This window comes from Hevea brasiliensis, chromosome 3, assembly GCF_030052815.1.
Source record: "Hevea brasiliensis isolate MT/VB/25A 57/8 chromosome 3, ASM3005281v1, whole genome shotgun sequence".
Taxonomy (NCBI): domain Eukaryota; kingdom Viridiplantae; phylum Streptophyta; class Magnoliopsida; order Malpighiales; family Euphorbiaceae; genus Hevea; species Hevea brasiliensis.
This window is the reverse complement of record NC_079495.1, coordinates 7,803,099-7,874,005: the sequence shown is the minus strand read 5'-3', so window position 1 is coordinate 7,874,005 and position 70,907 is coordinate 7,803,099. Positions and strand designations below refer to the sequence as shown.

General features: G+C 32.4%; 6 protein-coding genes and 2 pseudogenes across 11 annotated transcripts; 5 read left to right on the top strand and 3 right to left on the bottom strand.

Annotated features, from left to right (window-relative positions):
* The first annotated feature begins 1,155 nt into the window (after positions 1-1,155).
* LOC110644187 (CDK5RAP3-like protein) lies at positions 1,156-7,512 on the top strand. Its single transcript, XM_058143773.1, has 10 exons — positions 1,156-1,323; positions 1,414-1,548; positions 2,351-2,445; positions 2,525-2,619; positions 2,722-2,857; positions 2,949-3,098; positions 4,401-4,967; positions 5,129-5,337; positions 6,092-6,224; positions 7,146-7,512. The coding sequence occupies exons 1-10, from the start codon at positions 1,263-1,265 to the stop codon at positions 7,275-7,277; spliced, it is 1,713 nt and encodes a 570-aa protein (XP_057999756.1). The 5' UTR covers positions 1,156-1,262; the 3' UTR covers positions 7,278-7,512.
* A 22,736-nt stretch (positions 7,513-30,248) lies between these two features.
* LOC110666220 (FBD-associated F-box protein At2g26860-like) lies at positions 30,249-32,395 on the top strand (annotated as a pseudogene).
* Positions 32,396-35,254: 2,859 nt separating this feature from the next.
* LOC110666233 (F-box/LRR-repeat protein At4g14103-like) lies at positions 35,255-37,762 on the top strand. 4 transcript variants are annotated; one of them, XM_058143772.1, is made up of 4 exons: positions 35,255-35,638; positions 36,013-37,018; positions 37,113-37,271; positions 37,374-37,762. In XM_058143772.1, the coding sequence occupies exons 2-4, from the start codon at positions 36,026-36,028 to the stop codon at positions 37,644-37,646; spliced, it is 1,425 nt and encodes a 474-aa protein (XP_057999755.1). In that variant the 5' UTR covers positions 35,255-35,638; positions 36,013-36,025; the 3' UTR covers positions 37,647-37,762. The 4 variants fall into 4 exon arrangements, with proteins under 4 accessions (XP_057999755.1, XP_021682338.2, XP_021682337.2 ...); XM_021826646.2 differs by having other exon boundaries at positions 35,257-35,638; positions 35,968-37,018; positions 37,098-37,271; XM_021826645.2 differs by having other exon boundaries at positions 35,258-35,638; positions 37,098-37,271.
* Positions 37,763-40,592: 2,830 nt separating this feature from the next.
* On the top strand, positions 40,593-42,879 carry LOC110644192 (putative F-box/FBD/LRR-repeat protein At4g03220). Its single transcript, XM_021796865.2, has 4 exons — positions 40,593-40,688; positions 41,071-42,067; positions 42,147-42,320; positions 42,400-42,879. The coding sequence occupies exons 2-4, from the start codon at positions 41,084-41,086 to the stop codon at positions 42,682-42,684; spliced, it is 1,443 nt and encodes a 480-aa protein (XP_021652557.2). The 5' UTR covers positions 40,593-40,688; positions 41,071-41,083; the 3' UTR covers positions 42,685-42,879.
* Positions 42,880-44,011: 1,132 nt separating this feature from the next.
* Positions 44,012-53,082, bottom strand: LOC110644194 (protein STRUBBELIG-RECEPTOR FAMILY 2). The gene is given in 17 exon segments (XM_021796867.2): positions 44,012-44,061; positions 44,064-44,172; positions 44,285-44,441; positions 44,548-44,687; positions 45,039-45,186; positions 45,533-45,798; positions 45,905-46,179; positions 47,425-47,702; positions 47,795-47,860; positions 47,953-48,018; positions 48,117-48,188; positions 48,784-48,855; positions 48,938-49,009; positions 49,123-49,188; positions 49,268-49,339; positions 49,423-49,555; positions 52,974-53,082. Coding segments are annotated over 17 exon segments (2,136 nt in total). The 5' UTR covers positions 53,068-53,082.
* Positions 53,083-53,142: 60 nt separating this feature from the next.
* On the top strand, positions 53,143-57,757 carry LOC110644196 (uncharacterized; annotated as a pseudogene).
* Positions 57,367-58,154, bottom strand: LOC110644197 (LOB domain-containing protein 24-like). Of its 2 annotated transcripts, XM_058143770.1 has the most exons (3): positions 58,023-58,154; positions 57,741-57,863; positions 57,367-57,564 (listed from the first exon to the last, which is right to left on the bottom strand). In XM_058143770.1, exons 1-3 carry the CDS (start codon positions 58,152-58,154, stop codon positions 57,367-57,369), a joined length of 453 nt encoding a protein of 150 aa, XP_057999753.1. The 2 variants fall into 2 exon arrangements, with proteins under 2 accessions (XP_057999753.1, XP_021652563.1); XM_021796871.2 differs by having other exon boundaries at positions 57,741-58,102.
* Positions 58,155-58,229: 75 nt separating this feature from the next.
* LOC110644195 (squamosa promoter-binding-like protein 9) lies at positions 58,230-65,283 on the bottom strand. Of its 2 annotated transcripts, XM_021796870.2 has the most exons (4): positions 65,039-65,283; positions 64,720-64,957; positions 59,172-59,311; positions 58,230-59,069 (listed from the first exon to the last, which is right to left on the bottom strand). In XM_021796870.2, the coding sequence occupies exons 1-4, from the start codon at positions 65,070-65,072 to the stop codon at positions 58,438-58,440; spliced, it is 1,044 nt and encodes a 347-aa protein (XP_021652562.1). In that variant the 5' UTR covers positions 65,073-65,283; the 3' UTR covers positions 58,230-58,437. The 2 variants fall into 2 exon arrangements, with proteins under 2 accessions (XP_021652562.1, XP_021652561.1); XM_021796869.2 differs by having other exon boundaries at positions 64,720-65,283.
* Between the last annotated feature and the right edge of the window lie 5,624 nt (positions 65,284-70,907).

Genomic DNA, 70,907 nt, shown 5'->3' with positions numbered 1-70,907 from the left:
AAAATATTTTTTTTTTAATTTAAAATCTATTAATACAAATTTAAAAATTTTTTTTAGTACTAAATTAAAATTAATAGATAAAAATAAAATATTGGATAAAATTTAAATATGAATTTTAAAAATTACCTATTTTAAAGGGAAAGCAAATTGTAAGGGTATTAAATTTTAAACTTTGACGTTGTAACGGTATTTTTATTAAATTTTAATTTATAATATAAATTTTTTAAACTTTAATTTAACAAACATAAAATCCTTAATTACATATTTAAAAAAATGTCTCAAATATCTTTCCACAAATGCTTTTCTCTTTTCTTGAAATCTCAACCATTTCTTCTCCAAATCCCTAACTATTTCTTCTTCTTCTTTCTCACTCCATCCATTCTAATCTAAACATTTCTTTCCCAAATTTTCAACCATTTCTTCTATTTCTTCTTCTTCTCCTTTCTCAACCATCCAAAATCAACAATTTCTTTTCCAAATTCACAATTATTTCTTCTTCTTTTTCCTCCTTTAAACTTCTTTTTTCTTCTTTCTTCTTTTCCTCCTCTCTTTTTTTTTTTAAGTTTTTAGAAAAGACAGTTAGAAAAATAAAATTAAGTAGAATTATATGGAAAATAAAATCATATGAAAAGTAATATATTTTTTTTATAAATATTTTTTACAGTATTAATTATGTTACTATTTATTTTTTAATTAAAATATAAATTAAACAAGTAATCATTAATTTTATAGAAAAATTTAATTGCCAATGATGCTTGAAATTGTTTTATTTAAATAATAATGAATTGAATATTTTTAGATGCTTAATTTGATTTTAACAAGATGAATTCAGATAATATGTCATCAAATTTAAAATTTGAGTTTAGTAATTATATAGTGTTTAGATTTTATGTATTGAGTATATATTATTAAAATTTATTTATATAAATAATTAATTAAATATAAAAATATAAATATTTTAATAATATTTATAAATTTAGAGATATTATATGGTTTTAACATAAATGAATGCTCTATATAAAAATATATAATTAAAATTAAAACTTAAAAAAAGACAGAGATATGCTAAAAATAATTATTTCATGGTTGTAAATAAAATAATTATGCTTTAAAATTATTATTTCATCATTGAAGCGAGTCCAAAAAAATAAACCAAAAAAAGGGAAAAAAAAAAAAAAAGAAGAAGCGTTAAACTGTCGATTCACTAGCAATTAACAGAGAAAGAAAAGAAGCTACTGAAGCTGTGTGTGTAAAATCAAGAAATGCAGACTCCAGAGGACATTCGAAATCTTCCTATCGATATCACCTTTTCTCGTCTCGGAGGTATCCTCCTTTCACCATCATTCGATGCTAGCCTTTTGATTTCTTCTTTCCTGTTTTGATTTCTTTTCCTTTAATTTCTTGGATTGGAAGAATGGCTGGTTGATCGGAAGAGAATTCCTGCCGATTGGAGAAAACGGATTTCCGCTGTCAGAGCTCGAATTTCCAAGGAGTTCTATTCTCTGCCTAAGGATATCGATACCTATTTCCAAACCCTGGACCCTGAAGGTAATTTTTTTTCCCCTTGTGATTTTATCATCATTTGTATTTTTGTTTCTAGCGTTAATTTGATTCGGATAATTTCATTTTGTTATCTTGTTTTTGGAGAATTGGGAATTTAAAATTTGATTGGTGGGAACTGGGAACTGAGGAAGATATTTTATCATCATTTGTATTTTTGTTTCTAGCGTTAATTTGATTCGGGTAATTTCATTTTGTTATCTTGTTTTTGGAGAATTGGGAATTTAAAATTTGATTGTTGGGAACTGGGAACTGAGAGAGATATTCTATTATTTGTTTACTAAAACTTAAGTGAAGCTTAAAGCTTAAATTAATCATTCTATTCTGTGCTCTTCTGTGTGGAATTCCAGTATTTCAGCTCTGTTCATAACTCTTCACTGCATTCTTAAAATTGAATCAACATAACTTAAGCATGACCAATGAAACTGATAACTGATTATCTTTTTTGTGTGTGGAACTCTAATGTCAGTAATGGTTCTTATTTATGAGCTTAGTGTAGGAGATATAGTCCGGAATTCATGCGATTATGCTTATGGATCATTGTCAAAGACTGATTGTTGAAACAAATTTAGGTGTTTGCTCCAGATATTGCCAAATTATAGAGACATGGAGTTCTGAAATTAATGTGATGGTCCTTAAGCAGTATTCTTCTTCTTCTTCTTCTTTTTTAAACAAAAAGGAAAATTAAAATCTAAGTTCCTCTAAAGCACAAACAATTATCCTCTTTTATTACTTAGTTTTCTGTTCTTGCAAGTCTTCTGGTGGATTATCATTGGTGTTTCATTTTCAGGGATAGGGTACTTAGAGGCCAAGAAAATTTATGATATTCTTGTGAAAACAACTCCAGAAAGCCGGAATATATTTGGCCGGCTATCAGGTGCTGCTGTAAGATATTCATCTCTTTCTCTCCTTTTCAAATAAGATTTCTGTGATGATTGTTGAATGTATCTTATTCTTTTGGTAGGGTGCTTGGGAGGCAATTGAGCATTCTTTTGAGAAAGACTATATCTACCTAGGTGAGGCTGCCCAAATAATAATTCAAAATGTAAATTATGAAATGTAAGTCTACATTTTTCCATTTTCCACTTGATCTTTTAGAAGAATTTATAATACTTGTTTAAATTGGATTGCTATTATTGATTTTCTCTTTAAACAATGAAGACCATATCAGAAAAAGCAGGTACAGAAGATCCAGCAACAACTTGCAGAACTAGATCGCAAGGAGGCTGACATAAAAAGAAGTGCATCTCTTTCAGCAGCTAAGTATGTTGAGGCTTGTCAAGAGCTTGGATTGCAGGCAAGATCTTAGCCCATTCTACTGATAGTTTTAAACTGGATAAATGTGTCTTTGCTCTTATTGTCAATAATTAACTGATTTCACTTTGCAGGGAAACAATGTCAGGTCTGAACTCTTGGAGACTGCAAAATTGCTTCCAAGCACTTTTAGCAGGATTCTAGAAGTTATAAATAGTGATTCTATGCTGCGGGCAATAGAGTATTATTCCACTTTTGTCAAAGATGTTCACACTGAAAATGAAGTAAGCCAATGTCATTCTTTTCCCCCCTCTGTTCTCTCAAGCAAGGATTTCAGACCTAGTCTGGGAAAACTGGAAACCAGCCTAGTTTCCTGCCAGTCTGCTGCACAAGCCCGCACCTCCCCCCCCACCACCCCTACCCCACCCCCCCCCTCCTCTATTTCCTCCTCCCTTAGAAGCCACCAAACCTGCTCTAGCTGTTTGGGTAATTGGTGAATCAGTGGACCCATTGCTGGTTCAAGCAAGCAGGGCAATCAAGTAGAGGGTGACATGGCAGCTTGAGAAGTGGCCTTGCTGCCCTCATTTAAAAAAAATGAAACTTTAAAAGTCTCAAGTCTTGGACTGGAATGCTGTGAGACAATTTTAGTGTCACTTTTCTTGGAACCAAGCAATCAAATTTGATAATTATATCTCTATTTTGTGAGATCGTTAATACTTACTTCATTATTTCCTCAAGCCATTGTAAGTTTTTGTTACCAACATAATTATATTAATTATAAGGGCATAAAATGTATAAGGGAAAAACAAAAGCATATACCCATTAGTCTATTGATTGCTCCTGATCATCCCTGGTTGTCACCATCCACCTAGCAGTTGCATTTGGTCACCAGTGACTACCACAATTTACTCTTTTCCCAACCATCTTTAAATAGAAATTGTGAAGTTCTTTTATGTTCTAACATTTTCATAGTCTTAAATACTTGAATGAAAATGAATAGTTTCCAGTGCACTCTAAAGGCTAGAAAATAGTTTCCAACTGATTTTTAATATTGAAACTAAACAATAGAAATTAGAATGCCATTTTCTTAGAAAATATTTGCCTCCATAGAAAAATTATTTTTGTGAAACAAATGAAGCATTAGTTTACTTTTATTTTAGTTGTCGTTTTAAATTGGTTTTTATGGGTCCTACTTGATGCGTGTCCTTTTTTCATTGGTCAATCTATTAAATGGGCTTAGTTGGGTTCCATCACCTTGATTTGTGTGCCAGCTATGGGCCTCACTTGTCATATTGATTATTAACTCAGCATAAATAGGATAATTAGATGACTAGCTATTGAAGATTGTGTTGTCTAATTTTTCATTTATTATGATATTTATTCTTTTCTAGTGACCCAAGTGTGCCAATTGTTTAATATTTCATTGTTTAAATCCTCCATTGCATGTAATTATCTTTTAGGGATCATGAAGAAAATACTTAGGTAGTTGGAAGGGAAAAAAAAAGACTTGTGCCCATTTTATGCAAATGAAGGTTGATTATATCAATTTATTTCATACTTAATTCAACTTGGAAATGCAATTGCAGAAATCTTCATGGACGGTGTTGTCGAACTTGAAAAATATTCATGAAAATCCCCCTTCTCTAAATGTTTCTGCTGGCCTGGATATCCTTGATGCTGAAAATGTTGAATTAAGTTATGATGAATCAAGCCATGTGAGACAGGATGGGGATTTTACTGCAGATAATATTGACTGGGATATTTCTGTTGATAGCACTCAGATTGATTGGGATATTGGTGCTGTGGAAGAAACAGATGATGGTGGTAATGGTTTGGGTCCTTATGAAATTGTGAATGCTAGTGAGATCATACAGAATTCATCACAAAATGAAGCTATAGAATCTGATCAAGCCCCATTAAATAAAGGGGAAGACAGCTTGCATCCAGAGATTTCTGTGTCAGATATATCTTGGGATATTAGCGTTGAAACACCTCAGGTGGATGTGATTGATGATGTCAATTTGCCCAATGTCAGTGTGGAAAATCAGACACATATTCCAGATTCTTTAACTCAAAAGCCAGGAGTGAAGGAAGACAGGAGCCAACTCTTGGAGACTGAGTACAGGAATAAACTCCTTGATGATTTGTATGAGGTATAGTCATCGTTTACGCCATTAACTTCTTGTGGTATCATCATCATCATCATCATTGTATAGTAGTAGTAGTAGTAGTAGTAGTAGTAGTAGTAGTAGTAATAATAATTTTTCTTTGGCTTTGGGGAATTAACTAGTTTGGTATTAATGTCTCATAATAGATCAAAGCATTTTTGAGCCAACGATTGGCTGAGTTGAGAAGTGGAGAAACTTTGTCCTTGCAACATCAAGTCCAGTCAGTTGCTCCCTTTGTGCTGCAGCAGTACACTCCTGATGCCATCGAGACAATGTTGTCTGATGTTTCCTTGGCAATTTCCTTGCTGACAAATCGTAAAACATTAGACTTGATCATGATTCTCAACTCCAAAAGGTGCTGCCAGACAACTTAAATTTGTTTTATTTCTTTCCTTTTACGTTTTTCTTTTATTACGTTACAATGGAACTTTCAAGCAAATCTGTGTTGTTTTGCAATATATATATATATATATATATATATATATATATATATATATATATATATATCATGAATAGAAATATGAGGTGAGCACTGTGGAATTTTCTTTTCCCAGTGCAGGAAAAGTTCTGCATCAGCATCTGATAAACAAATTATGTTCCTTTTCTAGATGCATCTTTTCAATGCTACTGTTAGTTGTGGTGTAAAACTTGAAATTGCCAAATGAAGGCCTTGATGTTTGAGAATCATTCAAAACACTTCTGTAAGCTGACTTGTCAACTTGATCAGTCAATTAGCTGTTTGACCTGTAACAAAGGAGTAACCAGTAGCTTGTTATTGCATTTCGTAGTTTAAAAATGTGAAAATGGACCAGTCTGCTTGGTAAACATCAATTTTGTGACTAGTAGTCGCTCAAAAGAGTAAAAATCTGATGCTTGCAGATATAACATGGGCTTTCTTGTTTATTATTATTATTATTATTATTATTATTATTATTATTATTATTATTATTATTATTATTATTATTATTATTATTATTGTTCATTGTCTGGAACTTGTTTACTACATTATTTCTCTATTGTGCAACTGTATCTTTTAATTTATTGGCTTTATATTATAAGCGCAATGAGTTGTGATGCCACTTAACTCCAATTGTCTGCCTGATTGGCAGATTTCTGGACAGACTAGTGAGTACATTGGAGGAAAAGAAGCATCACGAGCTGAAGTTAAAAGAGGGATTGAAGGACTTGGCTGCTAAACGGATGGAACTTCACAATTCTTTATCTTCATCATGGCCAAAGCAGGTTATTTTTATATATATTATTGGTTGTACTTCCAGAAAAAAGTATTTATACTCTTGTATTGAGTGTTATGCTTTTGTTCTTCAGGTTGCTCTCTTCACCCTTCATAAATTCTCTTGCTTTGATTTGCTTTTAGCCCTTTCAGTTCTTCCAGATAGAAGCAAAAGAAAGAACAATATGTTTGATAGTTTTTAATTTTGGACCAGTATCCATGAGTCTCTCTTTTCTATCTGTAGCCCAATTATGTCGAAGTGGGAAACATAATCAAAATTAAGGAACACATAGAAATGAACATTAATGTAAAGCGATAATGTCTGACCAAAATCTTAAGAGTTCTTTTTTTTTTTTTTGGGTATGGACCCTTATCAAATAAGTACCTTTTGAAGAAAAGATCATTGAATCCCTGAAGTTATGTAACATCAAAGTCAATTTGTCCCATGAAAAGAAAAGAAAAAAGGTCTTTTGTGTTGGGACTTTTGTAGTTGATTTGCTTGTACATTAGTGCTTATCCATACCAAACTTTCGTTGTTCTGGAGTATGTGAACAAAATCATAATATATATATATATATATATATATATATATATATGATGTATGTATTTTTATTCCTGAATGATGAATTATTTCCAATTGTTGCCATGCATTATATTTGTAAGATATCAAGGACTCTGTGTCAATATTTACTTAGCTTTAGGATCCTTTAACTAAAAGGAGTATTGTCTGATCTTTGGGGATTTTGTAGTGGATGATATATGCTTCATATATACTATAGGCTTGCTTATGATGTTAATTTGTGATTTCTTAATTTCTCAGCAAAGAGGTAGTGTATTTTTGTTAACTGAAAATAAATTATAAACAGATTGACAAATATCAGAAGATTGAATTTCAACAAATAAATATTGAGTTTATGTTGTTTAAATTGCAGGAAGCAGCTCTTGCAAAAACCAGGGAGCTGAAGAGGCTTTGTGAGAGCACACTTTCATCCATGTTTGATGGAAGGCCTGTTCATATAATTGGCGAGATCAATACCTTATTGAACAGTGGAATTAGTGCTTGAACTCCTGAAAGGCTTTTTCTTGAGGCAAGAATGTTATTGTTAGGATGATATAGAAGGTCGACGATAGCTACTTTCACCATTTAGTTCACACTCTTGCTGTAAGCTGAGGCTCCACAAGCATAGAAATTCAATGTGGGTTTTGTTTTGACCCACTCAATAAAAATTACTGAACCTGAAAAGATTTTTGTGATCCTGCCTTGAGGGCATTACTTCAATCTAGACATGTATGCCTGCACATGCCTTGGTGATTGGTTTTGTTTATTTAGATGACTTTTTTAGTGGAAAATTGATTATTGTAGAAAGCGATGATTCTCCTTAATTTCAATTAATTTGTATATGGATATACATATATACAATTAATTCCTATAATTGTGTTCTAATAATTAGGAAGAAATACTAAATAAGAAATCCTAAATAGGAATACAGAATACAGAATATACAGAGAAATAATATAGTGATTGACTTTTCATAACTCTCCCTCTCAAGTTAGAGCACAGATGTTAATCATGCTCAATTTGTTACAAATGTAGTCAATCCTAGCTTCATTCAGAGCTTTTGTAGAAATATCTTCTAACTGCACTCCAGTTTTGATGTGTCCTATTGAGATGATCTATTGTTGAATCTTTTCACGAACAAAGTGACAATCAATCTCAATATGTTTGGTCCGCTTATGAAACACCGAATTAAAAGCAATATGGAGAGCAGCTTGATTATTACACCACAATTTCGCAGGCAGGGAGGTCTTAAAACCTGTCTTATCGAGTAATTGAAGTATCCACATTATCTCACATACTGATTGTGCCATGGCTCTGTATTCGGATTCAGCACTAGATCGAGAAACTACATTCTGCTTCTTGCTTCTCCAATACACTAAATTTTCTCCAGCAAAAACGCAATATTCAGTAGTTGACCTCCTGTCAACCTTAGATCCAGCCCAGTCGGCGTCTGAAAAACATTCAACATTCAAATGCCCATGATTACCATATAACAAACCTCTTCCTTGAGCGCCTTTCAGATAACACAAGATTTGTTCCAAAGCTTCCCAATGAGTAACAGTTGGTGAAGACATAAACTGACTTACCACACTAATGGCATAAGCAATGTCAGGACAATTGACTGTAAGGTAGTTTAATTTTCCTACCAATCTCCTGTATCTCTCTGGATCTTCAAACAACTCACTATCCCCTGCTAACAGTTGTAAATTTGGAGTCATTGGTATACTACAAGACTTAGCATCTAATTTTTCTATCTCTGTCAATAGATCAAGGATATATTTTCTTTAAGACAAGAAAATACCCTTCTTACTTTTCTTAACTTCAATACCCAAGAAATACTTTAACAATTCCAAGTCTTTGGTCTGAAACTAGGTTTGGAGGAATGTTTTAAGAGATGAAATACCTGCAGAGTCACTCCCAGTGATGACAATGTTATCCACATAGACTACCAGGAGAATTAGACCAGCCTCAGATTGCCTATAAAATACTGAGTAATCACACTTACTCTTTTGCATACCAAATTCCTGTACTGCTTTACTGAATCTATCAAACCAGGCTCTAGGACTTTGTTTCAAGCCATAAAGAGACTTCTGAAGCCTACAAACTTTACTCAACTCCCCCTGAGCAACAAACCCAAGTGGTTGCTCCATATACACCTCCTCCTGAAGATCACCATAAAGGAAAGCATTCTTGATATCCAATTGGTGCAGGGGCCAATCATATGTAGCTGCTAAAGAGATAAACAAGCGAACAGAAGTAAGTTTAGCTATAGGAGAAAAAATGTCAGAGTAATCAACCCTATATGTCTGAGCATATCCTTTTGCTACAAGGTGTGCTTTTAACCTAGCCACAGAACTATTAGGATTTACCTTTACTGTAAATACCAATTTGCAACCAATAGCTTTCTTACCAGTGGGCAAAGGCAATAGTTTCCATGTACCATTATCATCTAAAGCCTCCATTTTCTCTTTCATAGCAGCACACCAGCCAGGATGAGACAGTGTCTCACCAACAGTATTAGCGATAGGAACAAAGTCTAAAGAAGTAACAAAACACCGAGAACAGGAAGACAATTGATTATAAGAAACAAAAGAAGAGATAGGGTAAGTACATTAACGTTTACCTTTCCAAAGAGCAATGGGTAAGTCTAGATCAGAATCATGATTAGTATGAGGTACAGGATCTCCCAACGAAGTAGTTGGTGGAGGATCTGAGTCAGGAATCTCCAATCTCCTGGAATAAACATGAACAACGGGAGGTCGAGTAGGTATAGAGACAGAAGGAACAGGCTGTGGGAGAGGACTAGACATTGGTTTGACAGTATATATTAAGAGATCATCCTCCTCCCCCTGACTCTCATACACAAATGATTGAGGAAAAAATAGAGTGGACTAAAAAAAATGTGACACCTGCAGAAACAAGATAATGATTAAGAGTATGAGAGAAACAACGATACCCTTTTTGGAGCCGGGAGTACCTAAGGAAAATACATTTGAGAGACTTTGGATCAAATTTAGTAACCTGTGGACCAACATCACGCACAAAATAAGTACAACAAAAAATACAAGATTCAACAGGGAACAAAGATTTTGTAGGAAATAAAGCATTATAAGGAATATCCCCATTAAGGACAGAAGACGGCATACGATTGATAAAAAAACATGCCGTAGAAACGGCATCCGTCCAAAAGTGTTTAAGAACTTTCATCTGAAAAAGAAAAGCACGAGTTACCTCAAGAAGATACCGATTTTTTCTTTCGGCCACGCCATTTTAGAATGAGGTATCCACATAGGAAGAATGATGAAGAATCTATTTTGTGTCATATAAGACTGAAATTGTACTGAAAAGTATTTTTTGGCATTGTCACTTCTTAATATATGCACAGAAATATTAAATTGAGTTTTGATTTCATTACAAAAGGCACAAAAGATAGAAAACAACTCAGAACGATTCTTCATTAAATATAACCAGGTAACACGAGAGTAATCATCAACAAAAGTAACAAAATAACAAAATCAAGTTTTAGAAGTAACAGAACAAGGAGCCTAAACATCAGAATGAACTAACTCAAAAGGGGATGAAGCCTGTTTATTGACTCTAGACATAGAAGGCAAACGATGATGTTTTGCAAACTGACACGACTCACATTCTAGTACTGATAAAGACTGAAATTGAGGACACAACTTCTTCATGGTAGACAAAGAAGGATGTCTCAATCTATAATGAGCTTCAAGAGGTGTTAAGGTACTAGAGCAAACAAGCGACTGCGGTACATGATTTTCCAAAATATACAGACCACTTGACTCACGTCCTCTACTAATAATTTGCTTCGTCGTAAGATCCTAAAACAAACACTGGTAAGGAAAAAAGGAAACAGAACAATTTAAGGTGTGAGTAAGTTTACTAATAGAAAGTACATTAAAAGAGAATTTTAGTAGATGCAAAACAGATGACAAAGAAATTGATGAAGTCTGATTCGCAGTTCCAGAACCCATGACACAAGAAGTAGAATCATCAGGTAAAGTAACAGTAGGGGAAGTGAGATTAGACTGAAAAGCAGATAGAAGACTAGAATTACCTGTCATGTGATCTGTCACACTAGAATCAATAACCCATTTTGATGAGGAAGACACAAGGCATGTAGTGAATTTACCTGACTCAGCGATCGCAGTGACAAGGGAACTGGTAGGCTTTAGAGATGCCTGGTATTGGGAAAATTGTGCAAAATCCTCTGTAGATACCAAAATAGTTTTCTTAGAGGAAGATACTGTAGAATCCTCTGCTGCCATATTTGCCATCTGTGATCGCTGATTTTTCCTCTAAAGTTACAGATAATTATATTTTGTATGGCCAGGCTCATGGCAATAATAGCAAATGACTCATCTTGAGTCCTTGTTAAAACTAGCCTCTTCATTACGCTGATTACTTCTGTTGTCTGTAATTCCTCCTCTACTTCCTCTTCTATTACCCTGTTGTCCATTTGGATTGCAGCTAACAAGAGCACTACTGGCAGATTGTGAAGATTGGGTACTCTATGTATGAAGGACCCGTGTGAACGTTTCAGACAAAGAGGAAATCTCAGAATTGGAGAGAATCTGAGATTTAGCAGTCTCATGCTCTGAAGGAAGGCCTGCAAGAAAACTCATAACAGCCAGTTGCTCCCGTTGGGCCTGCTGAACTTTCACATTAGGACTAAAAGGCAACAATACATTAAATTCCTCATATACCCATTTAAAATCCATAAAATAGGCCGTGAGAGACTTATCCTCTTTCTCAACACGGTAAAATGCCTTACAAACATCATAAATATGGGAGATATTCCCTTTACCAGAATACAAAAAATCTAAGTAATCCATCAATTCCTTAATAAATTCACAGTGATTAATTAAACTAATTACCTCACTGTGAATCGAGTTCTGAAGCTACAAAAACAATTGTGCATTCTCCCTTAGCTAAGTTTGTCGTGTATCATCAATAGGTGGATCTTTAGTAAGGTGATCATCCTTATCAATGCTACGCAAATAGACCCTAACAGTCTTCCTCCACTCCAGGAAATTCGAACAATTAAATTTGTGTTCCGTGATCTTAATTATCACCGGAATCACATCATAAATAACATTCTTATTGTCTGCCATTTGTTGAGAAAAAGAAAAATGACCGAAACGCTGATCTAAAGTGCTTACAGCAGCAAAATAACCCAAAATTACAAATCAAGCAAATACCGAAATAGGATCTGAGAGCCAAACCTCAGAAGTCCTTTAATGGTGTACTGGATCAGGCAACAGCACACAGTGGTGGAATGAGGGGGTTGAGGTGACACCAGTGATGTTGATTGGAGTCGAAACGGCCGGTCGGCGGCCAAGGTCTCTCCTGAGCTGGGTGGTGAGAACAAATAGTCACCCTAGATAGATGACCTGCTCTGATACCATGTAGAAAGAGATGATTCTCCTTAATTTCAATTAATCTGTACATGGGTATATATATATACAATTGATTCCTATAATTGTGTTCTACTAATTAGGAAGAAATCCTAAATAAAAATACAGAATACAGAACATACAAAGAAATAATATAGTGATTGACTTTCCATAACAATTATATTGTTATGGCAGGGAAAAGTAATTTCATAATTAGTAGCTTAAGTCTTTTCTATTAGATTCTGAAACGAGTGATTATGTCTTTTGATGCATCTCAGTCTTATAGCTCGAGCAAAATACGATAAAGCATCATCTCTCTCATTTTTATTTTTCTCCTTGTATCTCTTCAGATCCTTTTTAAGGTTATTTACCAGATTAAGGTAAATAGACCATTAGCTTGAACATTAATAGCACAATTACTTTTGGGTATGTGAACATGTGCTTTAGTGACATTCAGAAAAATAAATGAACTGCCTAAGAGAAATTAAATAGAACATGGTTTCATAACCTGGTACGAGTAGGTTTGCAGTGTTTGACACGAGTGTTTCAGTGCTTGTGATTGATACAAGTGATGATATATATTGTGCTGCTACAGGAATATCAGCTCAGCTCTATGCCTCTATCGGGTTCATGTAGTGCTGGAAGATTCCAACGCTTGGACTCTGTAGTCCACCACTTAATTACTATTAGAAATGCTCCATTCTTGGCTATTGTACAAAACCGACTTAGTTTCCATCAAGGATTTTAAAAGAAAACTTACGTCTTAGATTACCCTCCACAGTTGTGATGTGCTCTGTCATAGAGATCAATTTTTGGCACATCATGAATTAGGCCAAGAATGGGTTGAGAAGCATGCTAGGCATTTAAATGAAAAGAAATTGAGTTGGACTTATGAAAATAGACTTAGGGCCTATTTGGCATTACTATTGAGAAAATCACTTTTTTAAATATACTAATTAGAGAGTATTAAAAAATAATTAAGAATTAAGTTTAATTAGTTTTAGTCATAAGAACACTAAAATAACAAAATAGTTTTTTTTTTCAAACTATTTTTTTCAACAGCATCTAAAATTGTGCTTTTATTCAGAAAAACAGTTTCAGTCTTTAAAACTCAATGCTAAACAGGTTGTTAATTTATTTAGAATTAAAAGAATCGGACATAAAAGAGACTCAATATGGAAGTCTATGTTTAAATGGCTTGGTGGGCTTTGGAATAACACATGACAGTTCAATATGACTAAAATAGGTATGGACTAAAATAGCATATGGAAGTTTGGTGGAGCTAAAAGTGATGTTTTTGAAATCTTTATTCAGTTTAGAGATGGTTTTTCCAAAGTAGCAACTTGTCTACTTGTTAGGAATTCTTATCTACTTATTCTAAGCATTTTTGGAGAAGTTTCTTGGTCCCTATCCATCTAAAACATGTGGAATGTATGTAGGACTAGAAGTGGCATGTGGTAGTTAAGAGAGATCCAAGGTGGCATTTTAAAGAGTCATAATCATTTATGTTTCTAGCTTTTCTTTTATTTTAAGTGTTTTAGTTGTTTTATGATTCTTAGTTTCTTTATGTTTAGGATTTTTTTTCCTAGTAAAATTAGGTTTGTTTATAAAGCCTATAAATAGGCAATTTTGGCACACTACATTCAATATTTAGATTAATAAAAATTTGAGCTTCTTTTTATTCACTTATCTCTTTCGAGAGTGATGTGAGAATTGAGTCTTATCATCCTTGTGGTGTGGCAACTTGTTATTGTTCTTTCTTTCTTTGTGGTGTTTTGCTTATCAAAGATTGGAGGTTCAGGATCCTTGCTGGTTCTTCATTGGTGGTGTTCAACTTATCCAAAGGAGATCAACAAGTTCACTTATGTTCGTTTTTATGTTCTACCTTTTCTTGAACATAAATTGCAACCCTAGCTTGGATACTTGTTTAAGATTCATCAAGATTGTGCAAGATTCAACTTTGGCTTGTTCTTTGAAGGATAAATCCAGATTTGGAATTATTCAAATATTGCGCAACACATTCCAACTGAAAAACTAATTGGTTCCATTCAAGTGGTGCACATCTAGCCTTGGTCTGCAGTTGATTTCTTTTGTTTCAATTACTTGTTTTTGATTGATTTTGAGTTGTTTGGGTTTGTTTAGAGTTGCTGGAGTTTTTGGGTGCATATTGATCTTAGGTTATATGTGTTTTAGAGTTACAATTGCATAAGTTCGGCTTAATTCATTACTGGCTGAATTGCTTTTGAATTATTCATTCTCTAATTTTGCTTGTTAGTTTAACTGTAAACCCAAGCACATCAAGTTAGCTTCTATAATCTCGAATCTTTCATGTTTAGCAAATGTTTAAACACAATCTTTAATGTCGACACCATATTTTAGCCGACCTCCGAAGTCAAGGGACTTTAAAATCGACTATATCATCCGCTCTCAGCCGATGTCCTTCGATCACAAATGACTTTTCTGAACTCATCGATTGCTCGACCATGGAATAAACCAATCCCATACTTAGTTAATTGTTTTCCGATCTCTTATCAGATAGGTTTGAATCAATATTAGGTCTCCGGACCATCCAGTCTTGCCTCCTATCTCTCTTTACAAATATTGTGAAACTTCATTTAGCTAATATTACGATCGGGCTTCTCACTTGAATGTCCCAAATATTCCTTAAAATGAAGTTAAGGTTTCTGTCCGGTCTAATGACGATCCCAATCTTAAGAATTCAAATCAAGTCTTTCCACTTCTAATGTTCTAAAGTTTTACCCGATGTTTAGTCATGGCTTAGTCCGATCTCATGTTTACGTGTAATGTTTTTCCGATCTCTTATACTTAGGTTAATGGTTGCTTTCAAGTTTAATGTTCCAATACAGTACTCATATAATTTGGACGCTTTCCGATCTCATCAAGAAATTGAACAAAAAGGATTTCCATTCATTTCAAAGAAAAATAATATATAAGTCACTCAGCAGGTGGGTCACCCCCAGCCTACTCCCCAGGTACATCATCCACTCTCTGATTCTCTCCCCCTCTCTCTCTCTCTCTGGTTACTCGTTGCTCTCCTCTTTGGCCTCTGTGGCGAGCTCATTCATCCAGGAGAAGTCTTATTCAGGATACCGCTTCCTCAGCTCGGCCAGAAGGCCATTATGGGCGTTCACATAAGCACCGGCTTCTTATGTTGTGCTTTCCTCTTCCTTAGCTTTCACATAAGGCCCAGCTTCTTTTGTTGTGCTTTCCTCTTCCTTAGCTTGGAGCTCCTCATCCTTGGCTCGAAGCTCCTCATCCTTCATTCGGAGCTCCTCCTCCTTTGCCCGAAGTTCCTCATCAAAACAAGCGAGATCAGCAGATTGACCAGCCTAGGTGACTTCAAGTTCCTTCTCCACTTTGGCTATTTTCTCTTTGCTGCGCTTCATCTGATCTTCCAATCTTGCGATGTAGTCATTGGCAGAGGGGAGCTGAGCCTGTGTGGCCGAGGCATCCTGGACCGCCTTAAGGATCTCCCTCCTTAAGGCGTGTGCCTCCTCTCTGATTATGTGTTGATTTGCGATGGCCTCCAAGCCCAAACTCATAGTCTGAGTTAGAATATCATCAATGCTCTCCTCTACTAATCTGTTTCGATCCTCTTGGAAGCAGATAGAGGCACCCATAACTTTGGCTAGGCCAGGAATTCCTCTGGTAGAGCGGTTCCTTTCCAGTGATGGGATCAGGAATTGAGCGCCCTGGGAAAGCGTCCTAACCCTAGGACTTGAGGACTCCCCTTCCACATTGGAAGAGATCGGAGGAGGCAGGGGAGGCGGAAGTTTGATCTGCTGAGGAGCAGGAGCGATGATCTCTACCTCTAGGATAGGCTGCTCCTGAGGTCGGGGAGGTGAGCTCGGTACCTCTACCAATTCCCGCTAGGGTGTCTGAACATCAGCAATGGTGGCCCCTTTCATCGCTTGCACTTTTAGGGAGACCTCCCTCTTTCGCTTGCGACTCTCCTTGGAAGTGTCGCCACCCTCCATACCTGCACAGAGAAGAAGTCAGTGAGTTCGCTAAGATTCAGAGGCTAGAGATATGGATAGTACCAGGGCCAAGGTCAGAGAGCTAAAGCTTGTAGTCTTTGTCAGTGATCAAGAGCATCATCCACCACTTCAGCTCGGCCATAACCGCATCTAAACACGAGAATTTGTGGGTGGACACTTGAGCTTTTAACTCTTTCATCATGGCGTCTTCGTCCTTATTTAAGGTTAGCTTCTTAGGGAGCTGGGGGACCAAATAACTCCAATTGCGCGGAATCCCTTCAAAACCGTTTTGATCCTTAGTCCTGAGGATGAAAAATCGATCTTCCAGTTCTTCAGCGAAGAAGGGAGATCGGTAAAAAGCGCGCAGTTCGGCTTTACTTGGAAGAACCAGAATTCGTCATCCTTCCTTCGGGCAAGCCTATGCAGCTCGGCAAAGACTTTAATAGTGGGCTCTAGTCTCTTGGCTAGGCAGAGGCCCCTAAAGGCTACTAAAGTCCGCCAAGAGTTCGAATGCACCTGAGCTACCGAGACATGGTGGAACTTCAGGACAGCCTTGTAAAATTCATCCAAAGAAAAACGGAGGAGGCAGGGGAGGCGGAGCTGCATAGGCTTGGAAGAGATCGGAGGAGGCAGGGGAGGCGGAAGTTTGATCTGCTGAGGAGCAGGAGCGATGATCTCTACCTCTAGGATAGGCTGCTCCTGAGGTCGGGGAGGTGAGCTCGGTACCTCTACCAATTCCCGCTAGGGTGTCTGAACATCAGCAATGGTGGCCCCTTTCATCGCTTGCACTTTTAGGGAGACCTCCCTCTTTCGCTTGCGACTCTCCTTGGAAGTGTCGCCACCCTCCATACCTGCACAGAGAAGAAGTCAGTGAGTTCGCTAAGATTCAGAGGCTAGAGATATGGATAGTACCAGGGCCAAGGTCAGAGAGCTAAAGCTTGTAGTCTTTGTCAGTGATCAAGAGCATCATCCACCACTTCAGCTCGGCCATAACCGCATCTAAACACGAGAATTTGTGGGTGGACACTTGAGCTTTTAACTCTTTCATCATGGCGTCTTCGTCCTTATTTAAGATTAGCTTCTTAGGGAGCTGGGGGACCAAATAACTCCAATTGCGCGGAATCCCTTCAAAACCGTTTTGATCCTTAGTCCTGAGGATGAAAAATCGATCTTCCAGTTCTTCAGCGAAGAAGGGAGATCGGTAAAAAGCGCGCAGTTCGGCTTTACTTGGAAGAACCAGAATTCGTCATCCTTCCTTCGGGCAAGCCTATGCAGCTCGGCAAAGACTTTAATAGTGGGCTCTAGTCTCTTGGCTAGGCAGAGGCCCCTAAAGGCTACTAAAGTCCGCCAAGAGTTCGAATGCACCTGAGCTACCGAGACATGGTGGAACTTCAGGACAGCCTTGTAAAATTCATCCAAAGAAAAACGGAGCCCGGCCTTCAGCTGCTCTTCGTATACTATGATGAGATCAACTTCATCAAAGAAGTGATCGGCCCGATGGTCGCCATGGCACTTGATCAGTTTGAAGGAATCGATTCGCAGATTGTACTCCTGACTTATGGACTGGAGATCAGTTTCCTTTAGAACGGACGACAGCTCATCAACTGGTAGGTTTTCCTTCCTCGAAGAGGTTCCTCGCTTCTATTTGGTAGCCAAACCAGTAGCCAAAATGATGGCTGTGCTGGTTCGACCGCCTGATCTAATCACATCGCCCTCTTTTGAAGTCCACAAAACATGAACGAAAGGCGAACTCGCAGTTCTCTAACCCTCAGCGCTGCTTATTTTGAGGAAAACAAAAGAAATTAACCGAGAAAAGAATCAAAATCCTTACCGGAATGTGATCGGTGACGGAAAAACTTGAGAAAATGAGAGAAAATGCTGGGATTGCTAGAGAGGTTCTAAAAATGATATAAGGAAATGACTGACTCACCTTGCCCTTATTTATACCCGTCTGAGCATTAAATGCTCGCGAAGTCTCAAGCAACGCATCGATTAGTGGAACCGGCCGCTTTTTCGACATGTCGCAAGAAGGTTCTAGAAACATAAGAAAAATCGAATAAATGAGATCGGTTAGCCGAGGTCTTCAAATCGAACAAACTTCCTAAATCATGGATCGGCTAATGGCGATTCGTTTAGGGATCAAATCGGACATGCATATCAGAGATCGGAAAAATAACTAATGCAATAATAAAACAAAAAACCTTCAAATAAAATTTCATTTCATTTCCAAAAGATCGGATTACATCATTTGGGCGATCTCAAGAGATCGGATTAGATCATTACGGGAATCTTTAAAGATCGGATTACATCATTTGGGTGATCTTTAAAGATCAGCACTACATCTTACCTAGTAATGGCCTATGTCAAAGCCTAGTCTTGTAGCTGATTCAAAAGATGTGTTTAATCAGAAAGCAAGCCACAAGTATTGGATAGATGTGCAGCTCAGATAAGGTGACTATGACCAGAACAGAGCTGCAGTCGGGACGCCCGATGTGGTGAGGGGCCAAATGAACTTCAAGTGGCGGTTACCGACATTAAGATTGAAATTAGCAGTCCTCTTGCCGAGATAGGTCCTCCAATTACACCGGTAGACCGATTCGTGATCGGCACGTTCGTTACTTTCAATCTTGATCTGTAAATTAGTCCGGTTCCATCACTGTCATCAGATAACGTTCTTATGGTTCTCCGATCGCCGAGGTCATAAACTTTCAGGCGAAAGGCGAAGAAAATAGTCGGAAAAAGATCAAAAGCAGTCATAATTAGAATTTTTATTGGAGAAGCTTGAATTGGAAAAAAAAAGAGCATTAAAAAAAAACTGAAGGAGAAAAGTGAAGTGTGAAGGGGATTTCCCCGTTGGCGCATATATATAGGGGCTGGGCATTTATTGCATACAGAAACCGAAGCGGATGCATCGGTAACTGAAGAATTAATTGTGCTGACCAAGGCAAGTTAGATAAGGGAGAAAGATCTAGAATGGGAGAGATTTGAAAATGAGAGGAGACCCGATACGAAAGAGATCGGAAAGGAGAGGGCCATAATAGGGAGAGCAAAAGGAATAGAGATTAGAAAGCACGGAGAAGGTAAAAAAAACTTTCAATCAACTCTCTTCATAATCAGAGCCGAGTTAGTTAAAGCATTGCAGGCATGATCAAATCTTCACCACACGCCTTATTTGTAGAAATGCCTACCTAGCTGACAAACGCCAAAACAGTTATGGCAGTCCTGTACATTTTGATATCCACCGATGATCATAATTGTAAGGATGGACCTGGAGCCCTTGGATCAAAAAGCAAATGACAGGTTCGGCGCTTTTTATTCCTAACCTTCGGATTCATCTTGTAAGGCAAGACCCTGAGCCATTGGATTAAAAAAAAGAAAGGACAGATATTCTGAATAGAATCCCAAACCTCCATTTTGATTCTCTTTAATTCTCAAACATCGGATTATGTCCTTTTAAATCTAAACCCTCCGTCTCCCCTGATGAGATCCTAACCCTCCATGATGAGCACCCATTCCCTATAAATACCTTCATGCAATACTGTAGAAGGGATGGACAAAAAAAAGATGGTGGTGATTATAGTGGAAAGAGTCTAAAATTTGATTTAGTCTTCCTACTTTGCCATTCTGAGCTTTTAAGAAACTTTAGAAATCAATTTTCTTAAGTATCTTCATCGAAGGAGTTCTGAACCCTGAAATTTTAATTTTCAGTGCCTGTTCATTACTCTGTAAGACCATTTTCGTTTAGTTTCATCCTTACCACCCTAATATCAGTACATTACTCTCCAAGCTCAACTTCATTTTGACCTGGTTCCTATTACTTCGAGTAAGTACTAGTCTTTTGGCCATCAGCTTTCACCTCTACAAGATTTGTGGACACCGGAGTTAGCTCATTAGTCTCCTCAACTTCTCATAGGTAAGTGTCTAGACTGTCATTTTGTTGAATACTCGTGCTTTATTTTCTTTATTTTTATTCTTAAAATTTCTTTTATATTCAGTCGCACTAAAATCTCAAAGTAGATTATCCAGGCCAATAGTCATTTCCCGAGTTTTCTTTTTCTATTCATTCGTAAACTCTATTTATCTCCTCTTAGTTTTCATTTCCTTCGAGACTAGACGTTCAGGTCGTGGACAACTTGTAGATAATCTAAAAGATATTGGTAGAAGTATTTTAACATGAGAGCTTCGGGCCTGAATGAATGAAAAGTGATAAAAGATAGGCATAGCAAAAGGTCGAATAGATCAGAAATAAGAATAGGTCAAATAAACGAGTTATGAGATCGAGCCTCAGAACAAAACTAGGTGAAAATACAATAGATCGAGAATTAAGATGAGATCAGATCCCGGACTAGTGACAAAAGAGATCGGATATCGCTAATCGAAGAGTTCTAATAAAATGATCAGGCGGAAGATCGGCAAAGAGTTTGGTCTTTTGTTCACTATCTAGTTATAAGGTCCCGTACGCTAGGAAAAGCTTTACCCGGACTTCCTGTGTCTTCGGTACTCTATTCTGATAAAAGGGGAGGTCTAGAAAGAATCCTTACCATAATCCTTAGTTCTAAGTCCTTACAAAACTCCATTCTAATGAACATACCTTAAGAGATCGGGGGGAGAGTTCTTACCTGATTCTCAGCTAAAATCTTAAAAAATATGTGGAGATCGGAGGAGAGTCCTTATCCGAGATCCTTCGCTTAAAACTCTAAACAGAATACATTAAGAGATCGGGGGAGAGTTCTTACCTGATTCTCAGCCAAAATCTTAAAAAAAATATGTGGAGATCGGAGGAGAGTTCTTATCCGAGATCCTTCGCTTAAAACTCTAAACGGAATACATTAAGAGATCGGGGGAGAGTTCTTACCTGATTCTCAACCAAAATTTTAATAAAATATGTGAAGATCGAAGAAAAGTTCTTATCCGAGATCCTTCTCTTAAAACTTTAAACAGAATACTTTAAGAGATTGGGGGAGAGTTCTTACCTAATTCTCAGCCAAAATCTTAAAATATGTGGAGATCGGAGGAGAGTTCTTATCCGACATCCTTTACTTAAAACTTTAAACAGAATACTTTAAGAGATCGGGGGAGAGTTCTTACCCGATTCTCAGCCAAAATCTTAAAATATGTGGAGATCGGAGGAGAGTTCTTATCCGAAATTTCCCACTTAAATTAAAACATCAAGAGATCGGGAGAGAGTCCTTACCCGAATTCTCTTAACTAAAACCCGAATTAAAATATCACAATTTCAATATACAAAGTAACCCCCAAACAAAGATCCGTTACCCGACACCTACTCACTAAGGGTCATCTCATGTACTCGTGTTCATGGGCAGCCCTGAATAGTGAAATATCAAATATTCTTTTTATCCTTATGAAGGATTAACATCGCCACTCCAACCCCCCACTTGCCAATTTTAATTTATAAAGAGCATAATGTTAAATCTGCTTACCCTTGTTGAGGGACGAGGTGGGGTGCCTAACACCTTCCCCACCCGTATATTGACCCCGAACCTAGAATCTCTGTTTTCAAAGTGGTTTCTTCTTCATTTACTTTTACAAATGGTTTTCTTTAATTTCTCTCAAAATTAAAGTGGCGTCTCCTCACTTTTCCCACTTCGGTGAGAGCTCGTTTAGGCGACCGCAAAAACCCTTGCGACACTAAATGAGACTGAGTTTTACACCATTTTGTTCACTTTTTACCACAAATTTTGAACCGTTAATTAGTACTATGCTTTGGATGAGTTGAGAAGAGAAAGGGTGGTTTATTAAAGAGAAAGGAGGGGAGGGGATATAAAAAAAAAAGAAACTAAACTACCTCTATTTAGGAGCCATGAAGAAAGAAAGAGAGACAATTTTTAATATATATGCAAGGGTTTGTTTTTTTGTCGAAGATAAGTTTATTAAGAATCATAGAAGTTCATACAGGCCTAATCTTTATCAAAGCAAATGAAGAACAACAACCCCAACAAATATTATCATACATTAGGCCTAAGTCCCCAAAACATCCAACCCAAAAAAACACTAAGAACCCTTAACACCTACCATACCCTTTTAAGGAAGCAAAATGCATAAAGAAAATGAAGAGAAGATGAAGAACTCAAGAAGGAATGCAAGTGTGCAATTGAAATTCAAAGAAAAATTTGCCTTTCCAACCCAGCAAAAGTAATGAGTTTGGGGAGAGGACAAAAAAAAAAAAAAAAAAAAAAAAAGAGAAGAAGTCCCAAGATAAGTATCATGGAAGCATGCTTGGCATTATAAAAATCCAAAAGCCATTCTTCTCCATGCAAAATATGTAGAAACAAACTTAGTATACTTGGATTTTATGCATACATGCTGCCCTCATATTTGCATAAAAACCTTTCATTGGCAACCAAGTCATTATCCCTTTAGCCCTATTACAACCCTTTTAAAGACCTTTTGATCTTTTGAAAAGTGCATGCTATATTAGTGGAGATAGAAAATTGAGATATGCCTATGGAGTTTGAATTGAACTACTTCTTCACAATTACTCACAAAAGAGGCCAATTTAGGGGAGTTAGTGTTTCTCAAATCTTTCTCAATAAAACAGGTTATTTGTGGCTTATTAATAGTCTTGTACAGAGGAATAACTAGTTGAAGATCCATGAAAGGAGGTAAAATTCTAAACGGGCAGCTATTAGAACCCTTATGCCTTGAAAGAGGGAAATTGGAATGAAGGTTGGAGAAGTTCAATTCTATGCTTACTAAATTGATAGTTATATTCCTAAGTATCCCCTGAAATGTGTTTTAAAATAGAGTTTTGTTTTGCTTGAGGACAAGCAAAAGTTTGAGTTTGGGGGTATTTGATACGCTTGAATTGTATAGATGTCTTTAAGCACATTTTCTTACTATTTCATAGCATTTTGGTAAGTATTTTTACACATAATAGTTGATTTCATGAGTTTTTGTAATTTCTATTGTAAAGCCCTTAATTTTATGTTTTCTGCATCATTTCAGGTGTTTGGGTGAAGCCCCAGAAGTATAGGAGTACAAAGGAAAGCTTGGAGGAATCAAGAGACAGAGAATTGCTGCTGATACAAAGTACAAGGGTTGTGTAAACCAAGCCCCAGACTCGTGTAACTCTCTGCCAGAAGAAAGCCAAGAGAATCGATGAGAAGCACAAGTACATGGGTCGTGTAAGTAGACCGTGTAATCTGAAGGGACTCGTGTAAGTCTCTGCCGAGCGCAAGCTTGAAGAACCTTATGGGAACAACAGTACATGGCCTGTGTAACCAGGCCCATGTAGTTGGCACAAACCCGTGTAACTCTCTGTGCCAATGCAAGATTTCGCAGTTCCACTCCAGCAAGTTACATGGCCCTGCATATCGGGACCTGTGTAGTGACACACGGGCCGTGTACTATGCTGCAGCCAGTTTTATAACTCAAATTTCCCTTCTGTTTTCAGATAAAAACGAGACTTCTAAGGCTATTTGGACTCAAAGCGACCTAACCCTAGAGCAACCAATATAAATAGAAAAGAAAACATCAGAAGAGAGGAGTTAAAAAAGACGACGGTCACAGGGAGTGCTATTGAAGGTTGCTGCTGTCAGGCTCCGCATCAGTACCAAAAAAAAGAAGTTCTCTAGCTGAAGTTCTACAAGATCAAAGCTGCAAACTATCTTCGATTTCTTCGTTTCATCTCCCTAAACAGATTTATATTGCTTTATTTCTTTTACATGATTTTCTTTTTATCATGATATTTGTTGAACTCACTATGAGTGAGTAGTTTCCTTATTCTGGATTTGGGAGAGTAATGTTTGTAATTATTATTATAGATGAACATTAAGTTTATTCACTGGATTTGAGATTCGTTTCTTGATTTAATTTCTTGTGATCCTAATGCATGCTATGTGATGGTACCCACTTAGATATGATTGTAGATGTTGATTGAAAGACTAAAAGGTGAAGATTAACATTAGAAAATCAAGATCTTGAACCTAGGAAATCTGACCTAGACATAGGCTGATACCTTTGTGAAACCTAAAAATTGGTCAAAGGTCTTAAAGGATTTTAATTAATTTGATCACCACCAAAGTAGGGTTTGAGTTAATTAAAATACACCCTAGATGCCTTGAGAGAGGATTTAGCATAACTTAGGGCTAATTTTCATCAAGGAAAACGATCCTGAATTCAGTAAATAAACGAGATAATATCCCTAATAAGATTCAAGTGTGAAATCTTAACTCCAGAATTGTTCCAAAAATAGATTACTTCATTTTAAGTTTACTATTCTAGTGTTTAAAGTTAACAAACTTCACTCCCTAAATATTCGATAGCCTAGACAGTCAAAATTATCGTGTAGATTGGTACTTACTAAACAAAGGTCCTCGTGGAAACGATACTGTACTTATCACTTTATTACTTGTTAGCGATCCGTGCACTTGCGGGGTTGTAAAACCAAACAAACAGTGTTTTAGAGTTACAATTATATAAGTTTGGCTTAATTCATTACTGGTTGAATTGCTTTTGAATTATTCATTCCCTAATTTTGCTTATTAGTTTAACTGTAAACCCAAGCACATCAAGTTGGCTTCTATAATATCGAATCTTTCATGTTTAGCAAATTTAAACATAATCCTAAATGAGACTAATGAGACTGAGTTTTACACCATTTTTTTCACCTTTTACCACAAATTTTGAACTGTTAATTAGTACTACACTTTGAATGAGTTGAGAAGAGAAAGGGTGGTTTATTAAAGAGGAAGGAGGGGAGGGGATATGAAAAAAAAAAAAAAAACCCTCTATTTAGAAGCCATGAAGAAAGGAAGAGAGAAAATTTTTAATATATATGCAAGGGTTTGTTTTTTTATCGAAGATAAGTTTATTAAGAATCATAGAAGTTCATACAAGGCTAATCTTTATCAAAGCAAACGAAAGAACAACAACCCCAACAAATATGATCATACATTAGGCCTAAGTCCCCAAAACATCCGCCCCAAAAAAGCACTAAGAACCCTTAACCTAAAGATAGCAAAAACTTCGAAAAGCCATTGGTATTCCTTAAGTTGGAGTTGTAACACTGGTAAGAGAGATGGATTGAAGGCAATCACAGTAAGGTGGGCTTGCATGCCTTATGAAAGACAAGACAGAGGTAAAGCTCACTTCCACCGACCACTAGGACTTAGAAACCAATAAGAACAGAGTTTTCAAATAGCAATCTCTTGAGGGGGTGGTAGGTGGCACTGGTTAGCATTTTACTCTTTTTTAGCCTTTAGGGTTAGCCACTATGAAGAAGATAATTGGCTCTAAGACCTCGGAGTTGCCTACCAACAATGATTTCATGAAATCCCCTTCTATAGATTTAATAGTTGCAATCTTAAATGTAAAAGCTCTGCTTCATCTTCATAACACCAGTCACATGCATGCACTCTCTTCATCAAAGCACCAAACTTGAAAAACAACAACACAACACACAATTACCTATATAAATCTTGACCCATTGGCAGGGAAAGTGAGATAGTCTAGGCCGAGAAGGGGAGCCCTTCCCTGCCCCTCCTCTCAGAATCAGCAATAAACAGGCTACACCCTAAAAGAAAAAGAAAAAAAAAACAAATGAGACAAATGAAAGGAAAAACACCTACATGTGAAGTTAATATATATGAAAGGATAAAATTGATATATTATATATTTTTATTTTAAATACTTAAATAAGGTTTTTTTATTTGATCTAGCCATTGAGTTGATATAGATAATAGATATAGAGTTATGATTTAAGACTTAATCAGAGTTAAATCAAAATTTAACTAGCCTACTGTTAAATAAATAATGGAAGAAAAGAAACAAAAATATGATATTTATGTGATTTGATTATGAATTTTTTTTTAACGGACGAGATAAAAAAATCTACTATGATAGAGAACAAAAACAAGTTACCACTTAGAACTCTTCAAATCTTAATCCCATTAATTCTATTTTTCAATTTTCGCAAGCTTTCGAAAATAGGTAAAATATACTGTATTTATAATCTTAAATGCATATGAATAAAAACTTTTCAAATTGCAATGATAAAATTTATGTAACATTTTAATAATATTTTTACGGGCCAAATCTATCCTTGTGAGAGAGAAAAAAAAAAAAAAGGAAAAATTGACAATTAATGAGTGAAAATGTCAAAAATAAAAATAAAAATAAAAATAAAAATGATAGGTATTTTTATTATCTCAAAATTGATATAACAAATGCAATAATAATTCATTCAACTAAAGGTCTATTAATTATAAAAATAAAACTATAAAGATGAAATACATCATACCAAATTTTTTAAGTAAAGCTCGAATTTCAATTTATATATTGCTGTGACATTAATTAATATTAAACAAAATAATTTATTAAACTTATTTATTGAACATAACTTAATCTTATTAATTCTAACCATTTATTAAGTACCTCAAGTTGTCATTTAAAGTAACTTAACTTTACTAAAATTTAAGTAATTTGCCAAGTTTTTCTCCATTAATTGATGAGCATCCCATCATTCTTATTAAAAAAAAAAATAAAAAAACACTAAAAAATGTTTAAAAGAATTTAAAAATTAAAAAAAGTGCCTTTGAATAGAGCTATAGATTCAAAAACTAATGCAGAATTAATTTAGACTATACGATAAAATTATTAGGCTATTGTATTTTGGAGGGGACAAGTTAAGGACATTATCCCCTCAAAATACTTGAATATCCTTAAAGAGAATGCTGATCAATTTAGTTAATATTTTTTATTTTTTAATGATTATTTAATTTATTATAATTACACTAATATATATTGAACTTTAATTTAATTTTTAATTAAGTTTTTAGTTCTATGAGATAATATTACAACAATAAAAAAAGTGTTTGCGGGAGAAAGGAAAAGCGTGTATGAATGTGTCTATATATATATATATATATAAGAAAAATAGGTATATTATAATATCTGAAGTTAGCAAAAGTGAAGAAAATATATAGGCCAACTAGATAAAAAAAAAACCAAATATTTAAGCTAATTCATATTTATATTTCATAATTTTTAATTGTAGTTGAAATAGTCATATTTTTAAATTTTATCAAGATTGTATCTAATGAAGGGAAATTGAATTTGAAAAAATTAATGATAAATTACAGTATATTATCTTATGTTTTATTTGATTAATAAATAAAAATTTTAGATATAATAGTGATTTAATATAAATGTGTGACATTTTCAGTCAATTAATTAAATTTTATATTTAAAAGTGATTTTTTTTATTTTATATTTATTATTAATTGAAACTTTATACTAAAAAATATTTTTATTAATTTTAATTAACGTAATTATCTTTTAAATTAAGTCAAATAAATTTACGTACCTGAATATAAAATATAAAATTAAATTTATACATTTTTACAATGTAATTTTGAAAAAAATATATAATTAAAAAAAATGTATCTCACGTGAATTATAAAATTCATTAAATAAAATGTGTATTTTATATATAGTTTACTTTAATTAACACTCATATTTTATATAATAAATGCTTCAATTAATAATAAATTGGTTTTAAACATAAATTTTTTATGCTTTTTTTTTTCTTTGTGAAGAGAAGAGAAGTGCACAGCCATGAATATTATTGCATTGAATTTTTTTTCTTTGAATTAATTTGATTTCATTGGTGAGTTTTTCAAACAATTAATTAGTAATAATTGAAAAAAAATATAAATAACCCTAATTTATTACGAGGATCAAAAAATATAATATATAATATTAAGACATAAATTATATAACCTATATAAGTTCTTCACAAATTTTCATAGAATTATTTTTTCTTTTTTTTTTTTGAAGAGAAGAATAAAATTGTAGAATCATATATATTTTTGCATTGAGTCTTTTTTTTTTAAATTTTTTCTCAGTTAAAATTTGATCTTATTAATGAGTTTTTCAAAAATTTAATAAAAAAATAAATGAAAAAAATTTATATTTAAACTGATTTATTATGAAATGTAGCACATATTAAATAAATTATGCTTATTAATTAGAGTAAATAATACATTAAATACACATTTTACTTAATAGATGCTACAATTCATGTAGGATATATTATTTTTAATTATATATTTTTTAAAAATATTTGAATTTCTTTTTATGTTTTATATTCGAATACATAGATTTGTTTGCCTTTTTATTCAAAAGATAATTATATAAATTGAAATTAATAAAAATATTTTTTAGTATAAAGTTTCAATTAAAATAAATATAAAATAAAATTTATATTTAAATATAAAGTTATGCTAAATGTTTATATTAAATTATTATTAATTTCAAAATTTTTATTTGTTAATCAAATAAAATTTCAGGTATTATATTGTAATTTATCATTAATTTTTCAAATTCAATTTCACTCCATTAGATACAATCATAAAAAATTTTAAAGGTGTAACTATTTCAGTCAAAGTTAAAAATTATGGATATAAATGTAAATTGAAATGAATGTTTGGTATTTTTTATTTAATTAACTAAATATATATTATAATTTTTTACTATTTTTTACAAAATAAATTATTAATAAATAGGTATATTATATTTATTTTTATACTCATTCCTTCCAATTTTGTTTGTCATTTAAGTTTTTTTCTACGGTGATTAAAAAATAAATAAGTCACTTAAATTATAAAATACTACTTAATGTAATTATATTATCTTTTATCTTAAATAATTAAGAGGAAGATAATAAGATAGATTATAAAAAATTATATAAATAGTTATTATATTTAATAAAGATAAAGGTAAAATTAAAAAAAATTAATATTCATTAATTTTTTAAAATAATTAATAATTTTAAATAAAATAATTTTTTTTTAAAAATAACAGATAAAAGTGAACTATATGGTATATTTTATACTTCTTAATTTTAAATTTTATTAAATAAAATATTTTTAAAATAAATAATTTTTTTATTTATAACGTAATTTGTCATATAAAATTAATTAAATATTAAATACATCAAAAATATTAAAAAATAATATTATTTTAAATATGTCAAATGCATTTGATAATTTCCTTATTAAATTCGTTCACTATTTCTTTTTACGAGGTCTCGAAATATCTCCTTTGAAATGCTTAAACGAATTTAAAAGCGGCTTTCATACGGCCATTCATTATTTTTACAGTAAAAGTAGTGGTGATTATTATAATTTTATATATTTTCAAGATAAACAATACGAAATACTAAATATCGAGAAAAAATTATTTATTATTTTTTTAACTGACTTGTTTTAAAAATTAATCGTATGTTATTTATTTAGCATATTTAAATTCAAGTTATCATTCTCTAAATTTCTCAACTTAAAAAGAATTTTTGTTATAAAATAGCAAAGATATAAGTTCATCAATAATAAATATTTTGTTTTAAATTTTTTTAATGTATCTTATTAATTAAGGTATAAAAAAGTAGTTAAAAAAAATAGGATGCATTTAAGATCAACTCCATTTATATATGAATTAATTCAATAATTATTAAATTAAATATTTATATTAAAAATTATACTCCCTCCTAAAATAAGCTCACTTTTTTTACATGCTCCAAATTATAGGTTACTTTTTTTACAGTAATTTATTTGTTATTATTTTATTAATATATCTCTATTTAATATATACATTAAAAATATAGAATTAATTAGTTTTAAAAATAATTTAAAATACCATTAGTTATTTAATTTTTAATGGATATATTATAAAAAGTCTAAATAAATTTGTTACTTTAATCATATTAATTATATTTTTTTAATAAAAAGTTAAATTTTCTTAGTTCATGTGGAAGTATAAATAAGTTCATCTTGTGGGATATGGAGGAAGTATAAAATTGATAAAGCGTGTATAAGCACAGAAAACTAAATGTAAATATTTATTTTAATGACTTATGTGGCAAATGGTAGCGTGGATTTAAAATGAATTAACCAGCCAACAATTGACCCTTCGGTTTCCCGAAAAGTTAGTCCATTGATGTTTTGGTAACTGAGCTCCATCAATGGTAAGGTATTGAAGATTGGGACTGAGAATACTTATTTAAGGATTTGATCCTTGGGTAGAACACTCACCTTGGAGACCTTAAGTCGAGTGAGATCCTGCCTCTTGGCCTTCTACTCTTGTTACTTACAGTTCTTGTTCAATTTATATATATATTTTTGCGAGTTTTCATATGTCAGACGTCTTGCATGAACACTTTGTTTATTTCCCATTATTAAACTGAATTTTCTTCTAGCATAATTTATAATCAAGGGGTTTTGTGGCTTCTTCTTTTCCATTAACACGATTTGGTGTTCTGGTTTTTCTGCATGTGACTGACTTGGCCCAAGGTAATGAGTTGGAGTTCTAATAATCATTAACAATCAAGGCTATGAAAAAATTTTGAATTTCCTTTTTTTTTTTTTTTTTTTTTTTTGCTTTAAGCTTGCAAAATATTTATTTATTTGTCTGCATTTTCTTCAAGTTTGTGATTGTTACAGGTGATTTGCTTTAATGGGTACTATGATGAAATCTCCAAGGAGTAATAGAGACAGAATCAGCAACCTTCCGGAGCCTATTGTCCATAACATTATTTCTTTCCTCGAAATGCAAGAACTTGCAAATTTGTCCCTTACCTCCAAGAAGCTAAGAGCATTCTGCATATCCATTCCCTTCTTGACTTTTGGTGGCACCTGCGAAGACACAGCTAAAAGATTGCTCTTGATAAATTATGTGGACAGATTGTTTGCTCTTCGAAAAGGAATGGAGACCCAACGCATATATATTCGTTGGCTTTTTACCGAAGCTAAAGCTGATGAAAAATTCCGTGTATTTACATGGCTGTATAATGCAATAGCATGTAAGGTTCAATACCTTGATCTCCAAATCATCCTCAATCATGAAGATGTTTTCTCGTTGCCGCTTTCTGTAGTTCGTTGTGAATCATTGAAAGAATTGAAACTAGACTTGATGAATGGAGGCATTCTTGATGTTCTTCCCTCCTCAGGTAGCTTGTCCAATCTCAAATCCTTATCTTTGAGCAATCTTCAAATTAGTAATGAGGCTTTTGGAGAGTGGATTTCATCGTTCAAGCACCTTGAGAAATTGTTGCTTGTGGAAATTTACGGGGTAAAGAATATTAACATAAATAGCTCCACTCTTGAATGTTTGACCATTAAAGCATCTCCCTATGTAAGGGAACAGTGCAATATTTGAGTATCAGCTGAAATGCTCAAATCCTTTATCTTGGTTTGGATATCTGATTATCCTTGTGAGTCATTGAAAATCTTCGCACCAAACCTTGTTTATCTTAAGTGGGATGGATATCTCGTGGATTTTTACTGCTCGGAGAACTTTAAGTATCTAAAACGTAGTGCAATCAATCTAACGACGGAGGGGTATGATATTTCTGTCTATCAGAACCTGACAAGACTGCTTCATAGCATATGCACGAGTAGAACTCTATTTTTAGCCGTTGAATGTACTGAGGTAAAATAGTCTACGCTGCATGTGTATGGTAACTGTTTGGTCATTACTCGTGCTAACATTTATTTATTGATGCTGTAGATTTTGTTTAGGCAGGGTTGTCTGCCATCTCTCTTCCATAAGTTGAGTTGCTTACATTTGTATACCAACAATTTAAATGATGATTTGGTGCCTGCTATAGCTTGCTTTCTCAAAGGAACACCTAATCTGAAGACTCTTCACATAACAAAAGACAAGGACTTTGCAAACAATGTATGCTCACATACTTGTTCACGCTCATGCACAAAGTTATTAAATTTTGAATATTTTCTTGATCTAAATATTTCTATTTTACTTGCAGTCAACACCTTTGGAATCAGAACCATATGGATTTACCATAAGATATTGGGAATCTCAAAAACTAGATTTTGTTCATCAATTGGAGAAAGCAACAATAGAGCTATTTTTTGACGAAGGGGATAATGAGTTGGAGTTCATAAAGTATTTGCTCATGCATGCTAAAGCTTTGAAGAGGATGACGATCTTGTGTTCATCTCTGTTTCCATCAGTGATCAATTATAAGATAGATGATTATAAGAAGGCTTCTTCTACCGCTAAAATAGTTTTCTCTCGAGCGCTATCTTTATAAATTCATAAGAAAGATGATCCAGTGCAATATAGAATTAAGGAATGTTATGTTGTTGGGAAAACTTGATCGGAAGCCTGTGATGCCATCAACAAATAGAAAATGTTTTCCTTTACTTTTATGCTTGTGAAATTTATAAGATGAGAACTTTTTTTCAGATTTATTTTTCTTATTTAGATTCCATTTATAATAAACTCATAACACACAATGGTGGGATACCACATATTTGTGCCTTGCTGGGTCTAGTATAGATTAAAATGACAAATTATGTAGTTGAAGAAGGATTTTTTTTTTGCCTAAATCCCGATCTAAGACACAATATGTGAGATTCATATATTTAATAAGTGAATTCTAGAAGTGAGCACTATTTGGTTTAAACCAAATAAATCTAATCGAACTGCATTAATTCGGTAATTTAGTTCGATTTTTAAGATAATTAGGTTCGGTCCAGTTTTGTATTTTAAAAAATTTCATCATTTTGGTTCGGTTTTAGAGAGAAAATAATCGATTGAACTGAACTGAACTAAATTGCTTTATTGATTTTTAAATTAATTTATTTTTATAAGGAATTTGTGAATTATACATAATTTTATATATAAAAATTGTGTAATTTCATTGATTAATGGTTATTAGTTCAAACTAAGGTCAAAATCAAATCAAATGATTTGAAAATAAATCTAAATAAAAAAAATCAAAAATTAATTGGTTCGATCTAAACTGAACTGAAATAGAGCAGTTTGATTCAATTCGATTTTTCATTCATTTCGATTCGATTTTATTACTAAAATATGATAATACAATTTTGATAATTTTGTTAAATTTGATTTAATTTAGACTGAATGCTCAACCCTAATGAATACCTAATGAATACCACTATACAGGCAAGAATTTCTCAATTGGAGAATCACATCTCCGGTAAGTAGGGAAATATTTATTTGTTTTATCTTTCATCCAATAGAGAATTACTTCCATCGACTCATTCTGTGAAAAAGGTGTTTTGTCTCCAAAGCACAAAACTCTTCCTCTTTCCACCTTTTTATATTTTAGGATTCCATATAAAGTTATAAATATATTATTAGATTTAAATGTTTTATTAATAAAAATTAATAAATAATTATATGTTTTATTATTTAATTGTCCTCTCTTATAAATAACGAATTTTATTATATATTTGTTCTTAATTCATAATTATTCATCTATATTTGTAAATAAAATGCTAATTTATAAGGCACATATATTTTGTAATTTTTTTTAATTCATGATGATTTTATAATAATAACAGCAACAATAATAACTTTCATCAATAAATCTGATATTAATTTTTAAATTCTAAATATTTTCATTTTTAAAATTTAATTAGAAGTCTTATATACATTTTCAAACTAATCAATTATTCAAAAGGCTTTAGTTTAGCTTTTAGAAATTTAGTATAGGTGAGTCAAGAACATTTTGCTGATAGCGATGGCGATACTGTGGATTCCTTCATGACATGCAATGGTGGTTGATGGGTCGCGGTGGCTTGTGAAGATCTCTACATGGCATGTGATGGCAGTGGTAACTAGGTTTTTTTTGTGGTTCTTGATGGTGAGAGGAAGCTTTTCATGGTAAGGTGTCATCGATGACAGTTACTGATAGGTCTCTTTGTGGCTCAATGGCTGCTATTGTTGCGTCTCTTTTTGTAGCTGATGATGATAGGGAAGAGGAGACGAATGGGCAAGTTTCAGTTCACATAATCCCCTACCAACATACTCTGAATCTGTTTGATGAATGTCTTCAAAGATTTAAGCTATTGTTGGGACTATTGTTTGAAATTGTTTGCCTTCCCTTGTGGCTATTGTTGCATTTTGAAGAAGAGACATCAACATGCTTTGGTTGTTCAAATTAATTGAAGAGGAGGCTCTAGCTGATTAATTGGAGACGAGATGCAATTTGCAAGAAAAAAATTGTTTGAAAATGTTTGGGACTATTATTGATCAATTTGAGCCATATTTGCTAATTCTAAGCTGGGTTATTATTATTATTATTATTATTATTATTATTATTATTATTATTATTATTATTATTATTATTATCTTAATTTTTTTTAATTAATATGAAGTTTCTATTAGAATTTAAGTTAAATTACACTTATCTGGACATGCCTCAAAACTTTTGACGCAAAATTGATCATTTTTTTATGTATAAATTTTAATTATATCCTTTTATTTTATTTTAAAAAACTTGTTATCTCCTCACATTCAATAGAGGTGTACGGTTTAGGTTCGATTTAGGGTCTACTTAAAAATTGAAATCGAACCAAAATTTTGATACAATTTTAGTTCAGTTCTTCATTGTTTCGGTTCCGATTCAATGTAGTTCTCAGTTTTTCGGTTCGGATTCAGTTTGATACAGTTTTAGTTCAATTATCAATTCTTAAAATAATTTTATGTAATTATTTCCTTAAAAAGTAATATTTAAATTTTAAATTGAATTATTAATACATAATATATCTTTTAGCTATTTTTAAATTATATAACCTTTAAATATAAGGTGCATATATAATTTATGATTAAATATATGATATAATATAAAAATATATTTTAACTATTTATTAATTATATAATATAATAAAATATTTATGATTAATAATTATAAGATAATTTAATATATTAATAATTAAAATTATTAAGAAAATATAAAAAAATAAAATATAATATTATGTTATATTTAATTCATAATATATATATAAGTATATATAATTATATTAAAAACATATAACATATATAAAAAAATATAGAAAAAATATATGTATGAATTTAATTTTTAATTTGATTTTAATACAGTTTGATTTTAGTATAATTTTAATTTAATTCTTCATAAAAAAAAATAAATCAAAATAAAAAAAAATGATTTTATACAGTTCCTATGGATTGAGCATGATTCTTCAATTTGATACGGTTTTTTAAAAATCATGCACAGCACTAATTTCCGATAAAAGTATGTTAATAATTTTCATACTTATTTTATCATGTCATTCACACCGTACATCTTTCCATCTTCTCTCTATTTCCTTGATTTTGTCTCCTTTTGTCACCTTTACAATTGAGAGAGAGCTCTGTGAAGTCCATCAAGTCGCTATGGAGGGAAGGAGCAGTTCGGGTAGGGGCGTGAGTTAGAGAAGAGGTGGGGATCTCGATGGCAGATCTGTTCCTTTTTCTCCTTCTTCCTTCTTCTTCATTTAATGATCCTAGCAAATCCCATTAATAAAACCCACGACCTGAGTTGGCGTTACCTGCGTTATGTGACGTTTCTTCATTGGTGAGGGATTGAAGATTGGAACTTAGAGTACTTATTAAGGGTTTGATCGTTGGGTAGAACAGAGAGTGTAGAGACCTTAAGCCAAGTAAGCCTCTGACTCTGAGCCTTATACTTTTGTTACATTGTTACTTGCCTTCGTTGTCAATTTATATGCATATTGTTGTTATTTATATTTGTGCTAGGGTTTATAATTCAGATGTCTTGAGTGAACACTATGTTCATTCTCCATTATTAAACTGAAATCTTCTTGTAGCATAATTTAGAATCAGGGGTTTTTTATGCTTTTCTTCGTCAGTGTTCTGCTTTTTCTACATTTGACTGATTTGGCCCTTGGTTATGGGGTAGAGTTCTAACCATCATTAACGATCAAGGCCATGAAAGATTTTTCTTTTTTTTTTTGGTTTAAACTTGCAGAATATATATTTGTCTGCATTTTCCTCAAGTTTGTGATTGTTACAGGTGATTCGCTTTAATGGGTACTATGATGAAGTCTCCAAGGAGTGATAGAGACAGAATCAGCAATCTTCCGGACCCTGTTATCCATCACATTCTTTCTTTCCTCGAAATGCAAGAACTTGCAAACTTTTCCCTTACCTCGAAAAAGCTAAGAGAATTCTGCATATCCATTCCTTTCTTGACTTTTGATGGCTTCTTATGGGAAGACAGAGGTCTAAAGGGTGAGTTGATAAATTATATGGACAGATTGTTTGCTGTTCGAAAAGGAATGGAGACCCAACGCGTAACTATTCGCTGGCCTTTTGCCGCTGCCAATGCTGATGAAAAATTCCGTGTTGTTACGTGGCTGTATAATGCAATAGCATGTAAGGTTCAGTTGCTTCATCTCGAAATCCTCCTCCTCAATAGAGAAGATGTTTTCTCGTTGCCGCTTCCTGTCTTTCATTGTGAATCATTAAAGGAATTAAAAGTAGACTTGGATGGAGGCATTCTTGATAAATTTCCCCTCTCAGGTGGCTTCTGCAATCTCAAATCCTTATCTTTGAAAAATCTTAAAATTAGTAATGAGGCTTTTGGAGAGTGGATTTCATCTTTCTGTAAGAACCTTGAAAAATTATTGCTTGCTTACATTGATGGGGTAAAGAATATTATCATCAATAGCTCCACTCTTAAATTTTTGACCATTAAAGCTTATTTCTCTAGTAGTCTCTGCAATATTAGCATATCAGCAGAAATGCTCAATGACTTTATCCTGGGTTGGGAATCTCGTTGTTTTAACGGCAAGTCATTGAAAATCTTTGCACCAAAACTTGTTTATCTGAAGTGGGATGGATATCTTGTGGATTTTTATTGCTTGGAAAACTCTAAGCATATACAGCGCAGTGCAATCAATCTAACGCTGGATCCTTCATTAGATGGGCATGATATTTCTATTGATCAGAACTTGACAAGACTACTTCACAGCATATGCACGAGTAGAACTCTAATTTTAGCCTACGAATGTAATAAGGTAAAACAGTCTACTCTTACATGTGTTTGCTTACTTTTTGGTCATTACTTATGCTAACATTTAATTGTTAATGTTGTAGATTTTGTTTAAGCAGGGTTGCCTACCATCTCTCTTCTGTAATTTGAGCTGCTTATTATTAGATACCATCAATTTAAATGATGATTTGGTGCCTGCTATAGCTTGCTTTCTCAAAGGAACACCTAATCTGAAGACTCTTCACATAAAAAACAAGAACTGCCTCTTTGCAGATGAAGTATGCTTACATCTCTCTCACACTTGCGCACTCGCACAATTTATATTAAATTAATAAATTTTGTATATATTCTTGATCTAAATATTTCTCTTTTCCTTTCAGTTAACGAAGTTGAAATCAAATTCATATGCATTTACCATACGATATTGGGAATCTCAAAACCTAGCTTTTGTTCATCAATTGGAGGAAGCAACCATAGAGCTGTTTGACAAAGGGGATAATGAGTTGGAGCTGATAAAGTACTTGCTCAAGCATGCTAGAACTTTGAAGAGGATGACAATCCTTTATTCTTCTTCCTTTCCATCAGTCTTCAATAAAGAGGTAGATGATTACAGGAAGACTTCTACTGCTGAAATAGTATACATATATATATAAGATGCTGGGAAATTTACTTAACCTTAAGCCTGTGATGCCATCAAGTAGAAACTGTGATCTTTTTGGTTTGTGCTTATGAAACTTGTATGATGAGAAATTTCCAAAACTTTACAAAACTCTTGTCTCAGTAAAATAAACAAAATGAAGGGTTGGTAACTAAATGAAATTTGATATTGTAATGTCAAAATAAACAAAGCAAAAATTGTGGAGCTTTGGTAACTAAAGAAAACAGAACTTAAATCTCAATACTAGTGTTGTAGCATCCTTTTGGCTTTAGAGGATGAGCAAGCCTTCTTTTTACCGCATTAAAAAAATTAACGACTGCAGGACTATAAAATGAAGGCAAATTTATTATTTGGTTCTTGGGTTTTGATCAATATTAATTTAGTTCCTGTATTTTGGAAACTAAACGATTCAGTCCTTCACTGATGCTTTCATCAAAATCAATGATTTTTTCGTCTAATATTGTTATTAATTTAAGTAAAAAGATAAATATATAATTTATTCAACTAAGAAAAATTTACTATTTGACTCGTGAGATTTAATTGATATTACGATTTGGTCTCTATATTTTGAAAATTGAACGATTTACTTCACTTATGTTTTCCTTTAATTAAAATTAATTGTTATTAAATAAATTATTTTTCCTGTTTTATAAAGAAAAATTCAAAAAAAATTTAATAAGAACAAAGTTAATAAGTAAAAAAAACAAATTCTAATAATTTTAACAATTGTCAAAAACATGACTAAATCGTTTAATTTTTAAAAAACAAGAATCAAGTTGTAATATTGGTTAAAACTTAGAGATTAAATAGTAAATTTTCTTAATTGAATGAAGAATACATTTATCTTTTCACTTAAATTAACGATAATATTGGATGGAAAGACCTTTAATTTTTAAGAAAGTATGGGTGAAAATTAAATTATTCAATTTCTAAAACACACAAATCAAATTATAATATTAATCAAAATTTAAGAACCAAATAATAAATTACCCTAAAATAAAGTAGAATTACAAAATTATTAGTGAGCACACAAATTTTAAGCGCTCACATAATCGCACTCAAATGATAAAAAAAAATAATAATAATATTTATATAATTTGACTGCAAAATCTACCTCTACAAGCGAGATAAAAAAAATTACTATAATAAAAAAATAAAAAATTATAATCATTCAAAACTTTTCAAAAACTCTAATCTCAGTATAATTATTTTCAAAACTTTCAAAATATGCCTTAATAGATAAAATATAAAATATTTTTATGTGTAAATGTATATAAATAAAGACTTGTGAAATTGCTCTAATAGAATTAATATTACATTTTAACAATGTTATTATGGGTAAAGTAGATATTTGAGAAAAAGAAAAAATGAAAAAAAAAGAGTGAAAAGGTAAAAATAAAATAAAAGTGATCAATATTTTTATTATGCCAAAATTGATGTAACAAATGCATTAATAATTTATTCAACTAAGAATCTATTAATTATAAAAATTAAATACATCATAATAAAAAAAAAGAATTGCACCAAATTTCAAGTGAATTAAAAGTTTCCTGTCCAATGTTTTGGGTTTCAAATGGTAAGGTCTATTTTGCTCTTTGATGTTCAATTGGGCTTTAAAAAAATTGCAGGTGCTTCATTTATATATATCAATTTTTTAACCATTTGTAAAGAAATAAATTATAATTCTTTATTTAAAAATTATTAAATTGTGTTTATTTTAATCTATAAATTGATTAAATCAACTTATAAATTTTAAAAATAAGTTGACCTATTTGTTTATAATAATTTTTAAATTTATAAGTTGATCAATTTATAAGCTCTAAAAATAAATTGACTTATTTATTTATAATAATTTTTAACTTTATAAATTGAGTTTATAAATTAAAAATAAATAAATTAAAGAGATTTAATTTTATTATTTTAATATTTATAAATTTATTTAATTAAATATTTTATTATATTATCTTCATTTAATTTTTAAATTTTCATTATAAAAAATGGGATTTGTAAAATTGTGAAAATCTGTTTTGATTTGGTCCCAATTGCAAATTTGCTTTCTACAGTTACCCTTTCCTATCATTAATGAAATTCTTACGCCCGTTGCTGCTTATATTTCCTTTCGTGTTTTTGTTTTATTTTACTAGGATTCTGATTGTTTTGTAGGTAATATTTTTTAAAAAAATATTTCTTACATTTTTTAATATTTATAATATTTAAAATTTACAAAAAAATATTTTTATTAAATGAAAAATGAAAGCATTTTTAAGAAAAATAATTTATTTATTTTAATAAAAAAATTATTTTTCTAATTTTAATAAAATGTGAAAATATTTTTATATATATATACAAATTATTTTTATGAAAATATTTTTAAAGTTAAGAAAATAATTTTTATAAAAATATTTTTTATATATAAATTATTTACTCTAAAATAAATAGAGTTTAAATAATCCATTAACCATTTATTTGGATAAAAAAATAATAAAAAAATCTATTTTATATTTTTCTTCAAATTAGAGGAGAGAAAGAAAGAAAATCTATTTCTCTTTAAATTAAAGTGATATAAAGGTAAATGTGAAAATAAATATATTTTTATATTAAAATTATTTAGATACTTTTATGTAATATAATAAAAAAAATAAGAGTATAATAATTATTTTTTTAAGAAAAAAATTATATTTTTTTTATTTTAATAATTAATTCAAATAAAAATTTATTTTTTTTCTCTTTATTTTTTTTAATTTTTTTCTTTATTGCTTATATTTAATTTCTCATCAACATAATCAAGGATTCTGATAAAGAGTTTGATGTAATTTATGAAAATTAGCTTATTAAGTATTCAAGCATTATTAAGTTTCCCAAAGCATTATTAAGTTTCCCAGAGGATTAAGGATTCCTAGCAACTGGTTAACCGCTTGTAAGTGCAAACACGTCGACTGTTGATGTTTCTTGGTGACTGAGCCCCTTCAAGGGTTGAAGACTGGAACTGAGAGTGCTTATTAAAGGATTTGATCATTGGGTGGAGACCTTAAACCAGGTAAGCTTCTAACTCTCAGTCTTCTACTCTTGTTACCTTGCCTTCCTAGTACAATTTATATGCATATTGTTGTTATTTATTTTTGTGCTAGGGTTTGTATTTCAGATATCTTGCATGAACACTATGTCCATTCTCCATTGTTAAACTGAACTTTTCTTCTAGCATAATTTGGAATCAAGGCTTTTTCTGCTTTTCTTTGTCCATTAACACGACTTTGTGTTCTGCTTTGTCTAGATGTGACTGATTTGGCTCTTGGTTATTTGGTAGAGTTCTCATCATCATTAACAATCAAGGCCGAATTTTTTTTCTTTTTTTTTTTTTGGATTTAAACTTGCAAAATATGTACTTGTCTGCATTTTCCTCAATTTTGTCTTCGTTACAGGTGATTCAGTTTAATGGGTACTATGATGGAGTCTCCAAGGAGTGATAGAGACAGAATCAGCAATCTTCCGGACCCTCTTGTCCATCACATCCTCTCTTTCCTTGAAATGAAAGAACTTGTCAATTTGTCCCTTACCTCGAAACAGCTAAGAGAATTCTGCATATCCACTCCCTTCTTGACTTTGAATGGCTTGCTATGCGAAGATAGACGATATCTGTTGTTAAATTCGGTGGACAGATTGTTGGCTTTCCGAAAAGGAATGAAGACCGAACGCATATCTATTCTCTGGCCTTTTGCTGCTGCCAATGCTAATGAAAAATTCCGTGTTCTTATGTGGCTCTGTAATGCAATAGCATGTAAGGTTCAATTAATTGATCTCCAAATAATCCTCCATGGTGAAGATGTTTTCTCGTTGCCGGCTCCTGTCTTTCTTTCTGAATCATTGAAGGAATTAAAAGTAAATTTGCAGGGAGGCCGTCTTGATAAATTTCCCCTCTCAGGGGGTTTTTGCAATCTCAAATCCTTATCTTTGATAGATCTTCAAATTAGCAATGAGGGTTTTGGAGGGTGGATTTCATCTTTCTGCAAGCACCTTGAGAAATTATTGCTTGAGAACTTTGATGGGGGAAAGAATATTATCATCAATAGCCCCACTCTTAAGTCTTTGACCATTAAACCTTACTTCTCTAGTAATCTGTGCAATATTAGCATATCAGCAGAAAAGCTCAATGACTTTATCTTGGATTGGAAATTTCATTTTTCTAAAGGCAAGTCATTGAAAATCATTGCACCAAATCTTGATTATCTGATGTGGGATGGACATCTCGTGGAATTTAACTGCTTGGAGAACTTCAAGCATCTGGAACGTACTGTAATCAGACAAACACAGTATCCTTCATTATATAGGCTTGATTCTTCTATCAATCAGAATTTGTCAAGACTACTTCATAGCATTTGCACATGTAGAGCTCTAATTTTAACCGATGAATGTATTAAGGTAAAACATTCTACTCTGCAAGTGTTTGCTAACTGTTTGTTCATTACTTGGTGCTAACATTTATTGATTAATGTTGTAGGTTTCGTTTAAGCAGGGCTGTTTACCATCTCTCTTCCATCGTTTGAGTTGCTTATATTTATATACCGACAATGTAAATGATGATTTGGTGCCTGCTGTAGCTTGCTTTCTCAAAGGAACACCTAATCTGAAGACTCTTCACATAAAAAAAGACAACAACTTCTGCCTTTCTAGTGTATGCTTACATCTCTCTCATGCACAATTTATAATTTTGTTTATCTTCTTGATCTAAAATATTTCTCTTTTCCTTTCAGTTAACTCAATCAGAATCATACGATGCATTTACTGTACGATATTGGGAATCTCAAAAACTAGATTTTGTTCATCAATTGGAGGAAGCAACAGTAGAGCTTTTTAACAGAGGGGATAATGAGTTGGAGCTCATAAAGTACTTGCTCAAGCATGCCAGAGCTTTGAAGAAGATGACAATCCTTTATTTATCTCTCCTTCCATTAGTGTTCAATACAGAGTTTGATGATTACAGGAAGACTTCTACTGCTGAAATAGTTTTCGATCGAGTGCCTGAGGATGATGCATAAGAAAGGTTTCCAATGCAATATAGAAAATTAACTCAGTAGACTGAAGACATATAAGATACTAGGAAATTTACAGCATTATTAGGAATAATATCTTTTTGGCAATACTAAATCTTAAGCCTGTGATGCCATCAAGTAGAAACTGTTTTCTTTATGGTTTATGCTTGTGAAATTTATGAGATGAGATTGTTTCAGATATGATGCGCGAAAGCAAGTTAAATTGCAGTAGAATATAGCTGGACCATATGATCATCTAGGTATTTATAATTCGGAAAACGGAGAATTAGAGCCTATTTGGTCGTTGGGTTTGAAGGCTGAAAACTGTTTTTAGAAAAAAAAAAAAAAAAATATATATATATATATATATATATATATATATATATATATATATATATATATATATTATTTTAAATGCGGTTGAACAAATCAATTTGAGAAAAATTGTATATTTGATAATTTTTTTTAATGTTAAAAATCCCAATTAATTATTTGATAAATACTTATAAAATTTTGTCTTTTAAAATTATATTAATTTTTATTTTTTAAATAATTATTAATTATTTTTATCTAATTGTTTCTTGATAAGAATGTAACAAGAATATTAAATAAAGTCTGTATAGTACGTATGCTATTTGAAAGAATTTATTCATAATAATAAATGTAATAATAGGTATATGCTAAAAAATAAAAGGGAAATTTATAATTTAGTTTTTAAATTTTACTCTATACTACACTTTAATTTTTAAATTTTAAAAAATTAATTATTTAATTTATGAATTTTATATTACATTATATTTTAATTTCTGAATTTTAAAAATTTAAGTATTTAGTACTTAAATTTTCTATCATATTATACTTTAATCTCTATAATTTTTATATATAAAATAATTTAATCCCTCTAATTTTAATATATAAAATAATTTAGTCATTTTATCGATCAACGAAATTATTTTAAACATTAAAATTATAAAAACTCAATCATTTTATACATTAAAATTAAAAAGATTAAATAATTTATTTCTCAAAATTTAAAGAATTAAAATTTAATATAATATAAAATTTTAATTAAATAATTAATTTTTTAAAATTTAATGACTAAAGTATAATATAGGATAAAACTCAATTAAAAATTTTCCAAAATAAAATTTTAGGCATTTTGCTAGCATAACAGCCATTGGGCTGTAGAGGATAGCAAGCCTTCTTTTCGCCGCATTCAAAAAAAAAAAAATAATACAAAAAATTAAAGAGTGCTGGACCATGAAGTGAATGCAGAATTACAAAATTGCTGCTAAGAGTAATCAACTAGAGTTGCGAAAACAAGATAATATTTTCAGTTGACCGTGGGAGAGCTCACGAAGCGAGAGCGGGTTGTACGGAAGGATCAGTCAAGGTACCGTCTAAAGCACTGCTTGTTGCATAGGAGAATTTTAGCAGCATGGATGTCAGTGATTCCACAATTTCAGACATTGGTGGCCGGAATAACTTCTCAGGCTGTTCAGGTTTCAGTTGCAGGAAAACAATTAAGAGTGACTAAAATGCAATGATTTCAAAAATTTTAACCTTCAATAATCTAGTGTTACATAAATTTTATTTCAATGCTTACCTGAACACAGAGAGAGACGATATCTGCAAATCGGGAGGCAGCCTTGGGAGTGATTGTTCTTCTGATATTTGGATCAACCATTTGTGCCAAATATGCACCATCATGAAGACGAGATGAGGCCCATTTGACCAAGGATTGCTCTTCTCCTGGTCTTGAGCTGTGTTAGAAGACATGAAAGATTCATAATCAAGAAATAAGTCGAAAATACAAGCCATGAAAATGGGTTAAAAGAAATGAAAAGAAACACAAGCCTCGATTCATGCCTATCAAAAGGTTTCCTCCCTGTTAAAAGCTCCAAAAGCAAGACCCCAAAGGCATATATGTCACATTTCGTGTTATCTGTTCCTGGTTCCCCATGTTCAGGTGCAATGTAGCCAGTGTCACCAATAGCTAATTCAGCAGCCTGTTTATAACATGTCAACAACTATAGATGAGTATTTTGACATCTTCAGTCTCTCACATATTTGACAAAATTGATTGGAGATGCACTTATGCCTGCTTGAATGACAAGTTAGCAGCTTACTCATGAAAGACCCATAGAAATAAACTCAAAGCTTATGAAATTTAGAAACCATAAATTTTTGTAATGTGCTATTTTCAAAATTCTCTATATTGGGCATCTCCTCGTAAGATTTACAAGCCAATAAGCACAGTACAGCAACTTTATGTCCTACTGTTAGTCACTTCTTGCAGTTATGGACTAAAATTTTGTGTCATCCAAGGAAAAGGTGGAGAAGACTAACCAAATACTTACCTTAAGTTTAACACTATTGGTTGCCAATGGCCTCAAAATTGCAATTCCACAGTCACAGAGACGAGGCTTAAGTTCATCATCGAGTAAGATATTGGCGGCCCTTATGTTGCCGTGGGCAATAGGAGGGGAGAAAGTAGAATGCAAGTAGCTGAAATCATAATTTTTGACACGGAAACAATATTAGAAACATGGGGAAGAAAAAGATGTAATGTTTAACCAGGTGTCCTACTTCTGATTCATTGGCAATGATGCATGCACCAAGCTGCTTAGTTCTCCATTATTTCTGCACGATTCTAGAGCGCATAATGGTATAATTCAATTTTAAAAAATAGTCTTTAGCACTAGTAAATCTACATTCGAGAGTTGTTTTGTGTTGTATTGTGTGAACAATTAGCCTAATAGGGTGCATGGTACAGATAAACCTATTACTATAGTCATGCAAGTTAGACTAGAAGATATGAACATGTTAAGGGAAATAACCATTGGATACTTACTCCAGAGCCCGAGCAACACCAAGTGCAATACCAATACGAATGGTCCATGGCAGTGGTTTGTATGCTTCACCATGAAGAACATCATGGAGATTTAAATTTTTTATATACTCGTACACAAGGAGATGATGACCATTTTCTACACAGTAGCCAATAAGTGTTACAATGTGAGGATGCCTCAGTCTGGCTGCAGTCCAAATCACATCTAAGAATTGTTCTTCTTCTTGGAAAGATAGTGATACCATGCTGACGTTTTTGACAACCATTATCTGGGGAAAAGGAACACAGTGGGGGGTGGTTAGAGACTTCTCATGACTTGATTGAATTTCAGAACTTGCTGCAATTTACAAGCAATCAGTAAGTTCAAATATTTACTTTGCCATCAGAGAACTTGGCTTTGTAAACAGAACCAAGAGATCCCTCTCCTAGTAAATTCTCTTCACTGAAATTGTTTGTCGCTAATTGAAGCTCTGCCAGAGTAAAAATTTTAGCACTTGCTGGAGCTTTGTATTTCATAGCAAAGCTTCTTCTTCTGGAAATTTTCTCAGTTCTTGCACTGCAAGCAGGAGGTATATGTCTTGGGCCAACTGTAGGCGGAGATTTGACTGGCAAGAGCTGTGGCCTTGCTTCACTTGCGGTTAGAGAAGAGTCTATTACCATAAAAAGAGAATAAATGGGAAAATAAAAATTGAACACATGAACATTTTATGTTGCAGAAGAAGAGGGGACAGAAAAATGAATAGCTCCTAAACAAATGCATTTTAGATAACATGAGAAATTCAAACATGGTTTACCCCATCAGCTAGAATATCAAATTTTCATATTAGGTTCCAATTGACAAAAAGACATAAATAGAAAAGAAAATCCAAGATAACAAAGACATATGTAACCAATAGTATGGATGCTAAATAATCTCAGAAGGTGAATCTCTAAGCACTGATATCAGAAAGGTTTGAAGGAATCATTAAGATGGAATATTTTTTGAGTTGACCAAGAGTTCAACTGATTCAATGAATTAGGATTACAAAACAGAATACACACACACCAACACTAAGATTCCATTTCCATTGAAAAACTAATTGGCAACTACTTAGTAGAAAGAGTTTACATTTATGATTATCAGTTGTTAGAATTATGACCCACTCAAAATTCTAGTAAGATTTGAAGAGACTTTTTCCTAATTTGAGTAGGAAAAATATTCTTCAATAGAATAGGGGAATATTTTCTATATAGATTAAAATATTATTCCTAAATTGAGTAAGACTCCTAATCAGATTAGGATTGAGTAAATTAACACTATAAATAAAAGAATGATAAAAAAAATTATTTGGCTTTCAGTTCATGGAGTGAGACTGTCACCCATTGTAAAGAAGGGTCTTGCCAATTGCTGCGGATTTAACTCTGCCCATTGATGAGGGGCTTTTGCCCATAGCAGTGGAGAGAGGCTTTGGACTAAGGTAGAGAAATGATATAGAATTTAAGAGAAAGGGATTCTTATCCATTATTAAGAGGACTCTTACCTATATAGTGGAAGACACCATTTGTGGTATAGTGTTGTAATAGTAAATATGTTAAGTTATATCTAGAGGAGATTGAGAGGAACTGAGCAGTTTGATGTAATTTGTGTTCTCTTGGGTGTAATTGGGTTTATGGATAGTATAGTTTGAGCTTTTAATTAATAATTTATTATAGTGGAGGATGACATGCCCGTAAATGTAGCCCTATGTTTGCTTTATGTTTTTGCAGTTTACACGTTTCCGTGGTGTACAACATCAATTGTATAAGAGATAAGTCGTATATATTTGCACATCATATCAGATTGCAATTTCAACTTTCCAAATTTCGTCATGTTAATACTTAAATATAACACTTCTAGTGTAGGTTTAGAAGACCACCTTTAGTGACCGGAAAAACATGGGATCGCCTAATGCGGATTGCAACAAAAATTGCTACACAAGTCGCTATAAGAGTTGCTGCACCCATGGTACAAGCTATTCCTCCGGGGCCTAGCCGTTTCTTCTTGTGTTCAGCTGCCTCAGGATTGAAATAGTTCTCAATGGCACTTGACTCTGTTGTTGGGGGTCCACTAAAATTTTTCCCAATGGATACATTTTCCAGAGGAAAATTCCAGAGTGGATAGTTGTCTCCCATATGGAACCTATTCCCATCAATCCTAGCAAAAGGTAAAACAAGAGCGGAACGAAGAATTGGTAGTCAGTGCAGGCAATCAAATCTAACAACAGTTGGAACCTTTTGATTACTTACCACAGATTTGGTATGGATTGAAATTGAGTTGGAATAACACCACTGAAATGATTAGATTGGACGTTTCTGACAACAGAAATGAGAAGAGGATCAAAAGATTATATCAGCCTAATTTGCAAAATGCTAACAAACTAACAGAAAAATACGGAGGAACCTACAGGTCAATTAGGTGAAGATCAGCCAGGTAGATAACTGATCCAGTGAATTGGTTGTTCTGCAAGAACCTGCCAAGCAACAAGTAAGAAGCACTTGACATGTGAAAGGAGAAACACACAATTACCCACACCAAGGTAAGTGTATGGCGTGGTTGCATTAAACTCACAATCTAGTAAGATTTGTCAGACATCCTAAAGAAGTAGGTAAATCTCCAGCGAAGTAATTGTATGATAGATCCCTGTAACAGCATATTGAATATTCATGAGAAATCTGATAAAAAAATTATTCATGAGGAAACAAAATAACCATCACTTTCAAAATTCTCCACAAAGAAAGTGTTGGAACAAAAAAGGAATCAAAATTCAAAATGTATGACATATTAAATAGTTAAGATGCCATTCCAACACATGAAGTTTGATATCCCATTCAGATAATTGTTGAATTGTTATATTCATTTTAATTTTAAACAAATAAAATTCAAAATGTGGAAATCAAAAGCCAGATTTCTCTTTGAAGTTATTTCAAACTGATTAAATACAACATTTTGACAAGAGATGACAACAAAGAATTTTAGTTAGTTGATTTATTCTTACTTGTGATCTAAGTAATAAAAAGATGCCATTGGATAACCATACTACTAAAGAAAGTTAAGAATCGTGTGTTGGTTTTGTGTAGCATAATACCCATTATTTTAAAAGGACACCTCTTTAAATTCATAATACCCACTTTTTAAAAGGACACCTCTTTAAATTCCGGGGCCATTAAAACCTATTATTGCTTAGACAGTTTTGCTTAATTGTAAATGCTAAACCAGAAAAGATGTAGAAACATACATCTCTTTTAGATTTTTCAGGCCACTGAAAACATTGCCAATGGGTCCATCTAATGAATTGTGGCTTAGATTCCTGGAGAAGAAAAATAAAACGATTCGTGGTCGAACACTTTTTAGATAGAAACCAGTAAAATAGGCAATGGAGAGCAACGTACAAATGTCGGAGTTCTTGGAGGCTTGATAAAGTATAGGGTAAATTATGACTCAAGTTGTTGAATGCTAAATTGCTGCATTGTAAAGCATCAAATAAAATCAAACAACAACAAACACACAGTAATACTTATTTAACTAGATGGAATTTACATATATATTATCAGAATACTGAGAAGTAGCAGCTTACATGCGAGTGGCATTAGGAGGTAGGTAATATGGAATTTCACCCATAATATTATTGGAGCTAGCATCCCTAAGATAAGAAACCAGATTAAAGAACAGAACAGAAAGCAGAGCTTTGCTAGCAAAATCTAGACAAGAAAATCACTCACAAATGCTTCAAGTTATGAAGATTATGGAGCTGGGTTCCAAGGTACCCAATCAGGCTTAGTCCCTGAAGGTTGCTGCAGAACATGAAAGAATAAATTAATGTATTTGTAGTCTAAAAAGTATAGATTGCTGATTGAAATGGGGATACGTGCACTACAGGTAGATTACAGACGATTCGTGACAAGACACTCCAGTCCATGACTCCTGACATGGATCTCCTCCATCCAACCTCCACCCCTTCAGCTGAGGGGGCTTATTCAGAGCTATATACAGATTTTCAAGCGCCATGACTGCATAAGTTTGAAGGAAATCTCATTATTGTATGATTACAATTTAGTCAAAGCCTATTATCATTATTCACTAGCCGAATTCCTATATTTGAAAATTATATTAATTGATCTCCGCAATTTGATTTATTAATTTGTAAGTCCTTCCGTCCAAAAAATTCACAATGCACCATTAATTCTTAATAAAAAGACCTTATTACCTTTAAGGTGTATTTTAAAATTATATTAATTAGTTTCTAAAAGTTGATTCTATCAACTATATAATTCATTCATTTATTGGTCCTGTATTTTAAATATTTTTGTTATTTAGTAAAAAACCCATCCAAGTGTTGAAGAATTGAAGGGATTCTCTGTGATTGCAGCCACAGTTATCAATGAAGAAAACAGGGAGAGATAGTAGAGGGAGGGTTTTTTCTGAAAAGGTGATTTAGAGAGCATTGGTACGTCTCCATGTTTATGCAGGGGGCGGAACTAGGTTAAGGAGTAGGGGTGTACCCCCCCACCCCAAGTTCATAAAATTAAAATTTTGCCTATGAAGTTTAGTATATTTTTACAAAAAAAAAAAAATTATTGTTTGCCCTTCAAAAGTTTTTAAAATTAAAATTTTACCTATAAAGTTTAACATTTTTTAATAAAAAATTACTGTTTGCTCTCCAAAATTTTTAAAATTAAAATTTTACCTATAAAGTTTAGTATTTTTTTCATAAAAAATTATTGTTCGTCTCCCAAAATTTTTAAAATTCAATAATTTTTAAAAATTATTGTTTACTCCTCCAATATTTTTATTTTTGTTTTAACTTTTACAATTTTATGTAATTTTATTCATATTTTTTTATTTTATTTAATTCTAATGTCTTAATGTTTTCAATATTTCATTTAATATTTATTTTTGGCCTATGAATTTCATTTTGGTTCTTGTATTATGATATCTTTTGCTAAATATTTTTGTCACTTAACATTTTAGATTTTAAGTTAAATCGGTTGTATAGATATTCTTTATTAACATTTGATAGGTCTGCTAACCTGAGTATAGTATAGATATTCTTTATTAAGTTTGTTTTAATTATTTAAAATTAACAAATATATGTTTATTAAAAAAAGAACGTTGATTATTGTTTAATAAAAATGTATTTGATTATTTACAATAATATAACTGTAAATTTTAACACCCCCTATAATAAATTTTGCATCCGCCCCTGTATTTAAGTTCAGCTTCATTTCAAGATCTAACTATGAGAGAAAAGAAAGGTTCATAGATTAATAATAGAAATTGAATGTCAAATCCAAATACATTGATTTGAATGGATTGATAAATCTGAGATATGTAAAGATAAATAAATGGAGAGAGACTGAAGAATGAACAGAAGGAGATATGGAGAGATAGGGATGGAAAGAAAAACAGAAGAGGGAAGGAGAGAGAGAAGGTAAAAGAAAAACAGGAGAGAGGGATGAAGAAAAAGGCATTGTTAATTTGTGATTATTAAAATTAGACGAAGAAAATATTTAATTGACAAAATCATCTAATGTAATTGTAAAAAAAAAGAAACTAATTCATGGATAATTACAATAATTGAAAATTAAATAATAATTTATTCTAATGATGTATTTGATAGAAAATTAAAAAATTTAATTTTAAACATTAATCTTGTAAGTTTTAACATTTAAAGAGGATAATTATTAATCAAAGTATCCAAATAACATTAATTAAATGTTAAAAGTTATAAGATAAAAACTACTTCTTATTAATTTCGCATCGAACACCTTTTAAAAAATAATAATGTATTTTTATGAGTATTAATGATAAATTATATAGAGAATGACCTATTAATTAATGGAATAAATTTTACAAACCGAATCAAAATATAAAAATAAACTCTTAATAATAATACTGAAAAGTTAAATTGCAATTCACCCTAAAAATTATATACAATATCACCCTATAAAGAATAGAACAATTATGTAAACATTAACAGTAAATCATAATACTCATATAATGAGAACCAAAGCTAGTCCTGGAAGAACAACAGAAGAAGGGGTTTTTTTTTTCCAGAGCCTGATGGCGCCCACACATTTAATTACGTTTGATGATTTGTTCCAGGTAAATATATGCAACTACAATGCTAATTGGTTGCTACTTATGTCCATTGATGAATAGTAATAATTAATAATAAAAGCATAGGATCAATAAGTCGATATTCAAGGTGTAGCAGGCAAATATATGTAAGTTTGGCGCTCATCACAGAAAGAAAGGGAAAATAGAAGCAATTTTGTCCTAATTATTGACCAGTTTGGTTTCCATTTCCACATGATTAAACACAAAATACCTGCCTAAACGTAAGGGTTAAAGGGGTGTGCAAGCTTTTTAAGTTTCTTCAATCAAATTGAAAAGTCTTATCCAACTGAATTTATTTTTTTTTTAATATAACTTTTATTAAAATAAAATTATATCAAAATCATATTAAATTCATATCAACTTGGAAAATAATTTACATATAAATCAATTTTTTTATATTTTTTTAAATATATTATATATTTTTAATATAATTATATATTAACATAATTTTATATTTATCTCGTAGTTAAAGAATATATAATTAAGACACGGTTAAAACTAATCTCAACAAGATATTTATATTATTATATTGTATAATATGTTAATACTAAATTATATTAAATATTATATAATTAAAAAATATTATATGATGTAAGCTTCCAATTTTAAAGTTTCAATAATAATTTAAATATTGAAAATAAAAAGCCAAAACTATATTATTCGAATTAAAATTAAAATATTGAAAATCAAATTAAAATTAAAATATTAAACAATTGAATGGAATCAATCCAAATCAAAATTTGATGTGAATTCGGCCGGACTCCGAAGGAATGCACATCCCCCAGGCAAGGGTCTGGAATGACATAGCATCATTTCCTATTCAGTTATTTTCCCGCCATGTCTATCCCTCGAGCCATCATTTCCCGCTTGAGCATCAAGTGCAGGAAAACCCCCAAAAAATAGAAACAATAATTTGGAAAAAAAAAAAAACATATATATATATATATATATTTCCTAACCGGGTGGCCTTCTTTCTGTTTGTTTGCTGAGAAACGTAAAAAAGAAAATTAGATTCTTAATCTTGAAGTTGAGCCTATATTCTCTTGTTGTTTTATGCAGTCCAAAAACTCAGACTCGAATTTCCGTTGATCGTTTTCCGAACAAAGAAAACTTTGTTACAACTTCTATTACTTTTCCTTTGTTTTCTAAGGATCCAAACAGACGACAGATTGAGAACATTCTAGTAAAGCGTGAGCTTTATTATCACTTATCACCAAAAACAAGCAAATCCTACTGAGAAGTTACGGAAGAAAACTCCACTGATCGCAAGAAAACATGAACAGAAGAAATAATTAAATTAGATTTTACCATCATTCGTATCCGTAAACGCCCAAGAGCGCGAAGCCAGAATCGCCAAGAAGACGATTACAGCGAACCAAAAATGTAGTTTCTCTCTGGCCATTATCTCGAGAACAAAACTTGATCTCAGATCCTTATTTTCTAAAACCAAAGAGCAAAACATTGTAAGTTCTTAAAGAATAGTTTTGTCGAAGAAAGTGACTGCGCATTACAAGAAGTATCTTGAAATGCCACTGTTTGTCTGCCGAGAAAATGAAGTAAGGAAAAGAAAGATGAAAGAAAATTGAAATCTGTATTTTCTCAGAACCAAACGGAGAAGGGAGATAGCGAAGTACCTTTGAAGAAGCTATTCTCGTTTTTGACTGATCTTGACGACGATCACGTGACCATATTTATAACCGTATCAGTTAGCTTCCACGTCAGCAGAAAAACGTTATGGTCGTTAACGACACGTGAGAGATGCACTGCTCTTTCTTGGACTGGGCTTGGGCTAGTCAACCATCCTTGGCCCATATATGGCCTGCTCGTGTTTTCTTCTGCTGATTCTGTGTCCCCTCAAGGTCTCAGTAATGGCTGAATCAACGAAGAACCAAACAGAAATGGTGGAAAAAGAAGATTACATGGGAGACCTCTCTCAACTCCTTCCTCATGAAGCCTCCAACTCTTCTACATTCTCTGCCAAAGAGGTCAGCCTGGGATTCAGTAATAATCCTCGAGAGCATTTGTTTACTCTCTTTCTGATTAGGGTAAATAAATCTATGTTTATATGTTTGTTTTTTGTTTTTTGTTCCCTCTTCCATCAAATCCATGAAGGAAACTCTTCCATTTGATTGCGCATTTAGATGTTTTATCACAATTATCACCATTTTTACATTCATTGCAGCTCTCTGAGTAACAAAACCCTAAACACAATTTCATTTTTCTGCCTGAGATATAGGCCACTTTAGTCTGTAAGAAGCTTCTTTAGGAAAAAGAAACCAATTTTAGCTGTATAACATATAAAAGTAGAAGGAAATTAATAGAATTGGATAAAGGAATGGGTGTGGACTTTATCTATATTGTAGGGAGCACTGATATATGGAGGATTTTTTTTTTTCCAAAACAAAAACTACTGGGATTTTATATCTAATTTTTATTTTCATTTCTATTCTTTTTTAGCGACCTAGGCAGAGAGTGATCATCGTCATTTGTGCAGATTTCAAGCGACAAAACCTCAGCTGTTCAATTATCCAAGAAGAAGTCCAAAACCCTCAGCTGGCAAGAACAGCGGAGACTTGAAAGAAAGAATAACCAACAAGAAGAGGATGGACAAAATAGGGGTTCCAATTCCACAATCTAACATTGGGATTGTTAAAGCAAATGGGTTATACCCCTGGTTCAACCTTTGGCAAGGGGAGCTCAGGAAGAGCTGAGCTAGTGGGGATTGAGATTCGGTGGACATGAGTTGGGATTGGAATGGAGATCCACACAAGGAAAAGAGGAAGACAGAGTAGCTTGAGGCTGAGAAGAAGAAAAGGAAGGAAGAGGCTTTGATGGCAGAGTTGGATCTAGGCAAAAGTCACAATGGTGTAGTAGGAGGGTTGTAGTAAATTTCTTAAAAGCAAAAGCAGCTCTTGACCAACTGAAGAACAGAGAAGTTGTGGAGACTGAGAAGAATAAGGAGGAGGATGAACAGGATGAAGAGGATGAGGAAGATATAACCGAAGAGGTTTGTTCTCAAAGTTGTTTTTAGTTTCTTATTGCTTTTAATACATAAATGGGATTGAAATCAATTGAGGAACGAGTTAACTGATCAACTTAACTATGTGCTTGCAAGTATATATTGATTTTACAAGCAATTTGGTGGTTGACTGCCTGAACACTTGGTAGCAACATTATGATGTTGTTAATGGCTGTTGCACATGGAATTTCATATTTTTTGTATTAGTATGTGACCTAATTGTTAATGGATTGGATACCAAGCTTTGAATGTTAATTCGTTTTCTTTTTATGAATTTTAGTTATTTAATTGCAATTGACTGCCATTTTGGTGTTGGGGAAAGATTTTTTATTTATTTATTTATTTGTTATTTGGATTAAAAGCACTTATCAGGACAAATATTGGTAGCGGTGGTTGAAATTTGTGTTTCCTGCATTGATGACCACCTAGGGGCACACACTTACAGGTTTTATGGGAATTTGATTTTCAATTGCACTAGAGCTCTATCTTCAGACCAATAAGCTAAAAGGACAGAATGAGGTCAAAAAATTGCATGTTAAAGATGATATGGGGGTTACAGGTGGAATCTATAATTCTGTTTTATTCTGTTTGTTGACCTGGTGACAGCTGAGGAACATTCCATGTCATAAAGTTAATTCCTGTTGGTCTGAGAAATGAAGAGAACCTCCAGGATAAGAAGGCAGTTGAAAACCATTTTGGATGCTTCTATTTTACTACAAATTTAATTTTTAGATAGAGTTGTTTTGGAAAATCCTGAAATAGCATGCTGCTAAATAACTGTTTTACAGAACATTTTATTCTCATAAGATTAGAGGCCTAGGTAAACTTGCTATTTTCAACCACTCTTCTTCCAGTACCATTAGCATTTGTGCTTTTAGCCCCTGCTTTGATTTCAGCTTTCAGAAATTGTGACACGCAATTGAGGGCATAGTCTTTAATGTCTCATGTCTTTTTTTTTTTTAACAGAAAAATGATCTGTGGGTTCTTTTACATTTTACTAGCGATTTCCCTCGTAAGGTTGAACCAACCTGTTGTTGGTGCATTGGTTTAATATTAATTTCATATCATCTTTGATTGTGTGGAAAAGCTTTTACTTTGAGAAGACCTTAATGGATTATGAACTTGTGGATGCAGAAGTTGCAAGCATTGCTGTTAGAATCTTACAATTCTCGATTCGAATTTTATCCTTAGATTCGATTTGATTTTTTATCCTGGCAATTCGAATCTATAGGGTGAATCTCAAATGTACATGAATTTTGACAGCTTCTTTTGATTCGACGGTGAATCGGGTGAATTGATATGAATCTACCGATTTGATCGATTCTTTTTGTATAGGGTTGTTAGACCTATAACTTCAAAATTTAATATTTTACTTCACTTTTTATAGTGAAAAGTTCACATAAAACCTTTTTTTAGCTATTTCTTCTACTAGGCATTCTTTTCCCTCTGTCTTCTTTTATTTTCTTTCTTTCTTTCTCTTTTTTTTTTTTTTTTAATATACTTCTCTAATTATAGTTGTCAAATTATGACATTTTATAGTAGTCTGACCTTTTAATTTAACGCACTATCTTTTTTTATTATTTAATTAATTATTCAAATTTAAATGGAAGTTTCAGCACATGTAGAATGATGATCATTATTTAAAATTGAAGAGTTTATGATTTATAATATAATTAAAAACACATAACATAATAAGAATATATTGTTCTATTATAAAGCATCCTTCTCAATAGTAAAATTATAAATTTATATTTATCAAAATATGTCATTGTGATTTTTTTTTTTTACTTTTTTTAAATTATATATATTTTTAATTAATTTTGAGAATTTTTAATGAATCTTAAGATTCAATTCTTGATTCACAAAATGAAGATTTATGAAAATTTCAATTCTTGATTCAAATATCGACATGACAACTATGTTTGCAAGAAATAATGATGAAATCAAGAGATGAATATAAATAGGCAATATCTTACATTCAGACTGAATATTAAGCATTAAACTTGTATATGACATTTAATTGCAAATTTTGAAGGGCATGCTGTTGGTTTCAGTATGAAACAATGGAAACGTTTCTATCCAACTGCCCTGGAACAAATGAAGATGACCACCAGACTAGACTTGTCTGCTCAAGGGGCCTCCCAGATGCAAATTTATTGACAGCATCGGAAAGTTAGGTGGATGAACTTGCGTCCATTTTCTCATATTTGAAACTAGATGGAATCTTCTGCTTTGTTGCTTTTTTGGGAGGATGTCAAGACAAAAGCAGGAAGGTGACGAGTCATTTTCATCTATTATATTAGGTCACATGTTGCTGTTGGGAGTTAAATCCATGGTAAATCATCGAAACTGTTCTAATTGGCTCTTCCATGCTCACAGATGGATTGCTGCACCATTTGTAATAGTACAAAATATGCTTAATCACAGGTTAGTAACTAGACAAAATATGGTGTGATTTAATAATAATAATAATAATTTATCTCATCTCATTCCAAATCCATTACTGCATTTTTCTCATAAAAAAGAATCACAATTACATTTATAGAGAATAATTGATATAGCAATTCAGTTCTTACAAGCAATTTTATTGGCTTAAAAAGTTGAACAATGGAAGAGGCCAAATTATTTTCCTTTTTGTTTTTTAATCAAGAAATTGTTGAAGCTGATTTATGCTTCATTTTGTTAAATTTGAAAGTTCTTGTTCACAGCAAGGACTGCTATTTCTGCTTTGGTTTCAGCTAGCTGATTTTCTGCACTGTGTATTTGTTGATAAAGTAGAGAGATTATTCCAACACAGCCATACACAGGATCTTGAATTCTGCATCGTGCCTCATAGCATAAGCAATCCGCTGCTGCAGCTCGTAGATGAACCGGCAGTTGCTTGATGAACCAACGAATAAAGATTTGTCAGCAACCATGATAGATAACATTTTTTTTTTCATTTGGTTAATTCGAGCTTAAGAGCTCACATCCCTTTAAGACGATTAAAATTTCGAATCGATTTGATATGATAAACGACATGTCGATGTTAATTATTAGCAGTTAATCAAGATTACCTGGAGCATTTTTCCCACGTTGCTGGAACCATAGATTTTGTGGACACATGAAAATCTTTCAGGATCATTGGAAGGAAAATATGGAGAGAAAATGCAATCTAAAGGGCATTTTCTTCTCAAATACTTGCAAGCAGAACAACGACCATTAATCATTCTCAAGAATCTAAAGAGAAATCTATTACAAATCTCAACAACAAAGACATATATCCTCTCAAACTAGATTTTCTGTATATTTAACCATCAGGTTATAAATAGGAGAGCATTTGTTTTGAAATAGACTACCTTTGATTTCCAAACGGCTAGTTTTCTCAGAATGGAATGAGAACGTGAATGGAGAAAATTGAGGATGAAGGAGTAGAAGTTCGGATTTTCTACAAGGATACGGATTCCTTTAAGGAAACTCGAAAGCCCCATCACCCATCATTTCCAAGGAAATTTCAAGCATAATTTTCCAGACAATCTCCTCGAGCAACTCCTATCATCAGACAATTTTAGAGAGACAACTGCGAAGTACTAATAGATAGAGCAAAGTTAACATCTTGCTTAGTTAGTATCTTACAATCTTTAGTGAATACATACCCAGAGCCAAAAGAGTACGCATGGGTTTATCCCAACAAAACATAAGTTCACCTTCCTGACATGAAGGTTCCAGGTTTTATTATTAAGACTTACATACTAAACAGATAGACAGGGTCACTTAAAGCGACCAGTGCATATGCTGGGTAGAAGAGTCGTATTCCCTGGAGTGATCAAGTGCCATGTACTGCCTTGTATTCTGTTGAGATAACTCAAGATCACCAGAGAATTGACTGTTCAGAGGCTGTGAAATTTGACCCAGACCCAGATCAGGGCACATCTCGTGCGAACTGCTGCTCGCTTCACTGCCCTTGAAACCCCAGGAAGCGTTTGGATATTGATTGACAACTGCACCATGCGGAGCTGTTGATTGAGCCATGGGAACCCCTTGGGGATTAACCAGGTCCTTCATCCCAAGCCCTGATGCTTGGTTTCTTGGGCCCCATGGTTGATTTGACAGAAGAGAGAGAGCACAGCTCGAGTCAGCAATGCCAACTCCTGTGTAGCATTCTCCTGAAGGAATTCCAGAACTGGAAAAACCAGTCCCACTTGCTGAACCTTGCATGTAGATGTTGGATGGAGGATTCTGAGAGCTATTCTGCCATGGAGGATGAGGAACGGACCTTCCTGCAGCTGTGGTTTGATTCCCAGGTGCCCGCTCACAGGGCCTTGCACCAGGCCATGCATCCCTCCCAGTAAGCCTTGAGTAAGCACTGAAATCCACAAGAAAGCTCCCAGCTCTGCTGCTGTTATCTGTCACCACATGAACCAAGCAGACAATCATATTAAGAACCTAAAGCATAAAGCAAAAATAAGGAGGACCTTTGAAAGTGATTCTCACTTCTAAAATCTTACCAAAAATTGCTGAAGAGAGTCGGCTTTGGCGAGATGACATCACTGGTCCAGGTGGTGGCTTCCTCCGCCGCTCATTATGACCAGCTAGGCGTCTGCGGCAGCTTCGTTTTCCTTGGTCAAATTCAGGAAGAAGATGAAATCTGATCACAGATTAACACACAAGTTACTAGCAGACATTGATGGGTAACGCAAGCACCAATCATCTCTGTATAGAGTATAAATAAATAATGAACCAAAAAAGAAGATTGTGCAACATAGGGCTTTTGCAGTCCGTGGCAAACAAGGACCAAGAATGTTCAAGAATCCCAATCCTGGGTAGAAGAATCATACAAACCGTAAATAATATTAGGATGAAAAACCGTGGCACAGTGTAATTGGTGCCCCAAGTAAAGTGGGCAAAGACATTGCAAGTGTAGCACAATCAAAGTAAAACACGTTCCAAATCGAAATATTGATTTAGTACAAACCATATTATCATATCTAGCAATTACTAAAGAGATCAAACTATATACTATAGAAAAAGAAGCAGGTTTGACATGAAAAAGAATCCACATAATTGAGGGTAAACACATACGCCTACACATTGTTCGAGAAATTGCAAAAGCCATACATTATTTTGATGCTTAGTAATCCGAAGAAGTTTTGAACCATGAAGAGCTAGACTAGCTTGAACAATTTTAGTTTAGGATTTAGGATACAGAAAAGCAACACAATGTTATACTGCTGCTGTCTATCAGGACAGAAAGACAGCAAAATGAGATGATGTCAACAATAGAAGCTTATTTACACACTTATCCAACTTCCATCAGATGACTTCTGCAAGTTATTGTCAACTCTGCTCCATTTGCTGATTTCACACTTCTGTCAGACATTCTGATACCACCTCAGATGCTCTTAATGTTTATAACAAAAAATAAACATATAAACACCAATGACCTAAGTTTCGACAGTGGCAAGCCATCCTTCTGTTGTGAGCATTGAGGGGGAAACACATTAAGAATGATGATGATACATTTAGAACTCATGCTTGGTTTGCCAAAAGGATGCTTTAGACATACAAAAACTTGCTCAAATAATCAAACTATATTATAGTAGAAACCTCCAGCCAAAGCATGTATAATAGCTTTCTTTAGGTTGCCAAACAAGAACTTGAGGAACCTACTAAATGGAAAGAGGAGGGGGGGGGGCTGAAATTCTACTATCCAACTGTTCTTGCCAACACAATTTACGGAAAAGAGAACTTGAAAACATCCACCTTTCCATTCCTTAACCGTTGAATTCCTTCAACACAATTTAAGCTGGTTGCTATGACCTTTAGATTCCATTGGAATAAATTCAAAAAAGAACATAAAAGAAGTTTGATCAACATGACATGGTTGTGACAATACACATTTAGATAGTAAAATTAACTGAAATGCCAATTAACCCATTTCATGCTTGCTGAAAGGACCTAAATATTTTCTCAGATGAGATTTGTTCGCACCCAATGATTTTAATTTGACAAGAAAAATTAAAATCTTTTTCTGCTTAAACTCTTGCATTTTGGTATGCCCACAGTCCCATTCAACCCGAAACCGATCAGTCAAGCCTGGATTGACTGAAACCGGACCAGAAACGACCAGTTCAGTTTTGAGCCAAACCCAAATTTTTCCCTTAAAAAAAAAAAAAAAGATTTTAGTCGCTAGATTTATCACAACTGGACTGAGCCGAAATCAAAACTAAGACGGACTGGAACAGGAGGGGGACCCTTCGATCTGATTTCAGTCCCCCTGGCCCTGGAAGTGGAATCGGAACTGATGGTCCGATTCGAGCCTGGAACCAGACCATGGCCAACCCTACCAAATGCCAGTTTTCCATCATGCATTTCACATCTTATCTCACCTATCTTTGATTCAACTTAAGACCAATGCAATCTTTATTATTGAATGCCATATTTGATAACATCTTGATAGATATTGAAGGCAAAGATTAACATTAGAAAATATCTTAATTGGCAGATCTCACAGATGAACCTTATATTAAAAACTTTCCTCCCCACCAATAACAAGAATAGGAGCATGTCTTGATCATGGAATAGGTTAACACGACCAAGTTCGCAACCATACAAATTGGCCCACCTCAAAAACGTCAATACTTGAAAACAACATGATTGAATGATTTTGGTTGCAATCTTAAAACGGAAATCAGTAGATCAAGTTGAATTTGTACATGAATGGACCAAAACCATCAATGTAATGTTTCATCTAAATTTAAATTAGTACGTTATAGGATGACGAGCTTCCAGCGGCTTTGGGATGTTATTTATATTCTACTCGAGAAGACAATTATATTTCTTGCCAAATGCAGAAGATTCATATCAAGTGGTCCAAAAGCTAACAACAACAAGACTCGGCACATGCAATCTCCAAATAGGAACAATCGAATGATAGGTCACCATCAAAATAAGTATTGCCTAACTACAGAATTGAGAACTCATGCTTTGGTTCACTAAAAGAACGCTAGTTTCATGAAGCTTTAAACATACAAAAAGATTACGAAAACTTGTTCAAATAAGCAAACTATCTCTCATCCCTTGAGAATATGTCAATGCCAGTGATGCAACAATTCTTCTATGTTAGAATTTCTGTCAGGTCGGTTTGCAAGAAACTGCAATCTTATACGTTTCCTCTCTCTTTTTTTTTTTTTTTTAATCATGATTAACACATCAATCAAGTGTATCAAACAAAATTATAACTTTCCTTAAATTAACAGTATTGGACCATTTTCACTGTGCTTTTTGGCGCATCGAAAAATGTCAGGATAAAAAAATTAGGCCTCCTTGGAAATAAATCATTTGCAAGAAAATAATTCAATTGAATTCTCATACAATCATGATCGATTTTTATATCTATTAAAATGATTTTTTTTAAGTTAAAAAGAATTAAATTATTTCATTTCATACATGAAAATTGACCAAAAAAAATTAATTGAATTGAATTTTTGTAAAATTCTAATTTCCAAAGAAGGGGTAAAGGAATCCAGTGTACTTGTAGATTTTGGGGCTTATAACGAAAGCAATATGCTTTATTCAGAGAACTCATCAAACCCCACCAACCCAAAAAAAAAAAGAAAAAAAAAAGAAAAAAAATAGGCAAACCCCCACAAAAAAAGGTAATCTCTAATGGGAGATTCTCTTCCCCACCAAGACAAAATCACAACCAGTCACATTCATCAGCATGCTCCATTAAAAGTGGCCCATCTCGAAAAGAAGCATCTGATTAGATGTCATGGGGGATAGAGGGTTGTACACATATCTGAACACAGGCCCTCCATAAACTTTCCATTATAGATACCCTAGTACTTCCTAATTCTAACATCGCGAAAAGGATAAGGGTTATGTATGCAATAGCTATTTGAGATTCTGTCGAATAAAGCACAATTTCAAAAATATTTATTAAGAATATATGAATTCGACATCTTTTAGTCATAACTCATAAGAACTTCAGAATAACCAAAAAAAAAAAGTAATAATAACTGTTTTTTTCAACATCTAAAAAGGTGCTTTTTCAAAAAACAGTTTCAAACCAGCTTTTTAGCCTACCAACCACAATCCCAAACAGAGTCTAGGTAGACTCAAAATAGAAAGCTAAAAAAAAAATCTCAACATGGCTTCTGAGGTGAACACTATCATGAAAAGGAATTCTACAGGCCATAGTTGTTAGAACCGGACCAACCCAGCCGATTGGACTCAAACCAGTTTAATTGGAAACTGGAACATATTTTGCAATTAAAATTCTTTTTATTGTTCTTTCATGATAAATAAAATTAACTGACTATTTCTTGTATTATAAAACATTATTTTAATTTTATAAAACATTATTTTAATTTACTAAAATGTTTTAATAATTTATGAGAATTATTTTATTTTATTTATAATAGTATGCATTATTATAAATTTATAAAAGATTATTAATTATGTAACATATATTTAATATTTATTTAATAGTTCAACCTCAATTCAACCCTAGTTGAATCTTAAACCCTTGATCCTCTGCCTTCCACAGTTGAATGGCAAGCCAAGTTCAAAAGCCTTGCTAAGGGTGCTCATGTGCCATGTTAATAATTATCAACAAAGGTCATATTTTGCTATTAGAATTGGGACATAGCAAGAGCACATATTATAACTTACAAAAGAAAAGCCAAAGCACAAGGCTTGCTTTAAATTCTCCATCACCTAACATAGCCACCAAAGAATACAGGGTCCCACACTTCACATATGAGTCCAACAACTATCAATGTTAATCTAGAACTATCTACAATAAAAGCATGCCCTTCAGGTAATTTTCAACATACAGCAATTCTGAGTAGTTATCCTAAAACAACATATAGTGGGTTGGTTACCTTATCTATTCCAAATGAAAATCTATGAAAGACATACAAAACAATAAACATTGACAATATTACCTTCTAATGCATGTATTTTTATCACAAATTACTAAGGAGACAACTCAATGATTAAAACTTGGGATTTCAACTAAGATGGTTCAACTTTCAAATTTGGGATGAGGAGTTTATCTAGTAAAATTATAGGAAATTTCCAAAAAGATAAGGTAAAAATTAGGTGAAACTATTCAGTGGGGAAAAGCAAACAAAGAAAGGGGAAAAATTCTATCAATCCCACATGGAAAAGGATTCACTAGGAGGTCTCAAATCCCAATAGGATTGGGTGGGGTTAATTATAGAAGGGAGAAAGCTAGCCTCTATGGCCTGCTCTATATTCTGATTTATGAAAAGGAAAATCATGTCATCAACACCATGCATGACTAGAACAGAATCATCCAGAAAATGACTCAATGAACACTTGTTTCAAAGAACTGATGAAGCTTTAAATTTGCCAGCAACAAAGAACTGTGTAGCTTTCAACTCTCTAAAGAAGTTTACATGATCACAAATGCCTAAAATCAGATAATTCACCAATAATAACAGGTAAAATCAAATTGAGAGACATGGATGAAGCAGAGACATTGAAGAATGAAAGTAATAAAGAACATAATAAAAAAAAAAAGAAAAGAAAAGAAAACTACCACTCCAGTTCCATAATAAATTTTAATTTCAATTATTTTGGTTGCCTAATAAATCCAAAAGTCCGTCAATTATTAAACAAAAAAAGATGGAGAGGGAGTAAAAGAAAGTTCCAAAAGCCTATCCAAATTGACAACAATAATCTATTTATGACAAAGAAAGCTACCACAAAACCCACGAAAAAGACATCGAAAGCTATTGTTTAAAACCACAATAAACTGAACATAACTCCCATTATCAAACTAGCTAAAGTAAAATTCTTGTGCTTTCTTCAGAAAATAAATTTCCTTCCAAAAAAAAAACCAGAAAATCAGCAAAACAACAAAATCCATAATCACAATAAACACCCAGAAAAAAAAAATCCAAAGTTCCAGCAACAAAAGCAGTAAAAGAATATTTTTCAGCCATAATGGACGTTAAAAGAATCCAGCAAAATAAAATTTTGACAAAATAAAAAGCCAGGATAATAAGCAACAACTCAACGGACCTGCTACACTGCTGGCAAAATCTTTGCTCCAAACCAGCAACAATGACCTTAGGAGACTTGGAGTGCATGCCACAAACTTTGTGCCTGGAATAATACGCCTTAGCATCACTCAGATCCACCTTACATCCCTCAACTTGGCACCTGGGTGGCTGCTGCTGTCCGCCGTGAACCTTCCTCGCCGGGCCCCCAGACCCGGAGGACGAAGACCCGGATGCGGACTTGGCCGGAGTCCCAGCCCCTGCATTCTCAAAATAGATTTTTTGGCCAAATTTCAACCCATTTATTGACTCGGCAGGTGGAGAAGAAGCGTTGGAGTTACCTGACTCAGTCAAACAACCCGAACCCGTTTCCATAAGTGGTGCTTACAGAAGATTCATGGTGTTATCATGGGTCAATGAGGAAAGACTCGAGGGGCTCTGCTGGACTTTAGTGTTCTTGATTGCAAATAAAAGTAAAGTACAGAGAAGAAAAGAGAGAGAGAGAATGGGGCGAGTTTAGCCTGGCTTTAGAGCTTTAAGAGAGAGCAGAAGAAAAAGTAGCTAAAAGCAGACACCTGACACTGGCCCATGCTGGGGGTGACCAAGAAGACCTCTTTTCTCTTTCTCTCTTTCTATCAAAATAATAGTGGAAAAAAGCAGAGACTGAGAAGGTAGCAACAGAGAAAGAGAGGTACTTTGGGGAGTTCAAGGTGGCCTTTTGTCTTTTATGATGTTACAGAGACTGGTTATATGGGCAACTAAACTCGAATGTCGTTTTATAGAGAGCTTTTTCTGTTCATTCTCTTTGGCTTTATTGTTTTAGTTTGGCACCTCTCTTTCTTTCTCGATTGAGTGTCACTGTGTCTCTGTATGTGAGCTGCCATTTTCTCATTTTCTTCTCTCTCTCTCTGTAATGGGTGCCAATATCAATGCCATTTTTGGTGCGGTGAAAGGTCTGAAAGACCCTTTCTTTTCCTGGTTAGGTGACCCATTAGACCATTTTTCTTCTTCTTCCTCCCCTCCTCCTCCTCCTCCTCCTTGGTTGGGGAGCCAAAATTTGCAGAGATGTTCTGATTAGGAAACTTGATGATTGATGTATTCAACAATCTCCTTTTCCAGGTCTTCTCTTTCACTATAAGTAGGATATGCATGAAATGAAGGTCATAAAAATGGTAAAAAGTAAAACTTCTTTTTTTCTTTTTAATTTTAATAAAATAACTAATAAGCCCTATACGGTACCGTACGGTTGAATGATTAATTTAAGAGAATAGAATTTAATTATTGAATATTTAATTTTATATGAGTCCAATTCATTGAAATTAAAACACATGTATATTTATTTAATTTTTTAAATATAATTGGCTCATATCAAATGCAATGTTTGTCAAATTTCTATTTAAAAAAAATTAATAAATAAATTTGAAAATACAAAAATATTTGGAAAAATATATATATTTTTAAAATATAATAATGATAATGACAGTCGGCAGTAATAGTATAAAAAAAAAAAAAAGGGCAAGAAAGAGAGGAAAGTTGATAAAAGGGGCACGCCAAATCCCTAAATCCAGGCAGATTTTATTTCAAATCTGTCATGAGAAGATGTGACGCTTTTGGGTTGTGGCGACTATTGGTGTTGGCAAATGTGACACATAATTATTACATCACTCGATATTTGCCCCTACTTTTTTAATTTATTGCATTACGGTTACCATTACAAAATATCTTTCATTTCTTTCATGGGAATTTTTTTTTCTCATTTAAATTTTATAAAAATTATTAATTATTTTAATGCTTTGTTTAATTAAATATTATTTTATTATATTTAAAAAAAAAAAAAAGAAACCAAGTACAATAGCTTTGAAATTCGTTTCTTGTATTCCCTTATTTTTAGAAAAATATTATTCTACTTCAATCATTCTATATAAAATAGCTTGTATAAAATAGTAAACTAATGATAAAAAAGTATGTGTATGTAATAGATTTTAAAAAATTATAATTATTATAGTTAATTTTTTTTTAATTTCAATAGTTATATTTATATATTTTTTTAATTTTTTATTATTTTATTATTTCATAAAAAGCATTATATCACTATTTTATAATATAATTTCTCTTATTTTTAACTTTATAGAATTTCTCACATCTCTTATATGAACAAGAATAAATAAAAGAAGAATGAATCAAAAAAGTAAAATTGATTTTAGATTAAAGATTTTGATTTTTTTTAATTTAGAAATTATTAAGATAATTTATGGATAATATTAATAGTTGATCATATATTATAATGCTTGATATTTTTGTTAAATTTTATCACTGATTTTGATAATAAAGTAGAATTAAATTGAATATCAAAAATTAAGGTGAAATTATTAAAAAAACTATAAAATAAAATTATAAAAATTATTGAAAGTTAGAAATTTTTTTAGGATTTTTCCTTCTTTATTTCTATTTACAATCAAAATTAATGTCTTTTCTATTCAAAAAATGAAAATTGACTGCCTTTTTTTTTTTAACCATAACCCTAATATATTTACAATTTAAATAAAATTTGTATTTTAATTTTTTTTATTTTTAATAAAAAATTTAATTCTAAAAATATATTTTCTATTAATAAAAAATTTTTATTTTAAAATTTTTTATTAATGGATTAAAAATTATTTTCTTCTTTAATTAAAAGCAAATTAATAGAATTTTATACAAAAATATTAATAGAATTAAAGTTCAGAAATACAATTATAAGATTTAAAACTATATATATATATATTCTATAAAAATAATGGGTGCTAGAAGGCTTGCCGCCTCGTAGGAGGCACCCATGAAGGGGGAAGGTGGCTAATTGACCGTTGCTATAACTTTTTTTTTTTTCTCTTGGCATAATTATAATTAGCAACTTTGAATTTCCTTTTTCCAAGTCAGTACTAAAGGAGATTGAGAGAGCGTGCGATAGTTTTTTATTCCTTAATCAAAGGCAAAAGAATTCCCCACTTTAAAATTTAAAAAAGTTAAAACAAGTTATTCATTCCCTTTCTTTTAAACCTTAAATTCATTTCAAATCAAATTGAATTTTATTTTAATTATTTAAAATTATATCAAATTCAATTATTATTATCTATTAAAAAATTTTTAATTTATTTAATTTTATATTTTTTAATTAATAATTTATATAAAATATTATTTTGATTAATAATTTATATTTTAAAAATTTAATGATTTCATAAAATATTTAAATTCATTTTATATAAAATAAAATATATAAAAAAATTATAAATATTATTATAAAAATATATATTTATATTTAATTAAGTATTATATAAACAAGTTCAGGTAACGGATACCCAACTTATAAAACTCGAATCCATCACGGGGATTATTCTTTAAACCTAAACTTGTCCCAAACTCAATTATATGCTACCCAAATCCGTCTTATTTGTCACATCCTACTGTTAGTAGTATGTCCTAGAGCATATCATTTAGTATGTATCTTGTACATGTTTTATTAATAAAAGGCATTTCCACTTTTCCATTTACATAATATATTTATGTGTAATAGAAAAGGTCCATTGATATTTTTGTTAGAAATTATATTCTTAAGTTGTTAAGAATATGAGTGACAGTATTTCTAGTACAAAGTATCATAAATAGGTTCACGATCGAACATACTTCATAATAAGGACATGACTTATCTAGAAAGATTGTATTCATGTTTGTTCCCAAGTTATCTATATGAGATATAAATAAGATGGAATGGTGAGTCTCATGCCATATGACAAATATGATATGCACTTATAAATGATAAGTAGGCCGAACCAGTGACACTTATGACAAGCACATGGAGTTTACTCTTGTCAATGTTTTGTCATAAATTATATCAGTGCATATAATCTTTAAACCTGATATAGCACAGTTATCTTGTATATAGGTAGTTTGAGTTTGATACTGCTTTCATACTTGTACTGTGTATGGGTATATGGGCATGTGTTGACTCCTACTAGTTATATATGAAGGTAGGTGTTGATCAAGATGGAATCCGTTCCTCTAAGTAAATAGAGATAAAATCCTATGTTCATTTAATTATTCTTGATGTTTCAAGTTCATGGCCAGGACAGATAGATTTAATCCGAAAAGAGTTTCTGATGAGGAAATCTTTTTAATCAAGAACTGGAATTAAAAGAAATATTCATAGCAAATGGAGTTTGACATAAATCATGACTCCAGCTTGAGTTGGGATTTTGTAACAGAGAAATTCCAATATATGTAACATATGATTATAGGTTCATTTAAGGCAAACCTTATTACTAATTGGTTAGCCATGGCATGCTATGCTAGGTGTTAACCATGGTCTAGAGAAATTATTTATGGTAAGAAAGAGTTATGATGATATTAAGAGTTGATATCATATCTCATTACCAATTAGTGATGAGCCTGGTAAGTCACACACATACACAAGTTATCACCTAATTAAATATGATTTGATTAATTAATTAAAGAGTTTAATCGATTAATTAAATAGGTTTGGTTTGCAATTAGATTGCAAAGTCCCTAGCATGACTTAAAACCAAATCTAGATTATTGGATGTATAGTATAAGTTAAATTTATATTTAAAGTGTTTAAATATGAATTTAATTAATGAGAAATTAATTAATAGAGATTAATTAATTAATTTATATTTGATATAAATTGATTAGAAGAAGAGAAATAATTATTTTGGGTTAAGAACTCAAAATTAAGACACAGAGGCATTTTGGTCATTTCACAAGATGACATGTGGCACCATAAGATGGTGACACATGGCTGTAGACCTCTATTTTGTGATGAGTATGTGCATTGAGGCTGTGAGAAACCCGATGATGAAAAATTATATAACTGTAAGATATAATTAGAGGCATGGAGCTGAATTATTAATTACGTGGTATGATCTTGAAAAAAAAATAATAATATATTTTTTTGGGAAGCGAATTTAATTAAATTTAAATAAAATTTTGTTTTGTTTAAATTTAATATGGGTAATATTTAAATGTACCTAATTAAGTTTAATTCAGCCCCATGGGCCTAAGAAAGCTTAGTTATGAATTTTAAATAAGACGTATTTAATTTATTTTTTGAAAATTAAAATAAAAAAAATATCTTTTTCTCTATCCCTCTCATCCTATTGGTTGGAACACGTCACTCATATCCCAGTCTCACCCAAATTCCTAGATCCCAGTTGTTTAAGTTATCTGAACCTCAAACCCTACCACACCTCTTCCTCACTCCCTACTGGTGCCTCTCCCTTTCCTTCTCTTCATATTGGTTGAAACACCTCATCCATATCTCAATCTCACCCAAATTCTGCAATCCTAGTTGTTTAAGTTATCTGAACTTTATCACCCTAGGAGTCCAAACCCTATCAAACCTCTCTCCCAAAACCCTATAAATACCCCACTGATTAAAAAAAAAAGGGAGTTGGAGGAAAAAGAGAAAAAAAAAAAAAGAAATAAAAGAGAAAAATAGCCAAGATTCTTTCAGTTCTTCTTTCTTTCTAGCAATATTTCTTAAAGGTTAGTTTTTTTTATCTTCTTTTCAAGACCTATGCCATGTAATGTTTAATTCTATGTTCCTTGTTTTTAATTTATTTTATATTTTCATATAGATCATGTAATCATGTTTAATTTGAGGGATAAACAATTCTGCACATATTTAGTTTTTGGTCTCTCATGTTATTATTATTTTTTGTTATTTTTTGAATCTGTAAAAATTTTAGGAAAATTATATTCCTATTCTTCACGAAATTCTATTAATTTTAGGCTTAAGAATCACTGAAAAAGCTTTTGTATTTTATAAGTTATGACTGTTTGAAGTTAAGGTTCCTGTAAAATCTGATTAGCAGGATACCCGACTTGTGGAGCTCATATCTCCCTTGTTTCTTTATATTTTTGTGTAAAATCTAGTGTCTAAAATTAATTTCAGAATCTTATGAATCTTTTCCAATTGGTTTTGCATTCATATCTATTGTGGTTAATGAGTTATGAATTTTACAAAAAAGTAGTACGATTCTGTCACTTAGAAAAGTTACGATTTATGTAGACCATTCAGCTAGGGTTTTGTTTGATTTATAAATTTTATGATCTTGTATGATATGTAAGCTGTCTTATGTAATTTTTTTATGATTTTTAGGCATGTCTAACTATTTTTAAAAAATCAGATTTCTTGCTACCGTCAATCTGCCAGAA

What these genes read in the sequence shown, in the direction of transcription:
- LOC110644197 (XM_058143770.1), bottom strand. Translation starts at nt 58,154, where the DNA reads ATGGGGCTTTCGAGTTTCCTTAAAGGAATCCGTATCCTTGTAGAAAAT. An exon ending in TAGCCGTTTGGAAATCAAAG is followed by an intron (nt 57,864 to 58,022) that starts GTAGTCTATTTC and finishes TCTGCTTGCAAG; the next exon opens with TATTTGAGAAGAAAATGCCC. An exon ending in ACGTGGGAAAAATGCTCCAG is followed by an intron (nt 57,565 to 57,740) that starts GTAATCTTGATT and finishes TGGTTCATCAAG; the next exon opens with CAACTGCCGGTTCATCTACG.
- LOC110666233 (XM_021826646.2), top strand. Translation starts at nt 36,026, where the DNA reads ATGGGTACTATGATGAAGTCTCCAAGGAGTGATAGAGACAGAATCAGC. An exon ending in TAGCCTACGAATGTAATAAG is followed by an intron (nt 37,019 to 37,097) that starts GTAAAACAGTCT and finishes TTAATGTTGTAG; the next exon opens with ATTTTGTTTAAGCAGGGTTG. An exon ending in ACTGCCTCTTTGCAGATGAA is followed by an intron (nt 37,272 to 37,373) that starts GTATGCTTACAT and finishes TTTTCCTTTCAG; the next exon opens with TTAACGAAGTTGAAATCAAA.
- LOC110644187 (XM_058143773.1), top strand. Translation starts at nt 1,263, where the DNA reads ATGCAGACTCCAGAGGACATTCGAAATCTTCCTATCGATATCACCTTT. An exon ending in ATGTTCACACTGAAAATGAA is followed by an intron (nt 3,099 to 4,400) that starts GTAAGCCAATGT and finishes ATGCAATTGCAG; the next exon opens with AAATCTTCATGGACGGTGTT. An exon ending in TCCTTGATGATTTGTATGAG is followed by an intron (nt 4,968 to 5,128) that starts GTATAGTCATCG and finishes GTCTCATAATAG; the next exon opens with ATCAAAGCATTTTTGAGCCA.
- LOC110644195 (XM_021796869.2), bottom strand. Translation starts at nt 65,072, where the DNA reads ATGGAAACGGGTTCGGGTTGTTTGACTGAGTCAGGTAACTCCAACGCT. An exon ending in TTTTGCCAGCAGTGTAGCAG is followed by an intron (nt 59,312 to 64,719) that starts GTCCGTTGAGTT and finishes ATCTGTGATCAG; the next exon opens with ATTTCATCTTCTTCCTGAAT. An exon ending in ACTCTCTTCAGCAATTTTTG is followed by an intron (nt 59,070 to 59,171) that starts GTAAGATTTTAG and finishes ATGTGGTGACAG; the next exon opens with ATAACAGCAGCAGAGCTGGG.
- LOC110644192 (XM_021796865.2), top strand. Translation starts at nt 41,084, where the DNA reads ATGGGTACTATGATGGAGTCTCCAAGGAGTGATAGAGACAGAATCAGC. An exon ending in TAACCGATGAATGTATTAAG is followed by an intron (nt 42,068 to 42,146) that starts GTAAAACATTCT and finishes TTAATGTTGTAG; the next exon opens with GTTTCGTTTAAGCAGGGCTG. An exon ending in ACAACTTCTGCCTTTCTAGT is followed by an intron (nt 42,321 to 42,399) that starts GTATGCTTACAT and finishes TTTTCCTTTCAG; the next exon opens with TTAACTCAATCAGAATCATA.